Source organism: Thrips palmi, unplaced genomic scaffold (assembly GCF_012932325.1).
Source record: "Thrips palmi isolate BJ-2018 unplaced genomic scaffold, TpBJ-2018v1 HiC_scaffold_16, whole genome shotgun sequence".
NCBI classification, from domain to species: Eukaryota; Metazoa; Arthropoda; class Insecta; order Thysanoptera; family Thripidae; genus Thrips; species Thrips palmi.
In genome coordinates this window covers 3,816,253-3,886,078 of record NW_023144625.1, presented here as the reverse complement: position 1 = coordinate 3,886,078, position 69,826 = coordinate 3,816,253, and the positions used below count along the sequence as shown (strand labels likewise).

At 45.7% G+C, this 69,826-nt stretch overlaps 2 protein-coding genes across 17 annotated transcripts; one reads left to right on the top strand and one right to left on the bottom strand.

The window, feature by feature from the left end:
* Positions 1–9,484: 9,484 nt before the first annotated feature.
* LOC117642619 lies at positions 9,485–21,131 on the bottom strand. Of its 13 annotated transcripts, none has more exons than XM_034380958.1 (9): positions 21,087–21,131; positions 19,229–19,340; positions 17,869–18,205; positions 14,965–15,391; positions 13,901–14,023; positions 12,965–13,156; positions 12,054–12,302; positions 10,764–10,975; positions 9,485–10,147 (listed from the first exon to the last, which is right to left on the bottom strand). In XM_034380958.1, exons 2-9 carry the CDS (start codon positions 19,248–19,250, stop codon positions 9,865–9,867), a joined length of 1,845 nt encoding a protein of 614 aa, XP_034236849.1. In that variant the 5' UTR covers positions 19,251–19,340; positions 21,087–21,131; the 3' UTR covers positions 9,485–9,864. The 13 variants fall into 13 exon arrangements, with proteins under 13 accessions (XP_034236849.1, XP_034236854.1, XP_034236851.1 ...); XM_034380963.1 differs by lacking the exon at positions 21,087–21,131 and adding an exon at positions 20,916–20,932; XM_034380960.1 differs by lacking the exon at positions 21,087–21,131 and adding an exon at positions 20,734–20,809.
* LOC117642620 (cytochrome P450 CYP12A2-like) lies at positions 20,507–39,047 on the top strand. Of its 4 annotated transcripts, none has more exons than XM_034380965.1 (12): positions 20,518–20,655; positions 22,126–22,282; positions 22,537–22,670; positions 23,527–23,630; positions 24,451–24,567; positions 25,275–25,351; positions 26,544–26,736; positions 27,637–27,799; positions 28,906–29,042; positions 31,061–31,172; positions 32,056–32,262; positions 38,600–39,047. In XM_034380965.1, the coding sequence occupies exons 1-12, from the start codon at positions 20,608–20,610 to the stop codon at positions 38,708–38,710; spliced, it is 1,560 nt and encodes a 519-aa protein (XP_034236856.1). In that variant the 5' UTR covers positions 20,518–20,607; the 3' UTR covers positions 38,711–39,047. The 4 variants fall into 4 exon arrangements, with proteins under 4 accessions (XP_034236858.1, XP_034236856.1, XP_034236859.1 ...); XM_034380966.1 differs by lacking the exon at positions 20,518–20,655 and adding an exon at positions 20,704–20,830; XM_034380967.1 differs by lacking the exon at positions 22,537–22,670 and having other exon boundaries at positions 20,507–20,655.
* The last annotated feature ends 30,779 nt before the right edge of the window (positions 39,048–69,826 follow it).

Sequence of the window (69,826 nt, the reverse complement as noted above, 5' to 3'; positions counted from 1 at the left end):
TGCTATTCGGTGTAAGTCTCAACCTGTCGCCCTCGACAAGCTTCGGATTCTGTTGGCTGCCCCTTCCTTCTCTCTCTTTCCCACATGGTCCAAAGCCGTTGCCCCGACCCCTCAACCTGCCCCCAATACCGGATATATTTTGTGTTGTTTCAGATGAATTTCAAGCTTTTTGTCGGAAGCTGTCGCCCTTTGGTAAGCTTAGGAAGTTCTTCGGAATCTGTCAGCGTTTCCCCGGCGGTTTTCTCGCTTTCCCAACCCTGAGGGGTCAGGGGCGAGCTTACCAAAGGGCGACAGCTTCCGACAAAAAGCTTGAAATTCATCTGAAACAACACAAAATATATCCGGTATTGGGGGCAGGTTGAGGGGTCGGGGCAACGGCTTTGGACCATGTGGGAAAGAGAGAGAAGGAAGGGGCAGCCAACAGAATCCGAAGCTTGTCGAGGGCGACAGGTTGAGACTTACACCGAATAGCATTGTTCGTGGCCTTGAGCGAGCCCACGGTGCAGCAAGTGCTTTCCAAGCGCCGTTTGGTGAGCTTACCAACCCTCGGCTGTTCAGGCGCTCTAAAGAGGACCCTGTTCAGAAACGCTGTGCCGCTTCACCCTCTTCTTGACTCCCATTGCGCACGCAGACCTCACCTCGAAAGCAAGGATCATGGCTGGTACGGCTCGGGTGCCGGACATTGAGCGCAGAGTAGGGTGGGTCGAAAATCCCAGAATTAAACGGCGTATGGGCTTCTTTGCAGGTGACCATATTAGAAAAGAGATCCCACAATGCTGGGGTCTGGTGACGTCACCTTCCATCTCTTTGGAGGCTCCAAACTTGGGTCTAATAGTGAAAAATGGCACTTTTGGCCCTACAGGGACCAAACCATGAATCGCCCAGGATGCGGCTATCTCGCGATGGGTGCGGAATAGATTCCTTTATATTCCTGCAAAGTCTGGGCGATGTGGCTCAACATCTTAGTTAAGCCCGGGCACTTGTTTTAACGCTAAAACAAAGTTGCAAAACACTAAAAATTGGACTTACGGGCCTATTGTTTGCTCAAAGGTCCCATATACTTATATGCATGGAAAGGGCGCAAAAAATGCATTTTTTTGGTATATATAACTTTGTGATCGGACGAAAATTGTTGCCAGGGTGAAACTTTACACATTTCAGCGAAAGCTCAAAAACACTAAAAAGTGATCTTTAGGAGAATATGTATTGCCTGTGGATCCAATATGATTATACTGTTCAAAAGATCTAAAAAAATGTAAAATTTTGGTATATAAAGTTTTGTGATTGGACAAAAACTCCAATAGTCGCAAAATAATTAACAAGCAAAGCGAAGCAAAGCCCTTGTTAGGCAAGAGATGGCCCGACGAACGTTTACACTTTCTTCTATAATTAACAACAAATCGAGTTTTTGTCCAATCACGAAACTTTATATACCAAAATTTTGCATTTTTTTAGATCTTTCGAACAGTATGATCATATTGGATTCACAGGCAATACATATTCTCCTGAAGATCACTTTTTAGTGTTTTTGAGCTTTTGCTGAAATGTGCAAAGTTTCGCCCTGGCAACAATTTTCGTCCGATCACAAAGTTATATATACCAAAAAATTGCATTTTTTGAGCTCTCCCCATTCATATAAGTATATGGGACCTCTAAGAAAACAAAAGACCCTTAAATCCAATTTTTAGTGTTTTCCAACTTTGTTTTGGCGTTAAAACAAGTGCCCGGGCTTAACCAAGATGTTGAGCCACATCGCCCAGACTTTGCAGGAAAATAAAGGAACCTATTCCGCACCCATCGCGAGATAGCCGCATCCTGGGCGATCCATGGTTTGGTCCCTGTAGGGCCAAAAGTGCCATTTTTCACCCAAGTTTGGAGCCTCCAAAGAGATGGAAGGTGACAACACCAGACCCCAGCATTGTGGGATCTCTTTTCTAATATGGTCAATTGCAAACAAAACCATACGCCGCTTAATTCTGAGATTTTCGATCCACCCTAGCGCAGAGGTCAAAAGTGCCGGTTTTCAGGCCCCCTCAAAAAACCTCCAACTTTGACGCCTTACAGCTTCTAAACGGTTTGAGCTACGAACCTGGGCGTGTGCTCATTAGCTTCATTAGCTCTTTTTCTACAACATGGCGTCAACGGATCGTGGATAAAAAATATTTTTGACCGTTTCCCCAAAATTTGGGTATTTTCAGTAAAATTTGGTCGTTTTGGGCAAGTATTTCTGAAGATATCGGTCGTAGATCAAATCTGTGACCATAATCTTGTTCCTTGGGCAATTTTACCTAAAAATACTGATTTTCAGCCACTTAGCACCAAAAACCTCAAAGTAAGAAAGAAACTCCCAAATTAGGTAAAAAAAGTGGCAAATTTAGAAAACATTGGTTTTCTCGGCCAATAAATTTTTTAGCGACCTAATATTTTAGGATGTTTTTTCTTACCATAAGGGCATCTCAGAAAAAATTTTTGGTCAAAATCGGAGGGGGTCATGGGAAGGCGTTGCACGTATTAAATAAATTAGCTCATAGCGGAGCTTCTTTTTGGGTCTGTACAGCTTACTCCAAAAGCTGAAAAAGCAACGTTCGAAATGAAAAATTTCTTTGACTGCAGGTAGACAAGATGCAACAATAGAATTGGTGCCGGTTCGAACGCAGTTTTTCGGGTAGAACTATCCAATAATACTTCTTGATTGGAGTGTTTTTGGACATGCGCAGTGTTGTTGTTGTGATTCAGTTAGCACTAGGACCACTTCGCTCCACCTCGCGACTTGCAGTGCTCATGTTCCTCGAACAAGACTCACCCGCGTTTCGAAACCATCCCTCCCGAGTTTATGAAGTTTGTCAAACCAACCGTCGTGGTGTTGATACGTTGTAAGGGAGAACTATTACACAGAATTGAAGAAAACATGACTAGAGAACCATAGCCTTTTGAAACAAGCCAAACAATTCAACGTCCACAACAATGGAGGGGCAGTTTTAATGCGCGACTGCTGGCGCTTTCAGCTTCGCGATTTTCGCAAGGGCGCAGACGCCGAGAAAATAGTTGCCAACCCGAGAAAATTAATTTACTGACTTCTTTCTGCTAAGAACATTTTAATCATGATGGACTTCAAAGATGTTCCATTGTCAGAACACTGCGGAATACATTAGCATTGGAATTTTTTGAATTTACCAGCATTTTGATTTCTATTTATTGTCAAGTTTAAATTTCGACGGATGGCACATCGACCACATTGGTACCACTGCCATTGGTAGTCCCCTGAGCCACAACTTCACAACACCACTTCTTTTCTTTCTCCACACTCTTACACAATAATCAAATTGACTTCGTGACTCCTAGGATTTCTTGAAATCGTATTTTTTCTTTTCTCGAATAACATTTATCTATCAGGCTCAATAAAAAGGCTAGGCTCAATCGCGGTTGTATTTAGCAAGTAAAAAATCTTTCATGAGTCTTTGATGTACAGACACAAAAGTTCTAACAAGTTAAGGAAAGGCACCAACAGTTTGACACGCAATACTTAACCAAACATGCAAAAAAACACAGAGCCCATCACCAGGTAACACAGTTAAATAAGCGGGTTGGGTGTGCAAGATCTATCGGGCAGGTCACAGCTCAGGTGGCAAATCACAGGTGAACACAAGATGGGCAGGGCGACGCAGCCACCTGAAAACAGTAGAGCGGGCAACCGGCCCTCCTGGTGTGGGCCGAGAACGCAGGGCAAGGGATCCTTTGAAGCTCCGAGTGGCAGCCCCAGTCGCACCACGGACATTTGCAGCCCTCATCAATGTTGCTTTCTTCCAGGAGAATGATGTGAAGTTGAGGGTTCCTCACCAAAACGTCCTGCAGGGCCGGGCGGTGCAGGAAGGCGTGGTGGCATGTATCTGAGGGTGGCTGCATTTCCAGAGTAGTGAGACTCGGTGCGGACGACGGGCTGACAGCGCGTAGGAAGGTCCGCGGCAGTTCCATGCCTATGGAGAGGGTCTGGAGGGAGGGAAAATGGGGCAGGGGCAAAACCGCCTCCAGCTCCAAGAAGATCGGATTACGAAGAAATCGCACAGAAAGGGTTTCGAGGAAAGGGGCTGAAGCTGAACTGCTCAATGCTAACAGGCAAGGAGAACGGCAGTCCTTCTCGTACGATTCGAGCTTGACATGCTGAAGATGCGGTGCCTGCTGCAGAGATGCCAACATCTCAGGTGAGACGCAGCCCCACTCTGTAAGTTCAATCGAGTTTAGCGAGGGGAACGCTTGCAACGACAGAGCTTTGCTCCACTCGCATTTGAGCCTGGCTAAAGAGCGCAGGTTCGGAATCTTTTGTAGCAGCGACACGGGAAGGTCCTCCACGATGAGCTTCACGTTTTCAAGAGTCGACGCATGTGTCTTCAAAAGCATTCTCAGAATGGGCTCGTCCGGCTCATACGAACGGTAGCGTAGCGTGGTCAAAGAGGGGCTGCCTTCTTCGTCGCCCCAAGTTGGCTGGGGCTCACCATAGAGGTCCTTCTTGAGATCTAGACTACGAAGACCGTTTAAACTGCACACCATTCGTAACAGTGGCGGCAGAGCTTCACCAGGAATATCATAGATCCTCAAACAGAGCTCTCTGAGGCCCCCAAGGTCAGACAGCCTCTGCGGCGTGTTCGTGGCCCTGATCACGTCGAGCGGGTGCTGCACTTCCATTCCGAGCTCCTCGATGACGCAGTCGGTGCTGGACACCAGGGAGGCCACGGTCTCCAGGTCCGCAATGTCCGGACCGACCTGGCGGAGGCGAGGCGGAGGGCGGCGCGCAGCAGGCCCTCGCCTTCGACCAGTCGCACGCAGCGCCACAGGGACGGATGCAGGCAGAGCTCCCGCAGGCGGCGGCACAGCACGCGGCACTGGAAGAGGTCTCGAGGCGATAGGTAGGCCAGCACGGCCAGCAGTGCGTCCTCCGGCAGGGAGAGGAGCTGCAGGCAAAAGCGGAAGCCATCAGAAACGCTGCACGAGAGTCGACTTGAGTGCACTGCAAATATAACTGTCTACTGAGTATACACTTAGAAATGCATGCTTGCAAGTATACTTGCATATATATATATACGCCGTATAACTCCATGCGTCAAGCATGCGTTTGTAAGTATGCACTCGCAAAGCATGCATTTGTAAGTGTGAACTTGGCCAAGCATGCATTTGTAAGTGTGTACTTAGTAGACAGTTAGGTTTGTAGTGTGCTGACGCTCAACGCAGGTTGTAGTGCTCCAGGATGGCTCAGACGGAGACACGGTGCACTGGTAAAACTAAGGCGACGCCCTTCTTCAAGCGTACAAGAGTTCATGCGCTCCTTTCTTCCTATGCATGGGGGAATCGCCTTGAAGCGTAATTGTACGCTTCAAGAAGGGCGTACCGTCTTGAAGCGTAGTAGTTTTACCAGTGATTCATACTTCATATAAAGTTTATATCTTCATATTAACGTCTGAACAGGAGGTTCGAAAATCGTCAAAATACGTGCAAATGACGCTACTGCCCCCTTAAGTTACCCCGGTTTACGGTATGTAAAAAGTATAATTCCGTGGAGGATAACGGAATTTGCAGCTTACTCGTTCCACAGGACAGAGATTCCTCAAATTAGTCCTCAAAATGTGTTTTTATATTATTCCCGCCCTTTTCGACGTACTCTGCAAACTCAAGTGTGTGCCAGGCATGCACTTCTTGGTGCATGCCTGCAGGCACACACTTCCTGGTGCATGCCTGGCAGGCACACACTTCCTGGTGCATGCCTGGCAGGCACACACTTCTTTTCTGCATGCCTGGCCGGCACACACTTTCTGGTGCATGCCTCAGGCACACACTTGCCGTCGCTTGTGCATACAAGCAAGTGTGTGCTTGCAGGCATGCACAAAGAAGTGTGTGCCTGCCAGGCATGCACCAGGAAGTGTGTGCTTGCAGGCATGCACCAAGAAGTGCATGCCTGGCACACACTTGAGTTGGCAGAGTAGAGCCACAGTCTGTTGTACGTCGATGCCTCTTTTTTGTAAGGGAGGGTGGGGCAGTTTGAAACAGGGGCAGTTTGAAACAAACACCAATATTAAAGCAATGAGGGCTGCCGAAGGAAATGTGAGTGTGCACAATCTTCTATTTTCATGATCTTACTGATTTGCGATCGACACGGTCGTCAACGGTGCACTTTGGTGGCCTTGAAAACAAGGTGAAACTTCGGTAACATTGAAATTGGCCTAAACTTAAATTTCTAAGTCACGGGAGTTTCCGTCTGGGTTTCGCTAGTAAGCAATCATCTCCCGCGCACTTACTTCATCTTTTAGTACCATATTAGACAAACGTAACGCACCCTCGGACACTGACGTAGCCCTCACCAAGTCCGGCGGGGAGCAGCACAACTGGAATGGTGCCCTCTGGGGCAGTTTGAAACAGATGTGGATGGGGCAGTTTGAAACACAGCAATATCACTAGAAAAAACGTTTTATATTATGGAAAGCGAGCATGACGATGGAAGTTCATAATTCCAGATGGCATCAATGGAGACGTTCTATGTTTGACCCGTGACTTGCATCAAAATGCAACATTTATGGACTGTTGCGTGTTGTAAACTTTGCGGGCAGGAAAAGGCCTTCATTTCAACTCAAAAACAGTAATGTGTGTTAACAACTTTTGTTCGTCTCTCTAAGACGAATCCATTGCCATACAAATTTTCAAAAAATTCGCATTTTGAAAAATATGCTTTTTTGGCTTTTAAATTATTAGCAAAAATGTTGAAAAAGTTCGTCAAAATGTCAGCACTTGCATGGGAACGTCTATTTGAGTCTATTTGAATCTATTTGAGTTGTGTACGCGGCTCTTCTTGGCCCGTGTTGACTTCCATACAGCTGTTTCAAACTGCCCCATCGCTGTTTCAAACTGCCCCGGCCTGGGGCATTTTGAAACAGATGCAAGGGTTGGAGTTTTACCTTATTATTAACTTTGAACGAAGTTGTAAGCGTCTGCGGGCATTTTCTAGTCTAGATAATGAGTCATTCTATCAATCTAGTGCAAACACACAGCATATAGACCAACAGTGCGATTATAATAACGAAATTCCAAATTCTGTTTCAAACTGCCCCACCCTCCCTTACCTTCCTTGAGTCTTCGTACCGCTGATGGATAGCAAGCCGTTAGGGGGAAAATCCAATGTCACATGGTAGCCTTGTCACATGGTGTCCCACCTTCGCTTTCCCTATTCACAGCAAAAACTCTAGGAAGAATCGCTTTGTTACGCGAAGAAAATGAATGCATTGTAAAATCTGCGATGAAATGCTTCGTATCATAAAGCAAAGTACTTCGCAATGCGAAGCATTTCTTCACAGTACGAGGCAATTCTGCAATGCCTTCGTTTTCTACTTAAAAACTTCTAAATAAAGGCTATCAAACAGGATGAATTCCTTTTCAGTGACGGTTCAGAAAACTCTTATACACTTCTGGATTTTTTGTCCATATTTGTCATATTTGAGCATACGAAAGTTATGTACAAAGTTGTACATTGAAAATACTAGAGCAAAATATGGAAATGTTGCCCCTTATTTACGTATAAAATTGTACATAGCTTTAGTACCTACATCGCCACACGCTTATCATCTTACGTTGGTTTTCATGCGTAATACGATGATTTTCCATCGTAAGGTACGACCAATTTCCAACCTGCATAATACGCACGAATGTGAACGTAAGGTACGCAGGATTTTCAACGTAATACGCATGTTTTCAACGTATTACGCACGTTGTCAACGTAAGGTACGTTGGTTGCGATTGTATTACGATGACATTTCAGCGTAATACGCATGTTTTGATTTCAGCGTATGTTACGTTCGTGTTACCATCGTAAGATGATAAGTGTGCATAGTTAGAAACAATAAAAGTACTTTAACATTTTAGTGTGTACTAATGCACTTGAACAGGTGTACGCGATTGAGTTGCCCCCGAAATTTCTAGCTTTGTGATTTAGCTTGTTCTTCACTCGCCCATGACTAGGATGCTATGCTTTATTGAACAACGTTTTCCTGAGAAGAGACTCACCGATGTGTCCATTGTGTTGGCAGTGCTGGCGCGGTGAGTCTTCGGGTCGTTATGTACACCAGTGTAGACGGCACGAAACGAAGGCTTAACGACTTCATGCACTGATCGAAGAGGGGTAAGAAGCCCGCGCGCAGTGGATATAATTTAGCGTAACACTGGTACAAGCCTGCGAAGCACTTGCCTCTTAACTACAAAAAAAACTGAAGGCATTGAATTGCTTCGTTACGAAGAAATGCTTCGTTAGGAAGGATTCTGCTTCATCATACGAATTATTTCTTCGTAGATTTTACAGTGCATTCATTTTCTTCGTATTATGAAACGATTTTCGAGGAGTTTAAACTTTGTAAAGCAAGGGCGTAACAATGACCTTTCGCGAAGCGTACAGCCTGTGCGGCTGCCCTAGCGCACATCAAGGGCGGATCCAGGGACGGGTTCAGGGGGGGGGGCGACGTCGCAAAAGTTGCCTACCTACAGGGGTAATGCACGACTTTTTGCCTACCTTTCAGGCGGCTTCGCCGCCTTCAGGGGGGGGCGACGCCCCCATCGCCCCCCCCTTGGATCCGCGCCTGGCGCACATGCGCTCCGTTTGTGCTAGCACTTGAGAAACTTCAGGCAAACGAATAAAAACACTTCGCTTAGTACCTGTTGAGAATGGACCTATTTTGGTTTGTGGGTTCTTTCCCTGCTGGAAAACTTCGGAAGCGAGATCTGACGAGAACCCTAGGTTTGGCAGAGGCTCCAAACCCCCCTAAACGGCTCTTTTTGGTGTGTGTGTGTGTGTGGGGGGGGGGGGGGGGGTCGTAGACCTAGTGGCCAAAGAAACTCTCAAATGGTGCGTTCCCAATTTCCTACTGAGAAATGCTCCACTGTGGCATAAAGGTACGGAAAATTCTGTATTTTTTTTTTTGCCAGGACTATCCGCATTGCTAATTTAAGTGTGGGACAGGCATGCACTAGATAACGTGGGACATGGTTTGCCCCAAGCTACGCTTGCAAGTGTGGGACACGGATTTGTCCTACACTTACAAGCGTGGGACACCGTTTGTCCCACTTTATCTTGTGCATGCCTGTCCTAGGGCTGGCCGTACACCTTATTTCGGATCAGTAGAGAGGAGAGTAGCATCAAAATTTAAAGTGAGGGGCGACCCACTGTAAAAGAAATTGCGTACACTGATTGTGTGAATGTGCAAGATATCTGGCGTACTTGCCATTCATGTTGCCTACTTACAGGCGATTTTGCCACCTGAATGTGGAATGTGGTTAAATTTTGTACAATAAATGTGAGCTGTTCCCCCCTTGATAAACACCCACAAACTTCATCTTATCTCCCAGTGCGAAGAAGTCTCGTATGCCTTTTAGATGAAAAATTAACCTAAATAATAAGGCACTAGATTGCATTTAATAGGGGTGAGGGAGACGCCATCTGGAGGAACGAAATTACTCATTTACCGGACTTAGTAGTCGTCGTCTTTTATTTAAAAACATAAAACTAAACGGTCACAAATTTCTGCACCTTACGACGACTCAAAGAGTTCAGAAGTGTACTAATTTACCAGACTGGGTTCACATTTTATTTGAAACAAAAAAATAGTACTGTTTTCAATTTCCTTGCACCTTGCGAAGACTTCTAGGAATGAACCAAAGTAAATTCAACAGTAAAAACACAGGTAAGTACAAAAGTAGATACAAAGGTAAGAACTAAATTAAGTACAGAAGTTCATACAAGAAATACGAAAGTTAAAACAAAAAATACGATAATACAAAACTAATACAGAGGTAAACGCAAACACAAAATCGTTGACTGCGGCGGCCGATCGCTGCCTGTCAGCCTTCGGTCTCTTCCCCAGAGTCGTCGTCGTCGTCCTCATGGTCCCCCGTCGCCGAGCGGCAGGTGACACACTGGCAGTGGCCCGACAGCCGAAACACGTTGGCCCTGACGTCCAACTCCGCGTCGTCCTGGTCCTCCGGCGCCACCCTGTTCGCGCACACGGGTCGCTGCTGGGCGCACACGCCGTCGCAGCAGCAACACAGCACGGCCCCGGTGCCGACCCGGTCGCCGAGGGAGGCGCGCAGTGCTTCGCAGGGCGCTTGAGCGTGGCCGCGGGTGCTGCGGACAGAAATGCACCCCGTAACTACACTGGAAGAAAAATGAACGGTTTTCGCCGCTGATTTATTAACAGGATTTTCCATGCTTGAAAGTACGGTGTTTACCGTACCTAGAAGTACAGCGTTTACCGTATGTATCAACAAGTACGGCGATCACCTTGCTTTGTAAAATGCACTTGTCAAGAGGCACTCTTTTCTTGACATCAAAGTCAATTTTTAGACGATTTTGAAAATTTTCTCCAACTCTTTGGGATTTAATTTAAGGCAAGATATTTTCAACACTGAACAAACTACGGAAATCGCTGTACTTCCAGGTAAGGTAAACACCGTACTCCTATAGACAGCTAAACAAATAAAAATGTGCACAAACTTCAATACGCAATTAAACAAAAGATAAGTACGAGTCTCAGAGTGTAGACGCGTTGTAAGCTCTAATCGCTAAATGGGACTAAAATCGAACGAGATTTCTTCCCGAACGAGGTAGCCACTGGTGGGGTCACACGTTTGATTCGAGACCTGTGAGGCGACTCCGGAGCTCAAAACGCGGCTAGAGTTTTGACAGCCTCCACCGGTCTTCAGGGCCACTGTGTGACTGTGACGGCCTGGGCAATACTCACCCTATGAAGGCGAGGAAGTCGAGAGGCTGCCTCTCCTGCAGCAGCCGGCGCAGCTTGGCCTCGTCCGCCGCGTGGCCGGGCCTCACGCGCACCAGCAGGTGCCGGAGACGCTCGCAGCGCAGGAGCGCGTCCGCCGGGAGGCAGTGCACCCCGACCTCCTCCAGGGTGGCCGCGTTGGCCAGCACTAGCGCCTCCACGGCGGGGAGGCCGACCTGCACCGGAATTCGATAGACTTAGACAATGCTGACTGCACTGCAAATCCAAGTGTAGGACAGGTCGACACTTTAAAGCGTAGACCAGTTTGTCCTACGCTTGCAAGTGTCGACCAGTTGTGTCCGACGCTTCAAAGTGTCGACCACACTGCGAGGGGGAAATCACTCGCGTAATAGTCGGGTCACCGATTCCTAGTATTACGCGTAATAGTAATAGCGTAATAGCCAAATTTTTAAAGATTTTCCCTATTTAGGGTCCGATTTTAGACTAGATCTGGATATTTTCGAGCGTAATAAGCCTTCTGTAATAGCGTAATAGAACGTAATAGGGAAGAGTCGGGTCACAGTTTTTAAGAGTGATTTCCCCCTCGCCACACTGTGTCCGACGCCTGCATGTGTAGGACACTGTTTGTCCTACGGCAAATTGCACTGAGTTTCCTATTGTGGCCCCACACTTCAGCCGTCGGACATTCTGTGGTCGACACTTGCAGGTGTCGGACAGTGTGTGGTCGACACTTCAAAGCGTCGGACACAACTGGTCGACACTTGCAAGCGTAGACAACTACCTACTCTACGCTCTAAAGTGTCGACCTGTCCGACACTTGGATTTGCAGTGTGCATGCTGTCATTGCAGGTTACTTAGAGGGGTGAATCACTGGTGTACTCATGTGAGCAGGCACGCATTCGGCCCTGAAGGCTGCAAGGTAGGCTTAAAGTCACACATTGCTCCCGTAGGTAGGCAACTTTTGCGACATCGCCTCGAGCCGTTTCTGAATCCCCGCGCCTGCCCGCGAGTACACGCTGAGGAGAGTGTACTGAGTACACTGTTGAGTTTGCAGAGAACACTGTAAATGTCTTACGGTGAAAGGCTGTACCAACATATTACGGTGGACATTTTCTCCATAATACCAACGAACTTCGTCAAAATATTTATAAGGTACAGTGAATTCTCAGAGGTATGTTATGAAGTAAGCTGCACCACCACAATATGGAACATTTTCACCATAATATGGAGAACCTTCACTGTACAACATTTTAGAGTCTAGTTTCCCAACACCTAGAACTGCGGTGTACTCACCCCGGGGTGGCAGGTCAGTTTGCGCAGATTGCCTGTGGTGCCGCTGGGCACGGTGCCGATGCCCTGGGACTTGCACTCCGAGGTCGCACGGTCGTACGCCACGGCCAGGCTGGCCAGGCGTGGCGCCTTCAGAGCCGCCTTCAGGCACTCGGCGTTCGGGTTGACCAGCGCCAGGTCCACCAGATTCTTCTGGCACGATATGAAGGTCTGCGTCCCCTTGCGCTGCCCGTTCAACTCGGCCGAGGTCACCTGTGCATGGGAAATAGTTCAGCGACGCGTTTGTGGATGCTCTGCAAACTGAAGTGTGTACATAGTGCACTCTTATTAGAGCATGCTTCCAAGCACACTCTCCACGCTCATTTACAGCACACTTGCTAGGCACACGCTAAAATAGTGTGTGCATTGCATGTACACACTGAATAAGAATGTACGGCAAGTGCCATTAAACTGGCCCATGCTTTCAGATAGGACTGATCTAGAGTATTTTAGCGTGTACATGCCAGGCACACTCTACTTAAGCGTGTACCTGTGGTTGCGAAGGGGTGGTATGTGGACTCGACAGTGAAAGCTAGTTGACATCTATGAGTCTTACATGGGTCGGCTTGAGTCCCAGATGTGGCAGAGAAACGTAAGGGTGCGTCCCTCCATTTTCAAACGATGCAGTGGATTGATTTCCTCCATACACACTAAATGTCATGGGACTTTTCTCATTCCACGAGCTATGCAATTTAAAGAGTTCGTTGAAATAAGCCCAATGGTATTTTCTCTCGACGATATGTACCGCCTAGCTGACCCAAAATTGTACCATCATCAGAAGTGCTCAAAATTGCATCATCGATGGGACAAAAATTTCTATTTTCTCTTGGAATAAATGCACCATCTGTTAAACAGCCCCCTTGACGTGTACGCACCTCACAGGCAGACTGCCTGATGGCCCTCCTGGCGGCGAGAGGCAGCGTCTTCGGGTAGTAGACCCGCTGCAGGCAGGGCGCGAAGCGGACCGTCCGAGTGAACTGCCTGGCGTCCGCCAGCCAGTGCTTCAAGTGGCCGCTCGCCGAGGGGGCCACGTCGTACGCCAGCCGCCGCCGGCGCCACACGGAGGGCTGCCACCCAGAACACACTCCACGGTTAGCGCTTGGCAGGGAGAGGGGAGAGGGAGGGAGAGGGAGGGAGAGAGGGAGGGGGAGAGAGAGAGAGGAGGAAGAGACAGAGAGAGAGAGAGAAGGGAGAAGGAAGAGGAGGGAGGGAGGGAGGGAGGAGAGGGAGGGAGAGAGGAGAGGGAGGGGGAGAGGAGAGAGAGAGAGAGAAAGAAGGGAGAATGGAGAGAGAGAGAAAGAAGGGATAAAGGAGAGAGAGAAAGAGAGAAGGGATAAAGGAGAGAGAAAAGAAGGGATAAAGGAGAGAGACAGAGAGGGAGGGAGGGAGGAGAGGGAGAGGGGAGGAGAGGGAGAGAGAGAGAGAGAGAGAGAGAGAGAGAGAGAGAGAGAGAGAGAGAGAGAGAGAGATGAAGCCTCATTCAGGGTCATGCTGCAATGGAGCCCTAAGTAGGAGAACTGGAATGAAAGTTAAGAAGACATCAAGATAAACAAAAGCCGCGCATGTGCGGCAGAACGGCGACGCAAACGCTTCTCCTGACGAATTTCGCATACTTTGATACTCCTGATTACCTCTCAACTTTCGTTCCAGCTCTTCTCCGAAGTAGAACCCGCGTACTCTTATTTTTCGAGCTCGGTAAAAACGGTTCCTGGTTTTCCCAGGAACTCCCTGGAAATCTTCTATGTCTCTACTAAAGGCTTCCTGGGAAAACGGAGGAACCGTGTTCGGCGTGCGGCGAGACTCAGACTTACCAGCTTGGCTGCAGTCCGCCAGCTCCGGCAAGTCTGCCCTGCAGAAATGACGTCCGCATTTCCCAGCAGGCAGAATGTCCTGGAGAGGACTGCTGGTGGCAGCGCACTCCAAAAAGACTGCGGCTGAGAGAGAAGCAGCTCATTTAGAAGGGGAAGGGGGCGGAACGTGCGTAACTACGTATGAAAAAAAAAGCGTAATTACACTCTAAATATGGAGTGCCCAGAAACTGGGCGCCTTTATGTCGCCCGCCCCACTTTTTAGGGTGCCAAACGTCGCCCAGTTTCTGGGCACCTTTGTCGCCCAGTCTCGGGGTGGACAAATCACACAGTAATCGGCCCTCTCCCCTCTCCCATGGTAGAGCATGCACAGGTGTCTGTCTGGTTCCTGGGCGACTAGGTGCTGCTGAGCCATGGGCGAAGGCAGGATCCGGTTTGTGCACCCCGAGACTAGGCGACAAAGGTGCCCAGAAACTGGGCGACATTTGGCACCCTAAAAAGTGGGGCGGGCGACAAAGGCACCCCGTTTCTGGGCACTCCATGTTTAGAGCGTAGGCAATTAAAGGTCCACAAGAGACTTTAGTGTGTAACCATAAACGTTTGGGTGCATTGAAAGGATTACAAGAGAGGTCAGTAAGTTATTGATTTATTAAAAAGTAAGTGATAAGTTGGTTGAACGCACCCAAACCTCAACTAGTAATGTAATGATCCGCACGAGTCTGAGTGAGACATTATTTTTCTTGAAAACTATTGTAAGTAAAAAGCCTATTCTAGTCATTTCTATGACACTACTGGGGATGAGTCTCCCTGATTTTTCCCCCACAGATCTGAACAAGTATTCGAACAAAATCTTACGAGAACCAAAATTTTAAATGTTTCGACTAAATTTCCAAAAAAATGACCAAAATTACTTTACTTTAGGCCAAAATGAAGCTTACTCAATTATCTAAAAGGGTTTTAACGCAGAAATTGTAAAATCTTGATCCGTCTACATCAAAATTTCTTTATTTACAAAGTGTTATTAACATGCATCAGCCCCCTTAATACATGCGACGATCCGTTCTCACCTCAGGTGTCTCCTCCTCAGCTGGGCGGCTCGCAGAGGCCACGGGTTCGTCGGCCTTGGCGGTCTGGTGCCGGCCGGGTTGCAGGGCCGGAGATCGTAGAGCCTCCGCCTCCGCATCCAAGTCGCCCACCCTCTCCTCCTCTGGCGACAAGATGGCATCCACTGCCGCCTCCTCTGGAAAAGGACCTGTCTCCTTCTCCGGCGACCGGTTTGCAGGCGCCACGGCTTCGTCGGTCTTGACGGACCGCGGTCGGCCGCGTTTCGGGGCCGGAGCTTCCGGTGCCTCCGGATCGACGTCGCCCACTCCCCTCTCCTCCGGCGGACCGCTCATCTCCGACTCGACGACGGCATCCACTGCCTTCCCCTCCGGAGAGCTGTTCGTCGAGGACACGCGTCCGTCGGGCTTGACAGAGCGGGGTCGGCCGGGGCTGCACAAAAAATAATAATTAAAATAACATCCCGCTGACATCACGTTGAAACAGGGGGTGGCAACGGCCTAGGGAGAGCGTGAAGCGAGGCTCGCGCCGTCAGTGCAGAGGTTGCGCACTTGTTCGAGATTATGAAAACTAGACTGTGTTTTTCAAAACGCTTTGCACCGATGGAAAGGGCTTGAAATTTAGGGTGCATTAGGCTAATTGCTCTTCTCGAAACTCCCCCCTTACCTAATTTAAAGGTGCAGTGAAAACACCGAAAAACGCGAGAAATCATAAAATTTAGAAAAAAAACTCGAATGCTCCATGTCGATGTAAATGATTCCGCCCTTGTGTTCGGTTGAATTGGAAGTATCGGGCAGTCTACTAGGCCTAATGCACCCCAAATTTTGTGCTCTTTTGATCTGTGCAAAGCGTTTTGCAATCAACGGCCTAGATCTTACAATCGAAGCAAAATAAGTAACCCCTGCACCTTACTCGCGCATGGCTTCACGCGCTTCCTAGGCCGTTGCCGCCCCCCTGGTTTCACAAGTGATGTCACGTTCCTTTGAGTATAGCATTGTGATACACATTCATTTGGACGTGAATCGGCCATAAATTGGCTTATTCATATTCAAACAAAATGAGACCATGTGACACAATACTAAAACGAACGTGAAATTTTCTCAGGACCGTTTCAACGATGTGAGGTTTGAATGAGAGTAGGGTAGGGTCAGTGCGGGAGAAACTCACTCTCAGACCTATATGGATTTTTTTCTATCTTGCTTACAACGTTTCTTGAGCTAACGAAAAATGCACTATTTTCTCTTTGGCTATGCACAATTTTGTACGTTTCATAGATAAAATTGCCCATAGACCATGTAGAAATTGAAAAGTGCACTGCAAATGACAAAAATACGATTTCAAGAAATCCTAGGAGTCACGAAGTCAATTTGGGTAGGAGAGTGGGGAAAGCAAAAAAGTTATGTAAAAGGTAGGGGGTGGCTCAAGGGTGGCTACGAACGGCGGCAGTGGTACCAATGTGGTCGATGTGCCACCCGTCAAAATTTAACCTTGGCAATAAAGAGAAATCAAAATGCCGGGAAATTCGAAAAAATTCCAATGCTAATGTATTCCACAGTGATCTGACAGAGGAACATCTTTGAATTCCATCATTATGAAAATTTTGGTAGCAGAAAGAAGGCAGTAAGTTAATTTTCGCGGGTTGGCAACAATTTTGCCGGCGTCTGCGCCCTTGCGAAAATCGCGAAGCTGAAAACACGAGTATAGTCGCGCATTAAAACCGCCCCTCCATTGTTGCTGACGTTGAATTGTTTGGCTTGTTTCAAAAGGCTACGGTCCTCTAGTCATGTTTTCTTCAATTCTGTGTAATAGTTCTCTCTCACAACGTAGCAACACCACGACGGTTGGCTTGACAAACTTTATAAACTCGAGAGGGATGGTCTCGAAACGCGGGTGAGTCTTGTTCGAGGAACATGAGCACTGAAAGTCGCGAGGTGGAGCGAAGTGATCATGGTGCTAACTGAATCAGAAGTACCATCAAACCTGGCTAAAAGGAGCAGCTACATGACCAGCTTATTCAAAAAGAGACTAAAAGTCTTAAAGCGACTCTTAAACTACATTAAGGAAAGATAATTCACAGATGCATGTGCACAGGTACGCAGTTAAATGGCTCAATTCACTCCGATTTGAAGAGTAACAAAAATTTTCAACAAAACAACAACAAAAACAACAACGCAGCGGTGCGGGATTGGTGCGGGACACTCTCATAAAAAGTCACTGGCCGGCCGGCCGATCCAAATGGCCACGTTCGAAACGACACCAATTCTATTGTTGCATCTTGTCTACCTGCAGTCAAAGAAATTTTTCATTTCGAACGTGCTATTTCAGCTTTTGGAGTAAGCTGTACAGACCCAAAAAGAAGCTCCGCTATTGGTCCGGCTCGGCTCGGCTCCCCCCACTCCCTTTTTTTTCCTTTGACGAGTCGAGTTTTGCCATGGAAACGGCGATTTTGACAGCAAATTTCTCAAAATTGGCCACCAAATTTTTAACCAGATTTCAGCATCAGAATCAGCGTTCAAAGTTCTACAAGTCTGCAAAATCTCATTAAAATCGTATAGAAAATATCCGAAATGCATAAAGGGCCACACAAATCGAATCTCGGGCCGGCTGAATCCTGGGTATACTATAAGGCTACTTCGTGCCTAAAAAGTCAGGTTTAATAGACTAAATACATTATAGAATGAACAAAAAAGTGCATAGCTAAAGAGAAAATATTACGTTTGCACAATAAATCTTATGGCAAGAGATAAAAAGTCATACGAGACTGAGAGCGGGACAGGAGATCAAATGAACAACCCATATTTTACTTCAAATGCGATATGCACAGGCTTAACACATAACGCATTGATTTCCTTTCCATAACAAAGCGATGGTTCGTTGACTTTCAGTGAGAGGGCACGCCTCAGACTTACCCGCGCCGTTCCGCAGGTTTGGGTGCTTCTCGCGCCGAGTCGTCCACCGTCGCCTCCTCCGGCGAGCGGTCGGCAGGGGCCGCGGCCTCGTCGAGCCTGACCGATGGCTGTCGGCCGCGCTTTCGGGCCGGAGGCTTGGGAGGTTCAGGAGGTGCGGGAGTCCCCGAGTCCACGTCATCCACCTCGGTGGCCTTGGTCGAGACGCGGCGAGGCGGTTTGAAGTCGGGGTCGGCACCGCGGCGGCGCCGCTTCGACCGCAGCGCCGTCTCGCACTCCGAGTCGGACTCGCACACCACCAGGACCACGTCCTGGGACAAGCGCGGCCGGCGAGTGGATCCTGCGGCACCAAACCGAACACTGTTGAATGCACTCTCAGACTCGCATTGGCTTCTTTCTCTCCATTATTGACTTTTTGTCCTATGCCAACGAAGTTTTTTAAGCATAGCAATAATGCGTAGAATTTCCTTTGTAACCATGCACAATATTGATCACTATAAACACTCTCATTCCAGGAACGTGACATCACGTTGAAACGAACGCGGCAAAATGTCACGTTCGTTTGAGCATTGTATCACATTCGTTTCAATGTGAACAAGCTAATTTTTGGCCGATTCACAACTTGACATCACGATAGTTGAGATATCGTCTCAGTGGCGGATCCAGAGTCGGCCCAAGGGGGGGGGGGTCAAAGTAGCACTTTCTGCCTACTTACAGGGGCAAAGTGGTCCTTTTTGCCTACCTTTCGGGCGGCTATCTAGGGGTGGGGTGGGGGTGGGGGCAATTGTCCATTTGGTGCTGTGTAAATGTATTGGAATAAGGCAGCAGATGATTCGAGAAATAATTCAAGCATTTAATTGCATAAACTACTTAAATTCCTTTTTTCAAACGGGTGTTAAGAATCATCCCAAACGCCTGTTACGCAAGAAGTTCGTCCCTAAACATCACTGGACAAAGTTGACATGTGGTTACAATGTAAAGGCGTCACGCTTCAAGGCCCCAACGGTACTCCGATGGTGATTCATACCTGGGGAGCCTCAAACAGAAACTTCCCAGAACTCAAAATCTAAGATTTGCCTGTTTTCGGTGTACCCTATATTTCAGACGCCTTCCAAAACTGTACCTGAGCACCGACCACATCCGCTTCGATTATTCAAGAACCTTCTACTTGAAGCGAAAGAGGGGCCATACTTAGATTTTCCTCTGCTCCCTCCACTTAAATTAATAAACGCATTTGTTACGAATCGCCCCTGTTAGGAACCGCCCCACTCTTCCTCAGGCTCTAGCCATTACATAGCGATATGCTTTTACGGAGACTATTTTAATCCACGATTAAGAATCAAAGAGGAAAGGTCTGACTCACCGATGCTAGATGCAACTTCCATAGCGCCGAGGATCCCAGCTCGCAAGGAAAAGAGGTTTCAGGTCAGCGAGAAGAGGAGCTCAAATGATGAAGCAACCAATAGATGGCGAACCTGTAACAAATGATCAAAACAATGTTGTGACTGAAATGGGACTGCACACCAAGTGTCATGGGACTTCTGTTGTCCCATGAATAATGCCATTATCAGCGAATCCAGTGGTGATACGATTTTGTGTCCGCCAGGCAGAACCAACTTGGGGGGATCCTACTGAAAAGACCTTCTCTTGGCAGCCCATGCAAATGACCACACCAAACGCACCTAACGTGGTCTAGACTGCACCAACTGATGCGGTCAAAATGGCACCCATTTGGCCGCATCAGTCGGTGCGGTCCACACCAAGTGTGGTTTTACAGTGAGGGCGGTGGAAGGGCGAATCAGTGCAATTTATGGCACCTGTCTTTCTACTTGTTTCCGCAGTTTGAGTTTTGAATGGGCAGATACGTTGCCGCTATCCAGTTGAAGAACTTGAGTGGTCACCCCTGTCTACTTAGGTGTGCCGGGGCGCTACCGGCCGGGCATTAACCGTATAGCCGTATCGACCAATTATAGTTTTGCTGCCATGAAGCAGTTTCATTTCCTTTCTCACCAACGCTCCAAAATGAACCGCATTTGTAACACTTGACTTCATTCACTAGCGAAAGGGGTCCTATTCAAAACATCTTATCTGGACGTTCCCCTCAAAGAATTTTAACTGAAACGAAAGTGAATTTCGCCAAGTTTGATCATTTGGAACGGTACGAGAATAAGCGGAACATTTTTCTACATGCACTATAGGTTTCTTTGCTCTTTCATCTTCAAGTTTAAGTGAATTAAATCACAAATTATATTGATTTGGAGCTTCATGAGTAAAATTCGCCTGCGTTTTGGGTACGATTCTTGTTTTAGAGTACGGCCTGACGAGATCTTTTCGATAGGACATGCACGGAACTTCCGTGGTTGGTAAGGTACGGACGGCTCAGGTGAAAAATTGACCAGACACGTTCCGTACTTTTCCCGTACTTTTTTTCTACCAGTGGACGCCCTGGGTTGCCGGCGTAGAGAGTCAAAGGTTACTGACCGCGACTTGTCCGCTATCACGCCGCTCCCGCCTCGTCCCCGTGCTTTGCAAAGTCACCAAAGGATCTCTGCAAAGGGCAAGACCGGGGCTGTTGCCCCCAGGAAAGTCGGTGTTATCTCCTCGTCCGTTTCGGGATCCTTGATGTCAACATTGAGTCAGTTCACGCTCCACCTTCAACAGGCACCCACGACTTCGACTTCCAAACACGACAGTGGAACGGCAATTCTGTCTCTGTGTGTGTGTTAGTGTGAACTACAAATTATGTTTCGGTTGACGCAGACAGTTTATCCGGTTATTAAGACATTGAAGGTGAGACACTCTAGTGGCGGTTACAAGACAGCTCTGTAGTGTGCACATATGACCCCACTGCAAACTCAAAGGCGATACTTTTTGGCGAGTCAATTGTAACTGACTCCGTTTCTTTGATACTCCTGACGAAGTCTTAATGTAGACACCAACAATTCAGTCCCAGAAGAGCTACAGGGTACGCCAGACCGTGTCCTGTCGTAACAGCTCTGTGAAAATTTGAGACGTCACTTGATAACAATTTCAAGGCTAATTTTCCTTACAACAATGTCATCAAAACGACCCATGCAATAAGTATAGAAACTTTGATGAAAATGTCATCAATTTGTGATGAGATTGTCATCATTTGAAAGTGATGAAAATGTCATCCACGTTTTTGTCATAAAGTGACAACAAATTTTGACAGTGAGGCTTCGCGATGCTGCGTCAGTTACAATCCACGCCTGGCGTTTGTGAGTATTTCCAGGTCACAGCAACGGCCTCGGGAGCTCGTGACGCCATGCTCCCCGCATCTATACAGTGGTTACGGACTTCTTCGGGATCACTAGACCGCAGTCGGTTGCACCATCTATTTGAAAACATTTCCTCACTCGTTTAAAGGGATGTTCTGGTGAAAATGCTATTTTCTCCTAAATAGGTCCCACTGTGAATATTTGTTAAAAATTTGATGTCTTACCAAGTAATTATTAAAATTTTTCTATGGGGAGGCACATTCTGTGCGCTGAGCCCAGTCGCAGAGCCTTTTTCTCCTATTTAGGTTAAAACTTATAAAATCTTCTTGCGCATACTATTTTGTCGTGAAAGGTTGGCCTTGACATTTTTCACTTCTTCGATATATTTTTGAAAGATGCCGGCATGCAGAACTCAAAACGTAAATTACATTTTTATTCGCAAGCTTTCTAACCAAGCATTTCACTGTAATTGACCAAAATTGTATAAAATAGACAAATTTTAGGGACTTTTCAGCTTAAAAAGCTTACAAATAATGATGTAATGGAAATTTTGAGCTATGCATGCCAGCATCTTTTCAAAATGAATCGAAGAAGTGAAAAATGTCAAGGTCAACCTTTTACGACAAAATAGTATGCGCAAGAAGATTTTTTAAGATACAGCCAAAATAGGCTCAAAAAGACTCTTCGACTGGGTTCAGAGCCTGGCATGTGCCTTCAAAAGTCAAATTTTAGTCTCCTCAAAGAAAGATTTTATATTCCGAACAAATTGTGACAGTGGAATCCATTTGGAAAATAGCAAGATTTTCACCAGAACCTCCCTTTAAGGTTAAATTAGAAGATCCGGGAAGGCTAATGAGTAAAAGGGAGGTGAAATTTCATGCTCTTCGATCCGTGCCCAACAACGGCCTAGCTTGCACAATCTCTAATCTCGACTAAGTCCGAAACGTCTTCAGTTGAGGCGAGCATGGTTTCACGCGTTCCCTCAGCCGTTTGCCAACCCCTGGTATGTCGGTCACGACAGGCCCCCGTTCGGTTGCTGTCGACCGGACAGGATGCGGCCCTGTGCCAAGACGCCCCCCCAGCCGGCCTGGAGTGGGACAGTGCACTTCCGTACAGTGAGATGCCCGGACCCAGACCTCGACCTGTCATCGGGAACATCATGCGTTTCCTGCCGGGTGGTAAGTTTTTGGCACACTTATTGACTACGTTGTTGTTTATTTTTTGCACACCTTTCGCACGGAATTGAGCATGCGCTTGATATGCACGAATTCGTGTGCAACAACGCTTCCTGCGGTTTAAAACGCATGCACAATTTTATGCAAATCTTATGCACTCAAAACTACATAGTAATGTGGTGTGCAAGCTTCGACTGCTTTGAATCTGTAAGAATTTTCACGAGCGGCAGAGTAATGCTGCTTTTCGCCACTTTCAGGCGAGTTTTATAAGCAAGAAACGTCACGCATTTTCGACATTTTGCGTGAGACCTACGGACCTGTGTCGAAACTGAGTGGGATTTTAGGAAAACCCGACTTTGTTTGCGTTTTCGACGCTGTTGAGGTGGCAAGGGTGAGTAATTGCTGTCTGCCGTCACGCGAAACTTAAGTGTTGACGTATGAGTTAACTCGCTTAAGTGGAGTGAAAATCTGGGTTCAAAAAAGTGAAACCTAACCTAAGAAGACTAGCCGCAATGCCGAACTTGAACCACCGGGCCTACTTCCTGCCAGGGAAGGGTATGGTTGCACTGACGACTGATCCAGGAAGCAGAAGAAGGGGACAATTCCATTTTGACCATTTTTGAGGAGCAAAAATTTGTTAGCAGGGAAATCTAAAATTGAACAATAATCAATGCAATGTTATAGATGTTAAAGATTTTCTCCATAGGTGCTAGGAATTGAGTCAAGTAATTTGGTGCAACGATGAAAATCATTTTCAGGCACAACAAAAGAATAAAACCTTAATTTGGAGATAAGTGGAATTATTCCCTTCTTACGCTTCCTGGATCAACTGAAGAGCGCACTTAGTACACACACGCAGCATACACGCACACTCATTCCAGGAACGTGACATCACGTTAAAACGAATGTGACAAAGTGTCACGTTCCTTTGAGTGTTATGTCACATTCGTTTGGATGTGAAAAAGCTAATGTATGGCCGATTCGCATCCAAATGAATGTGACATAATAAGCAAAGGGACGTGACATTTCGTCGCATTCGTTCCAACGTGATCACGTTCCTGGAATGGGAGTGCAGGGCACGAAATTGTGTCTTGAGAGCACACTAGAGTTTTCCAGTGTCGGTCATTGAGGGCGAGACACAGATTGGCGCTTTATCGAGCCCTGTCTTGAGAACGGGAAAATCGAGAAGTATTTGACCGTAGGTACACTGTCTTGAACCCCAATTTTCACTCCACCCTTCTGTCAAGGTTTTCCGCAGCGAGGGACCGTTGCCGATTCGAGGAGGAGCGGACTCCCTTGACTACTACTTCCGCAACATGAGGAAACATTGTCCCCCCAGCCTCATTATCTCGTGAGTCGGAAGAACAAGTGCTCATTTTTTCTCATGCCTTTAAGGATTCATTTGTCAAAGTAAATCGATGGCATTAAAAAAGTTATGTGTGAAGTGGCAATCTTGTATTCTTTATTATCCGTGCCAACTGTTCCATTCATCACTTAGAATGAATTGGTCACCACCATCACCCTTTGAATGGGTGATACAGCTCCGTTGCCCCATTTGGGGTGACGAAATATTCATCACCCGAAATTTGGTAACCGGCGTTAGATCGCCCAAATTTGGGTAATGTCGACGGTGCCGTGAGGTCCCCGATGGCGTCCTTCCGGGGCCACCACGATGACCGCCATGTGGCGTTGAGGCCGCCGTGAGACCCGGAGGCCTCAACGCCACACAGCCGTCATCGGGGACTTCGACCTCACGTCGTCACCGACGACGTTACCCAAATTTGTGCGACCTAACGCCGGTTACCAAATTTTGGGTGATGAATATTTGGTCACCCAAAATTGGGCAACGAAGTTGCATCACCCATTTAAAGGGTGATGGTGGTGACCCATTCATTTTGAGTGCAAAAGTGGTAGGAGACACCACGAGTCCGACAGTTTACGGTTCCTGTTTCAAAAGTATATAGGGTTAAGAAAGATTACAGTCAGTCACCTTAAATTCTTCAGGCGATGAGTTTAAAAATTCACCAAATCTGGCAAGCATCAAGCATCAATGTTAAGCATCAATGTTATACCTTGTTACAAATGGACAATAAATATGTTTAAAAAATAACTAGGTTGCGTTGCATTCGCGTGACAGTCGGAGGCGACTAAACTCGTTACCCTCTTTTCAGACAGGGCCCTGAATGGCAAACCTTCCGATCGGCTGTCAATCAGGTGATGATGCAGCCAAGAAACACCCTGCAGTACGTGCGTCCCATCGACCGAGTCAGTCAGGAGTTCGTGGACAGGTAAGATTGCTGTGTCCTTGACCCTGAGCCGGCTGACTCGACCCACCCCGACTCGGTCCAGCTTCACAATTAGTATAGTATATTTTGTTCATAGCTTTGCATGAAATCGCGAGCATGGGTTTCGAAATGCACGAGTTTGTGAGTGCTAAGTATGAAAATGTGCTCAGATAGCCTATGAAATACCTTGTGACACCGCGGAACTTTTATACTTTCTTCCGTCCCCGACCTTATGTCATGCTTAATGTAAAACATGAGTTCATACGCAAACAGTAACGCCCCGTGACGCTTTGGGGGGCCGAGCAACTCCGGGCTAGAGCATGTCAATTGCCGGTACAACTTTGTATACGCCAGGCGGGACAAATCGTCCAATGAAAGTACAATTTGCAGCAGTCGTCGGACATAATGTGTCCCCAGGCGAGAACAAAATTGTACCACGGTCGGATGTGCTTAAAACTGCATCATTCATGGGACAAATAAAGTCCTATGACGTATAGTCCTGTATGGCCAGAAAATATTCTCACCCGTGAGGGTCAAAATAATTCTCACCCAAATTCTGGCGATAAACAATACCTCGCCCATAACTTTCGTCATTATGATTCTATCTTTTTCTCACAGTGCAGTGCACAGTGCAGTAAACATGTCCACCTCGTCTTGCCCCCAATCTTCCAGGGTGGACTGGTCTGACCCTAGCCTTTCTCTGTTGACAGAATGAGGGTCATACGAAACGACAAGCTGGAAATGCCTCCTGACTTTTCCCATGAGATATCCAAATGGGCTCTTGAGTGTGAGTTCTTGCAAAGGTGGTTGCAGCCGCGTAGTGCAACGAATGCATCTAAATTAATAGCATGAATATAAAGTGCTTTAAAGGCACTGAAGAGTGCACTGCACACTCACATTTCATTGCGGAAGTATTCACTATAAACCTGACTGCCTTAGAAGTACCCACCGACAATACATGCAGGTACACGAGAATCGCATGTGCGTAGCAACGAGCTTGGCACAAGCGTTCAGTTGTGTGAACTTGACCACACTCATTAAATGTCTTAGAAGCATTTAGATTATAAACAACGAAGAAGATGACGGCATTGTCTAATTGCCTCTTCTAAGAAATGCTTCTTATTACGAAGGATTTTCCTTCATTATATGGGACATTGCCCTTCAGATTTTACAATGCCTTTCGTTTTCTTTGACTTGTAAAGCGATTGCCTTGTAGCAAGACCACGCAAGTATGCACTCTCAGACTTGTGCTTGAGTTTTTGATTTAAATAAAGCATATTTACATTTTTATTTGTTTTAAACACATGATTATCATTTTCGTCGTGACAAATCTGTTAAACTTCTTAACGAAATCCTATTGATGCGCACAAACGTCAATCACTATTGATAATATATCGATTAAAGGACGAGAGTGCATTTGTAAACGCGTACCATTTTCTACCAAGCTTGTTTAACTTATAATAAACTCCCTAGCACCATCAAATTGTTAAGTAGTAACCTTGCTATCAAGAATGCATTAAAAAATCACTTTTACTGTACCTATCTGAGTGGAACACTTTGTATCTATGAGGGTTTTCTAACATAACTATATTGTATAGCATTGTATAGCATCCTGGCCAAACATCGCTTGTAACATTTTGTACAGTCCACAACAGGGTCCGCCCTCTGGACATAAATTGACTTGAAATAAAAAAAAATAAGTAGACGGAGGAAGGTTTGTGGTGTGAATCGACCTTTCCAGGCAAAGCTTCTCGTGCGACAACCTAAACTTTGCGCCGCCACACTTCAAGAAGCAACTTACATGCAGCAAAATGGGACTGAACTCAGTGTTATTGATACTCCAGTTAACACAGAGTTCAACTCCGTTTCGCCGCAAATAAGGTGGATCTTTAAGTGTGGCGGCGCAAATATTCGGGTCATTGCCCTAAGAGCTTATCCTGGAAAGGTCTATACAAGCTGAAAGTGTTGATGCCTCGCAGCCATCACGCTGGTCGCCCTGGACGCCCGGCTGGGCCTGTTGAAGCAGCCCGACCCGGAGGCCAGCCAGATGATCAAGGCGGTGCGCTGCATGTTCGACAGCATGTACGAGCTGGACGTGCTGCCGTCGCCGTGGAAACTCATCTCGACCCCAGCGTACCGGCGATTTGTGTCATCCATCGACTTCGTTACCCAGTGAGGACACTGCTAGAATGAAAGAACACCACAAACCTACTAGAATTCTTGGCAAATTCTGTTATCCGGAACAGGAATGAATTGTTTTGTCAAAGTGCCGGCATGATGAGTGCAGTCCAACAATCCGCGTTGTGGTTTCTTTAGCAGATGATTGTTAAATCAGCTAGCTTTCACTCTCGATCGCAGCCAACAGTTTAGCAATTAGACGTAAAGCAAGTGCAAATGCAGCAATAGCACATAGCAGTTTAACAGTTGTAGCGAGAAGTACGTAGCAGTTGTCAATTTTACACATACACAACCCTTATATTGTTTTAATCGTATCCTCCCGTTCTTTGCAATGCACCATTCCAATTTTCTTAATTCAAAATATTAAAATTGGTTGTCGTATGAGCATAGCTTCTGGTGCTGCGTTTCCGCCTTCAAGCACAATGCGGGATTAAACTTGATAGGGCGGCTGGTCGAGCGTTGCATATGATAAACTTGTTCGCACAGAACCTTCAATAGTTAAATCAAAATTAACATTTTCGTCCATTAAACCATGCACGTGTTAATCATGAATTGTGATACACTAAAATTAACATTCTCGTCAGTATCATCTGCTTTCACGTTAGCGTTAACGTTTTTTTTTTTTACAGTTTGAGTTGTACTTTTGTTGTACTATTTTATTTGCCATTGTATTTACACTCCTACGTGACGTCAGAATCAATAGAATCATTCAAATTTTGTCACGTTCGTTTGGATGTACAATGAAACAGGTGTAATGAGTGTAGTACATGCCATATACACTTCATGTTACATACGCCAACCTTCATGTTGGCTGTTTTAAAGAGTTAGCCACGTACACTGCAGCAGTTTTAAGAGTATGTGTTGTTTCTGACCGTAGCACGTAACTTGATCCAGGCTGTCAACGAAGCACGTCAACAAGGCCATGGAGCGACTGTCAAGGCTCCCGGCGGACGAGGAACGCGACTTCAGTGTCCTTGAAAATCTGCTTATCCGCACCCGAGATCCACAACGAGCCGTCACCATGGCTCTCGACATGCTCCTGGCTGGCATCGACACGGTGAACTGCTCTCCAACCTTAAATGCACACACTTTAAAATGTGTGCCTACGGGCACTGTTCTAAAGTGTGAGCCTGGAGGCACACGCTATAAAACAGTGTGCATGGAGGCATACATTTGAAGAGTGCGCTGCTCTACAAAATCCACTGTTCTTAGTATACATCGATTTGCGTGAGCCTACCAACCCCACATCTATTGGAGTGAACACTGAAAAGTTGTACTTAATGTATGATAAACTCGAGGATGATGTTTTCATCACTCGAAAATGATGACAGGCGCGTTGATGACATTTTCCTATTAAATCCCATACTTATTGCATGAGCTTCAGAACTTCATCATTTGACGTAATACTTGCTAACACTTGTAAGTAACACTTGCTATCGGATCAATTCTTGTAGCGTGCTTGTCTTGCAGATTGCGTATAGAAAAGGTTCAGTGCCAATGTTTTCTTTTCCTCCGTATGCCTGCGGCCACTGACTGAGGCTTTTGACCGTCGACTTGTTTTCGTTCGAATGTGACACGGCTGCGTCATCTTCGTTTGAACCTAGATCCACAATCCAAATTCGTTGGATAAGAAAGAATTACTCTGGACACTCTGCAAACTCAGAGTGTGTATGGCTCACACTTTAAAGTGCACACTGTTAAAAATAGTGTAAAAGGAGGAACACAATTTCCAACTGAGTGCCTAGGTCTGACATGCTGTTCTAAACACGGTAAAACGGTACCTGGTTTTCCCAGGAAGCCTATGGTAGAGACAGGCGATTTCCAGGGAGTTCCTGGGAAAACCAGGAACCGTTTTTACCGTGTAAGTGTGTGTGCCTGGCAAGCACACTCTTTGAAAGGGTGTGCCTGTGGACACTTCAGAATAGTGTGCATGCAGGCACACATTTTAATCAACACGGTGAAAACGGAACCTGGTTTTCCCAGGAACTCCCTGGAAATCGCCTATGTCTCTACCATAGGCTTCCTGGGAAAACCAGGTACCGTTTTTACCGTGAATGTGCCATGCACACACTTGCGTTTGCAGAGCTTTGAATCTCCAAAAGACATGTTGCGCTCCTCAAATCATGCCCAATTGGGGGCCTCTCTTGCTTCATTGTCCCGCAGACAGCGACAGTCGTGTCGATGGTGGCGTACCAACTGGCCAACAACCCGGAGAAGCAGCTCAGGCTGCATGAAGAAGTGGACCGTCTGTTACCGAATCCGACCGCCACGCTGGAGAAGCATCAACTCAAGGACATGAGGCAATGACGACCAACAAAAGAAATAACAGGAAAAGTAGCGATATACATCGGCAACTTTGGCCCGTCCCGTACATTAACAACACTGTAAAAAATAGCTTTAAATTTATGTAGCCAATGGCTTTTTGAATTTTCTTAGCCAGACACGAAAGTGTGTTTAAAGCGCCACTGGCTATGGAAAGGCCACTTTCCAAACCACGAGATCGAATATATAGAGCCATTGGCTTATAAAATTCCAAGTCGAAATGTGAAATTTACCACTTGGCTAACAAAACGATGCTTCCCTCCGCCACGACTTTAAATTTGACAGCCCCTTGGCGGAGAAAAATCATAGGTGTGGCACTGAAAAGGCATCCTACCCAGGTCAGTTAAGAAATTTCAGGTCGTGGCTAAGGGAAGAATGCTTTGCTTCGCCACACCTGGTGGTGTGGCACCAGGCTAATCCTCGCGAGTCCATGATGAAGCGCTGTTGAGTGCTCCACCCAGCAGTGGTGCGGTGGCCGAGAGGTCAAGGCACAAGACATCCAAGTTGAAGTTTCGGGTTCTATGCCGACCGCTTGTGCCGCTTTTTTCATCGGCCCGAGACGAATTCTCCTCGCCAAACTTGAAAGTTCACAATATTGGTTCCGAGCATACTTTTCAGCGCCACGACTCAAAAATTGCCATTTGGCGTAGGAAAGAAGCCTTCTGATCGCCAGTGGCCAGCAAAATTTTGTGTGCCATGGCGAATGAAGTTTCATTGCCACTGACACACAAAATTCATTAAGAGTATAACTAAGAAGGGGCGTTTCACTAGCCACAACACGAAAATTCGTGTCAAAATTTTTTACAGTGAAATGTGTGAATTTCGCCTTTGTTTAACCCTGACGGGTTTGAACCTGAGTCTGGGATCAAAAGAGATGTTATTTTCGTCATCAGCGCCCTCAAAAACCTAAGAAACAATGCAAAAACTCGAATAAAAAGAATGTTCAAAATATACCCCACTGGGATTTGAACCCGGGTCCAAACTTCTCCGATTCGCTTGAAACTGGCACCGTTGGTTTTGTCTCGTCGCCCCGATTCCAAAAATACCCCTACATGCCCTGCTAGCTGTATCCGTTGCCGAAATCCTCCTCGACCCCATGTAGACCATGATGCACCTGCAGCAGCGCCCCCGGGGCTCGGATCGGATTTGCTGCCACCGGGCGGTTCTTAGGGTCACCCAAGGAGGCTGCATACCAAATTTGGTCAAGATCGGACCACGGGAAGTCCTCGGACGAACGGACGAACGGACGCACAGCAGGGATCATACTATATGCCCGTCCCTCCGTCATTTTTTTACAAAAAAATAAACGGGACGGGCCAAAAAGCAAGGGGGAAAAAGTGAAAAATTCGATTTGACAATTTCCTGGAAACATGGCGAACAACGGGGCCCGTTTATGTTGTGTTTGTTTAATCTGAATTTTCTGAACTGGGAAACTGGAACGTATTTTTATGATGTATTCAAGTATACAATTACGATTGAAGACATTACGGCACGCCCCCACTGAAAAACCAAATGTGGTCCAGACCGCACCGCTAGTGTGATCAGATGGGTGCCATTTTGACCACATCAGTTGGTGTGGTCTAGACCACGTTTGGCCACGTTTGGTGCGGTCTAGACTACGTTCGGCCACGTTTGGTGCGGTCTAGACCACAGCAACTGGCATGGTCAAAATGGCATCCATTTGACCACACCAGTTGGTGCGGTCTAGACCACGTTTGGTTTTTCAGTGCTTCTTGAAGCGTACAATTACGCTAAAAATCATTTCCTGTTTGCAGAGAAAATTCATAGTCTGAGTCGTTACAATTACATTTGATTACACATTTGATGCCTTATAATGTACAAGAAAAAAGTCACATGACATTAAGTGTGTAAAAGCGTTTTAATGCTTACATCCTCAAATCAACAAAAGCATATCTCCGTGTTGAGTAATTTACTCTGGCATAGAACAACAAATTTGCCCATATTCGTTTTTGTGGTTCTCATTGTCTTGAATTAGGTACCTACGGGCGTGCATCAAGGAAACCATGCGACTGATGCCGATCGCCTTAGGCCTTGTCCGCACCACTGTCAAAGATATGGTTATCGGCGGATACCAGGTTCCCAAGGGGGTAAGTTACTCAATTTAGAATATCGCAAATAGTGGTTGGGCGATTCCGTGCCAAACCAACGAAATCTTGGAAATTCATCTCTTCGATTTGGATGAAACTTTTTGTAGGGGTACGGGTCATTATGAAAAGACCCCATGTCGAAGGGTTTTGCGATATCTCGCCCCGTTCGGCTGTGATAACATAGTGAAGTTTTCACCAAAGTTGGTCACAATCATGTCATTTTCTTTATTTTTCTCCGTACTTTTCAGATTTTAGATTTTGCCGACAATGCGTCCTGACGTAAAAGGAGCTGGGGAACACGATGGAATAGCTTTGAGACGATTGGATGAAGTTTTGATGTCGCTTTCTCCATTTAAGTTAATATTTTTATCGAAAATCTGCTGTTTTTAAAATATCTCATCTTCGATTTCCATGTGACTTACCTCACATGATCCTCTCACGCATAGGAAGAAAGTCCTTAAAGGGTTTGGTCGCCCTGCCGAAAGCTTTGTTTCTGGATAAGACAAGACGTATCATTTGGTCGTTTTCCGTGAATTTCCGAACCAACTTTCTGAGTTTGCGTCCAAGCTGATGACACGTGAGCACACAAATTTTTTTTCTTGTCGAGACCAAACCGTTGATATGTAAAAAAAGGCCATTTTGGACAATTTTGAAAATTTACTCTAGCTTCTCTTAAATAGGGTATTAATTTCCAAAATTTTCCATGAACGTCCCTTGAATGGAGAAGTTTTTGTTCACAAGCTAAGCACGAAACAACGCACATTTTCGTGCGCATTTGCGCACAAACTCGAGCATTTTTAAACACATGCACAGTTTCTCGTATAGCTTATGCACAATAAACTGCATTGTATTTAAGTCTGTCTTTCGTAACATTTCCGGACAGACCTTGACCTGCATGGTCACGCACCAGCTGTCAGTGAGCGAGGCCTACTTTCCGCGGGCGGACGAGTTCCTTCCAGAGCGCTGGCTGCCCGGCGGCGACCACATCAAATGCAGACACCCCTACGCGTTCTTGCCGTTCGGCTTCGGACCGCGGTCCTGTGTCGGGCAGAGGCTGGCGGACCTGGAGATCGAGATTCTCCTGGCCAAGGTGCGTGGCATTACTCTGAAGATGGAATGTGTAGATTCCGAGGGGTGAATTACTCGGCTAGTGTACATGAGTACACTGTGGAAAACTCATAAATTTCACATTTTTTTACATTTAAAGCTTTTATTTAGTGTTTCAGACAGTTCGTAACACCAAATCTTCAAACTAGCAAAACTAGCAAATCAAATTTAACTTGTGAGTACAGTGAGTACACAAGTGATTACACCAGGGGGTGGCAACGGCCTAGGAAGAGCGTGAAGCGATGCTCGCGCCGTCAGTGTAGAGGTTGCGCACTTGTTCGAGATTATGAAAACTAGACTGTGTTCTTCAAAACGCTTAGCACCGATGGAAAGGGCTTGAAATTTAGGGTGCATTAGGCTAATTGCTCTTCTCCAAACTCTCACCTTACCTGATATTAAGGTGCAGTGAAAACACCAAAAAACACGAGAAATCATAAAATTTAGGAAAAACTCGAATGCGCCATGTTGATGTAAATGGTTCCACCCTTGTGTTCGGTTGAATTGGAAGTATCGGGCAGTCTACTAGGCCTAATGCACCCCAAATTTTGTGCTCTTTTGATCTGTGCAAAGCGTTTGGCAATCAACGGGCTAGATCATACAATCGAAGCAAAATAAGTGACCTATGCACCTTACTCGCGCATGGCTTCACGCGCTTCCTAGGCCGTTGCCGCCCCCTGGATTCCCCCCTCGGTAGATTTTAGGAACGCCCGGACCGCAATACAAACGTTTCTTTAAACACGCGTCCGAGCTCAGTTCCCTGGTTAAACAAGGTAGGTGTACGCCAGACCGTGTCTTGACGTAACAGGCGTCGCGATGCTGCGCCAGTTTCAACAATCCACGCCCACGCCTGGCGTACACACCTACCTTGGCCTGCGGCGCTAGCCTGCCTTCGGCAGGCTGCTGCTTTTCTAGACAAACCGTAGAAATGGGCGTGATCCCCACGAATAATAGCATTTGGTCATCAAAATCTACACTAATGGGACTTAACTTTGGGTCGGGGGTCCGAATGGGTTCTACTTTCGTCATCAGCAGCCTCAAAAACATAGGAAACGTCATGAAACTTAACAAAAAGTTGAAAGTTCTTTAAAAGTTATCTTTTTCCTGCTGTTTTTAAGTGTTTTTTTTGGCCAATATGACCGAATGGATTGAGATAGAAAGCTGAATTTTGGTTTGTGGCGAGCCAAGAACATACCTCATGACCCTGCAAAACCTCAGGCAGATCGGCCGAGCCGTTCAGGAGGAGTAGTGCGCACAGACGCGCACAGACACACACACACAGACACACACGAAGACAGAAAAAGTTTTTAAAGGGGAGGTTCTGGTGAAAATCTTGCTATTTTCCAAATGGATCCCACTGTCACAATATGTTTGGAATATACTAGGGGTACGCGCCGTTTAGTCTGGGCGCGTAGTGTGGCTGAGCGATGCGAATTGACATAGTTTGTGCACTTTGGACTTTGCTTGAGTAGACAAAATGTCCATCTTATGGGCTCATATTCAGTGAACTTTAGACCAGGGGTTCAAATGGAAGTGATTTTCGTTATCAGAACACCAAAAACTGCTGGGATCAGTGTCAAACTCCATTTAAAAATTTTGGTCCAAAATTGGTCAAAATTCGGTTAAATGTCAGTCTGGGAAAAGTTTGAAGGTCATTTTTGAGTTCAGCACACCAAAAACTGCAGAAAACAATATAAAACTCGACATGAAAATTTTGGTCCAAAATGACCTAATTTAGGATGAAAATATAAGTCTGGAGTGGAAATGAAAGTGATTTTCGTTATCAGCACACAAAAAACTGCTGGGATCAATGTCAAACTCGATTTAAAAATTTTGGTCCAAGATTGGTCAAAATTCGGTTCAATGTGAGTCTGGGAAAATTTTGGAAGTCATTTTTGAGTTCAGCACACCAAAAACTGCAGGAAACAATATAAAACTTGACTTAAAATTTTTTGGTCCAAAATGACCTAATACGGGATGGAAATATAGGTCTGGTGTTAAAATGGGAGTGATTTTCGTTATCAGCACTCAAAAAACTGCAAGAATCACTGTACAATTAATTTTAAAAAATTTAACCAAGAATTGGTTAAATTTTGGGTTAGGGGACAATTTAAAGGTCAATTTTGAGGTCAGCGCACTGAAAAATACAGGGAAACACATAAATTTAATCTTGGAAAGTTTGGCCCCAAATTGCGTAGCTCTAGATGAAAATGTAGGATTGGCGTTGAAATAAATGAAGTTTTTGAGACCGGTACACTGAAAACTACACACAATACTTTAGACTCAATTTCTGTATGTTGTTTCTATTTGTCTTCATGAAGCACCCTCTGTCGTCACCAATTCCCTGATGGCACACCAAAGCGAATCCCTCAGTCGAGTAAAATTCAATTGCCAGCATTCAATCGCTTTATTGGCTACTCGTATGCTTGGGTCACTATTCGATAACTATTTTTTCTTAACTTATGAACTCACAATTTTATAAGTAATATTTATGAAACATTTTGTCATTCTTTCATTGTGAACCAGTGAATAAAACAATATTGACTGGAATATGTTATCACAGTTAATATTGAGAGAGTCAGTTTGGGGTAGGCTGATCTGAACCAGTTAGCGGGGACCAATTATTGTCAAATCCAGTGTTTCGTCACATAGAGACCAAAGCTAAGGCTACCTAAGGCTTCATGAACCGACATAATTTATCTTACTCATGTGATCAATACTAAGTAGTATCAGTTATATTAACTTTGGTGAAGTTAAAGGAATCGTCTCATTAAATCCCATCACTAATCATATATATAGTTGGTTGTCTATGCACTAATTGACTCACCGCTCAAAACCTGAGTCGTCTCTTTGAACCCAATATCAATTCAAACTCTATTAGGATTATATATACACAACCATACATTGATTCTATTAATAAACACATGCTAGTGCTTTTGCACTCTTGTCAGCTTGGAGCATTGCAAAAGAATGCATTTCTTGAGTCCAAACTAAGTATGCCTGCCAATGTCAACACAAGTTATTTATGCATTTCCCTGATTTCCTCTAGTTTGAACATTTTAAAAAGAGGATGACACTAAAATGGAATAAGAAGATGCACACAATACAAAAGGTCAAAATAAAAACATTCGTTTTACAATGCTTTGTCAAAGTGCACTGACCTGAAGATGATTCCCCTCTGACAGTGGAGGGGGCAGAGGGGAACGAAACACGTAAATCATTCTCAAATCCATTCTCCATATTTCGCTGTGTTGGTGTTCCAAAAGGGTTTTAAACATTCTAGAATGTTGAAAAACTAAGGCCGATCTCATTTCCAAACCCTTCTGCTCTTTAATTCGTTTTATTTGCTTATTTGCTTATGTACCGTATTTGAGAGCCGCGGACACGCAGGTATGAGAAATTGGTAAGCGGTGCCGCGCTGCCAACCTAACCACATGACCTGATTCAAAAATATGTTTTGAATATTTCAAACGATACTAAACAACGATTTGAAACAAACTCGTGTTGGGGGGTGCTAAGGCGACTTTAAATACGAAATCTTGAAACTATAGCCACTGTAGTTGCTGAGAATCGTTGGTGAGTACAAACAGAGTCACAGACAGACGCACGACCAGTCACTTTTCGGCGCGCCCAAACACGGCAAGGGCTTCGCTATCGCTCAGCCAAAAATCTTTCTTCGAGGAGACTAAAATTTGACTTTTGAAGGCACATGCCAGGCTCTGAACCCAGTCGAAGAGTCTTTTTGAGCCTATTTTGGCTGTATCTTAAAAAATCTTCTTGCGCATACTATTTTGTCGTAAAAGGTTGACCTTGACATTATTGGCTGAGCGATAGCGAAGCCCGTTACTCCAGTGGGGTTCAAAAGTTTTGTCTGTCTGTCTGTCTGCGCGCGCGTGTGTGTGTGTGTGTGTGTGTGCACTACTCCTCCTAAACGGCTCAGCCGATCCAGCTGAGATTTTGCAGGGTTATTAGGTATGTCCTTGGCTCGCCACACACCAAAATTCAGCTTTCTATCTCAATCCATTCGGTCACATTAGTCAAAAAACACTTAAAAAACGGCAGAAAAAAAGATAACTTTTTAGGTACTTTCAACTTTTTGTCAAGTTTCATATCGTTTCTTATGTTTTGGAGGCTGCTGATGACGAAAATAGAACCCGTTCGGACCCCAACCGAAAGTTGAATCCCATTGGTGGTGTAGATTTTGATGACCAAATGCTATTTATTGAGGGGATCACGCCCATTTCTACGGTCTACCCCACTCTACCCCACTGGAGTAACGGGCTTCGCTATCGCTCAGCCAATCATACTGTAAGTTGGACAGTGGCGCGCGTAGGTCGTGGGAGTCTTGTTAGATCTGTTGCGAGCCCGTTAGGTTTGGTTGGGATAGGTCGGACCATAAGTTTCAGAATAAGATCTGCCGCGAGTAGCGTAAGATGCGTAAAGATCTGTCACGAGCCCTTAAGGTTTGGTTAGACTGTAAAAAAATCTGTAAATTCAGACAACTTTTTTCAGACTTGACGTTACGAAACACCAATCCAGACCTTTTCATGAAATTCCATAACGCTTGTCTTATGTCAGACAGTGCAGTCTGAAACCATGCTCGGTCTGCCCTTATAAAACGGGGAAGGCTCCGAAATGAGTCCGATCGGACGGTCCGAAATTTTCCGGAGGACAGTCCGTCAGTCCCCGCCGGACAGTTCCGCAATCTTTCCCGGACTTGCCGGGAATCGGTCGAAAAGTACCACAATCAGAAGGATTTCGGGGAGTCCGACAGGGCTGGTCGGGCTCGTTCCGGGCCGTCCGAGACGAGTCCGAAAAAAAAAATGAAACTGGCGTTGGCCGAGGTGGGGCTACTGTGGCTGGATTCGTTCCCGGGCCCCTCTCCTTTGGACTTTCCTCGCTGCTTGTTGTCGACGTCGCTGACCACTGCGCTAACCTGAAACATGAGGGCCGGGCCCGCAGGCGAGCCTCTTCACCGGCGCAGCGCTCCGTCCTCCTCTCTGTGGCGAGCGCACCGCGCGCTATGCAAGCTAGAAGGGTGCGGTTTTCGACGCGTCTCTTGTCTGAATCACCTGTATGGCGGGATTCGACATAGTGGCTCACATATTTTAAATTAGATCTGGTAAAATTTGAGCAGCTTTAGTCGTACTCACTATGTGAAAAAAAAATATATTCATGGGAAACTTCTTTGCTGTCAAGCATTAACAGATTTAGGTCATTGCCGTATTGAACGAGTAATATTTTAACACGCCGCCCTGCATGTTACAGTTTGACGCTGCTTTTTTTTTGCAAAATAAATGTGTGTTCTAATACAGCGTGCTTTCTGATGACACTGTGTTTGTACCACGTTACCTGTGCATCTGCGCAGGTATGGGCGGGTTAGAGGCGTCCCGCCGGGGCAACCCGAGGTAACCCGTCCCCCGCGCGACCCGCGTGCGGCGGGGGCTTTCCCGCGAGGCAAACAATCCCTTCGGAATTATTCGCTCGAAATTCTAGGAGTCTGAGGCAAACAAGAGAAGGCCCACCCAGGATAGAGAATACCGCTCGACTCGCCGCTATCAGGCACTGCAACATGTTCAAAAGTTCGAACTTGCCCTAACAAGATTGACTGTATCCCGGCCGGTCCTAACCCAAGGCTTTCCGGCGGTCACCCCTGCATCCGGACTGTATCGGACAGACCGTCGGACAGATTCGGACGCTCCGACAGACTTCGGCAAATAATCGGGCAGTCCGCTTCGCCAGTCCCCGGATTCGGACTTGAAAAGTCGAGTCCCGGACAGAAAACGGGCTGTCCTGGGCCAGTTGGACAGCTTTGGATGTATCCTCGGCCAGTTTCGGATGATTTCGGTTTGGTAAGGGTGAATATTTGTACCCAGTCTAAAAATTAAGATTAGGCTGACTTATACAAAACCAGATATACAAAATCAAACGTCGTGCATTAAAACATGATTAGTTGGGCAATTTAATTTAAAAAAATTAGAAAGCCTTCCGTCGGTTCAAATTGAAACTGACACGAAGCTTTGCTACAGCTTAGAAATAGCTAAACGCTGCAGATAGCAAACGAGCGATGCAAACAGAAAGTTTTAATCCCTCAACTAAAAACAAATATACCTTTGAACTTAAATACCTTACGAACTATTTTAGGACTTACGGAGAAAAGCAGTTTGTTATAACGAAGTATTTTGAGCATACATAAGCTTAGAAAATAGGACTTAGTAGAGTAATTTAGTTTGTATTGTATAATGTATGCTCAAAACACTTTGTAAGGTTTTAAGCGTGTGCAAGTTGGACCAAGACTGACAAAAATATTCTGTTGGTTGCAGGTGTTCCGGAATTTTTCAATGGAGTGGAACCGTCCCCCTGCCAAGACCAAGTTCCGCATGCTGTTCAGCTTCGATGATCCATTAACTTTTACAGTCAAGGATAGGATTTAAAGCACGGGCCAAGTCACGACGACGACGAACAATAAATCCGTCTCTTTCGGTTTAGTTAGTTGTTTGTAAGCTGTATTCGTAGTAATATCTGAAAATCCGAATACAAATTCTGCTCTGAGTGAACACTTGCTTAAGGATCCCTGTTTTGGGGTAAAGAAAAAAGGAAGGGGCGGGGGATGTGTTGTTATTGAAATTGTTTCATCTTAACAGTTGGCAGCAGTGCCTTCCCTTGTCGTGTAAATAAATAACTTTGTACTGCAAATACGTTGTCTTGTCAACCTGTAAGCATGTGTAACCGTCAGTCGTCAGTCTTCGGAATTAAAGAGTCGAGAGCACACATCCGCCTTTGATTAATTCGATCCTAACCAACTACAGGTTATGGGCCCAGTCGAACCACGAGCGGAAAGTCGTATCAAGTTTCATCCGCGTGTGTGCTCTGTTTTGTGCGTCGTTCTTCAGTAAATCAAGATGTCTTCTTCGTCGTCTATGCCCGATGTCATCAACGCTGTCATTCAGGACAGAAACATCCTGACCCATGACAACTATGAAATTTGGGCGCTGAAGGCCGAAGCAGAATTGACTGAAGACGATCTCTGGGAAGCCATCCAACCCGGATACCCGGCTCAACGTGCGCAAGTAGAGGGCCAGCCACCTCCGCCGCCGGCGATGACCCCGCTGCAGGTGAAGCGAAACCAACGTGCCCGAGCTTATCTGATTCGCCATGTGTCTGACGATATTCTCAACGACAAGTCCAAAAAGAAATTGATAGACCACGTGTCTCATCAAAGACACCATTATCCATCTCGACCTATCCTAGGTTGCTGTCATGGCGACTAGATCAAAGATTAACGCTCAAAGGGTTGGTGTTCTAGGGGGTCCCTTAAATGATATCCTCACAAGCTCAGGAGACTTTATAAATGAAGTAGAAGAATGTAGGAGTGATGTGATCAAGATTGTAAACATCCAACCTGAGAAACTTACTAGGAAAGCTGTATATCCTTACTATGTTTGTAGGACCAGTCCTAAAGGGAAGGCTACTGATATCCTTACAATCCTCGCTAAGGGACAAGGATGTCATTGAGGACATGGACATGGTATGCGATCTTATCTTTTCTTATTTCGTATAGAGGCTATAGCCTCTGATGCTGGACTACTAGGACCTTTGAAGGCAGCATTTGCCAGCCACAATATCGAATTTATTGCCAGGGATCTAGCAACATGCCGCAAGAAATATGCAGATCAGGTGAAGGCGATGGAGGAAGGAATAGTCCGAATCGACCATCGACACTTTCTGGCCATTTTCTGTGTCATGGTGCTCTGGTGCGCAAAAAATCTCTCGTCAGATAACTATGAAAGATGGTCAGGCTCCCGCTCTCGTGGGGCCTGTGCAAAGGCAGGAGTCCCTGAAGACCGAGAGAAATTCAACATCATGACGCCCGGGGTTATCCCTGTAGCAAAATTCTATGAAAGAGTAACTTCCTATTGGAAGGCTCGCAAAGTAATGGTGGATTACATGGTCGCCGCTAAAGCTCTTGACGTTATCCAAGGTACCATGGCGGTGTGGACACTAAATCCTCTCGAGTAGGCCGAGTGCACCCACATTCGGACAATCCTAACAGAGCTCGTGATAAGGCGTCCGGACATGCTAGCTATAGCTGAGTTTAGGGGTGAGCTCCCTTATTTGAAGGGAAGCCTCAGATACTTCAAATCAGTGAGTGATCGTCGAGGGGTCGGCAACTTCCCTTGGCCGTGTACGAGGGAGTATACGTATATTACCAGTAATATAGGTAATATATGTGGAATATAAAGTAATACAAAGTAATATATAGTAATATAGGGGTATTATAGAGGCGAAATTGTGGTAATATGCAAGTAATATATGGTAATATACAGGTAATATAGCCACCGCGTACGAAGTAATATATGAGTTGCCGACCCCTCGGTGATCGTTATCCGCATTGGAAGTTGATAACGGATCCATCGTCCAAGAACCCATTAAACTCAGCCAATTTTAAGTTGATGTCAGCTGTGGCTTGGCATCTACAAGAGAAAGCACAATTAGCCAGAAGGAAAACATAAGCAGATCTTGACCTACTATCAGTACAATCACCAGCATAATCAGAATCACAGAATACTACAATTGGTTTAGATGACCTCTTAAAACACAACTTAAAATCCTTTAATCAAATACTTAATGCAATGGACAACATCATCCCAATCTCTAACAGTTGGGTTACTGGATGACTGAGAGAGTTTACTAATGTTATAACACAAATCCTCAGACAGTCCATACTTAGAAACAAGGTAGATTTACGCCAGACCGCGTCTTGTCGTAACAGGCTTCGCGATGTCTCGCGGCCTGTTCCTCCAATCCGCGCCTGGCATACCTACCTTGGCCTGCGGCGCTAGCCTGCCTTCGGCAGGCATTGGCTTGTCTTGCATACTGGGGGGCTGCCCCCCTTTATTCTAGATAGAGTTGTTTCATCAACAGATATCACAATCTTGATCCTTGTAACTTTTTAACTTGTCCTGGCTGGGGGCCCCGCCCCCCAGACCCCCCTTCCTTCAACACAGAAGTGATCTGCCTGCAGAAGACTCGATTTTTCGCCGTTTTTTAAGCGTTTTTCGGCTATAAAAACTGAACCACGTGAGCTAGGATAGTGAAATTTCGCGTGTGCCGAGCCATGAATATACCAAATAAGCCTGCAAAATCTCACCGAGATCGGCCGAGCCGTTCAGGAGGAGTAGTGTACACACACAGACACACAGACAGACAGACAGACAGACAGAAAAAACTTTTCAACCCCACTGGAGTAACAGGCTTCGCTATCGCTCAGCCAATTAACTCTAATATATAATGTTGTTGAGAAAGTGTAATACAATCTATTTCCCTTCTAATATTTATTGGCTGAGCGATAGCGAAGCCCGTTACTCAGGTGGGGTTGAAAAGTTTTGTCTGTCTGTCTGTCTGTGTGTTTGTCTGTCTGTCAGCACTACTCCTCCTGAACGGCTCGGCCGATCTGGCTGAGATTTTGCACACTTTTTTGGTATGTCCTTGGCTCGGCACACGCGAGATTTCACTATCCTAGCTCAATTAGTTCAGTTTTTATAGCCGAAAAACACCTAAAAAACGGCGAAAAATAGTGTTTTCTGCAGGCAAATGCCTTCCGCCTTGAAGAAAGGGGGGTCTGGGGGGAGCCCCCCAGCCCCGTCAAGTTGAAAAGTAACGGCGGTCAAGATCGTGTTATCTGTAGATGAAGCAACTCTATCTGGAATGAAAGGGGGTCTGGGGGGCGGAGCCCCCCAGCATGCAACAATTTAGAAGTTACCGACGCTGGGCAAGCCCAATCCATGGCCTGCCGAAGGCAGGCTGGCGCCGCAGGCCAAGGTATCACTGTTAAAAAAATTTACTGAAAATTCATTATTTTTTGTAAGAAGTCGATTTACTTACATTCAGTCTGAATTTTCATACCAAAACTTTCATACTTCGCGGTCTGAAAGTTTCAGACGACGTTAGTCTGAATTTTCAGATCAACATGTTGTATGAAAAATGATACCAGTCGGTCTATTTTATCAGACTAAGTTGTACGAAGACATTGAACAGTCGCACTAAAAAATGCCACTCTGTAGAGTAGAACACAAATCGGCGAACTTTTGCCATCGGTTTATCGTAGACGCTCAGCGGATCGTCTTGACTCAAAAATTAGGTACACGGCAGTAGACTTCTACTTGCAAAGGAAGTGAAGAGGCTAGAGGTGACTGCTGAAATGCGAGGGAGAGCGGCCTTAGCCCAACCACGCGCCGACCCGTGGCCATGCGCGAGAGTGAAATTGTATTCTTTGTTATTTAGCTTATACTGCACTTATTAACCTGAATCTTGCTTTGGTGCGCTCATGCCCTTTCAGACAATCACTTGGAATAAGTTTGTAACAAAATATTCGCAATTTCGCCTTCAAGTGGCAATTTTAGCTCCAAGAGATCATCCATGCGACACTAGCGCCACCTAGCGGATAGAGGAATAAGTGTCCATTTCGGAGCTCTGAAACATTCTCTATGCTTTTACGACACTAAACGTAAATATTATTTGAAATACAACAGTAGTATTGATAAAAGTTCTGAGAAAATCGAAAAATGTACAAAGGGGACGGGTTTTTTTCACTCGTTTTTCGATTTCACAAGTATGAATTTAGTTTTCGGACGACAATGTACAAAACTTGATAGCCATCGCTCTAAATATTCAGACTTGCTAGTCTAAATTCAAATTTCAGACAACAGGTCAAACTTTTCAGACAGTTGGTCTTAATATTCGTACCATTTTATGAATTTACGATTCAGACCACCAAGTAAGACGAAATCAGTCTGAATTTTCATATTTTTTTTAACAGTGAGGTGCAAACGCCAGGCGTGGATAGTCGAAACTGGCGCAGCATCGCGAAGCCTGTTACGACAAGACACGGTCTGGCGTACACCTACCTTGTGGATAGATACTGACTATTTGGACCAAGAACTCTGACTTTAAGCAACTTTGACAATTCATCAACAAACCAATTTACGTGTTTAAGTGAACCGACAACGCAGGCGTCGTCGACGTACCACAACACAATCACATTTCCATCATTAGCGACATAGGCACAGGTATCACTTGTTAAATGTTGAGTTAAGTTAAGGATAAGGATCCCTGGGTACGGCTCCAGCCCTCCTCCTGTTGTTCCGCGCTCGCGGCCCCCTCAGGTAGGTGTCATCGAAGTACTGCAGCACCGGGGCTATAGCACTCTGAGGGCATCTCTTTGAAGCTCTAAGAACGTTGGAAGGACGTCATGCATGAGGGGGGAACAAATGCTAGGGCGAGCATCATGTGAACATTGTCCTTCACTGAACGATCATTAACGTCGTTGTACGCCTCTTGTAAACCCACTTGCTGGACTTTGCGATAGCCCGATTGGCCAAGATGAAAAAAACTGCATTGCTGGTCGGCGTCCGGGAAGACACGTGCGGCTGCGTTCATAATGCCCACCTCGAAGTCGGACATGATCTTCTCAGGGCCACCTTCGATCCTCCATCTATTTGCAGCGTTGAGCACTTCCTGGAGGACCAGTTGGTAGTGGTCCTTAGTTTGGGACGGCATCAGGGACCAAATAGAGACCAAATAGAACAATTGGCGTTAAGTCCAAACCTATACATCGATCTAAATGTCTTTCCAAGATGCCACTTAAACACTCCCTTTCATTTTCATCCTTCACAAATGTCTTTTGAATGGCTTGGTTGTTTTTCCTCATGTTATAGAAAATAAGCTCTTGATAATTTTAACATCAAATTGAAAGTGACCCTCCACATTAATCTCCTTACAACTGGAGGTGAAAATTTATTAAGGTGTTAGGTGTTCTACAGCAAGTGCCAGATGACTTTGTAAAGATTAATATGTTTCTTCTTGGGCCTGTAAAGTATTTAGTTGCTTTAAACATTCCTCACGCTGTGCAGACGGCATGGCCTTTTTTCTAACAATAAGAATTTTGATTAACGGTTTCGCAAAGGTCTCAGATAGTTGGCCAATACTTGGGCTACAGTTCATAGCTTGAACCAGTCTCCTTTTCTCAGCGCCCATTTCTCCAACAGCTGGGTCTTCAAGAATTTAACGCAGCGCACCTTGAAATAAATCTGGGAGTTTCGCTCTCAGACTATGTTCATTGAGTTTTCTTGAATTGTAGTCTGAAAGGAGACAAACAAAAATTAAGTAGAAATCAAAACAAAGACAAACTAAAACATTTCTGTTTGCTGTAATTTTAAAATAAAGTCACCAAAAACAAATTTATTTTGATAGGAGATAAATACATACCATCCAAACCGGAATTAGGGGACAGAACACTGCCACACTCCACACATAAAAATCCAGCAGCACTACGTTGTCCTGTGCTGGTGCTGGTCTTGGCTGCTTCTCCAACTACACCAGGGTGTACTACCCAAAGAAGATGGAGAAAGCTGGGATCTTAAAGTCTGAGGTAATACAGCATCAAACTCGTCAGAACTCATCGTGGAATACCTGCAACACAGACACACTGTAAATCCGAAGGCGATACTTTTGGTACATTTTTTGGTGATACAGTTGAGTATCGCCAATAAACGACCTTACGGAAAAGTATTGCCTTCAAAACGGCGATACACAAAATTATCACCAAAATTTGGCGATACTTTGGCAATAAACGTTGAGCAAATCAATGGGACAAGTTCTTAGTTTAATGCCGTGGTTTTGGCAGTACTCCAAAGGATCGCCAAATTTTGACGATACTTCCGTGTTTCGCCGTTCTGAAGGCAATACTTTTCCGTAAGGTCGTTTATTGGCGATACTCAATTGTATCACCAAAAAATGTACTTACGTATTGCCTTTGCATTTGCAGTGCAGTCGCTTATTACAATGTTGCAAACAAAGGGGCTTTACACTTTGCAGCATGGAAAGGAACATGCGTGCGTACACGAGTGATATTCACAGTGCTTCTGGACAAGCCCCGGTGTAAAGCGCCAATCTGGCGCATCGAGTGCGTTGGCCACATAAATACACTTACATGTGGGCTATAGTCCTTTCCATAGAGGCTCTCACACATCCTTTCAACACCAAAAGAGTGGGATCGAAACCAAAATTCACCACATGTCCAGCGTCATACGACTTTTCGTCTCTCCTACACTGCTTGTGAATGTCACTTTTTCGCCTCTTCGCATTTGGAACATTCACTTCTACTGATCTCAAAGCACGGCAGTCGTGGTCAAATTTCATAAAAAAAAATTCGTAGATTTTGTAAAATTGCAATTTTGCCCCGGCTTTGCCTCTGCACGAAGGTAAAAAAACTTCTTGAATCTCGGTAAGTGCTAAATACCTGTCTTAAAGTGTATTCTACAGTTACTGTCCTTCGCTATGACTGTCGTTGCTATCTAAGCATAGTTCTGAATTCATGAATTACACTTTTCCGAGCCATAACCTGCAACACAGGGGTCCGATCAGAGTCCAAGAACTATGCTTAGAAAGCAACGACAGACATAGCGAAGGACAGTAACTGTAGATAAGACTTTAAGGAAGGTATTTAGCATTTCCTGAGATTCAAGGAGTTCTTTATCTTCGTGCTGAGGCAAAGCCGGGGCGAGAATACGCCCTTTCTCGCCCCGGCCATGCTTCGGCCTTGCTTCGCCCATCCTGCCGCAGAGCGCGCGCGTCGTCCAGTGTGGCCAGATGCCGAGCGCTCCGAATCACCACCAGGCGGCGCTCGAATCGCCAAAAGTCGCATCGGGCCCGAATCGCCAAAAATCGCCACCGGAGCGCTCGAATCGCCAAGAAAATCGCCATTTTTTTGGCGGCAGAGTTAAAATTGCCACAGAAATCGCCACGTCTTTTTCCAATTTCAGTTCCCGGCAAAAATCGCCATGTGGCTCAAAAATTTGGCTGCAGAGAATAAATCGCCACAAAAATCGCCAAATAGGCTGAATTCTTTAAAGTCAAAGCACAAATCGCCACAACGCCACAAATCGCCAAGTGATCTGAAATCTTTGACGCCAAAGTACAACTTGCCACGAAAAGAGCCTTGTTGGCTCGTAGGTCATAACCTTAAATAAAACTTGTAAATAATACTCAAGGGAATTTATTCAATTTCACCAAAGGCCAAAATTATTTCATCGAAAACTTCTTTGACCTCGTCGTCGCCACCCGGCTCTTCACCCTGCTCATACATGTCCTTTGTAAATAGTTCGTACATCTTAGGACTCAAGCATTTTCGTATGCATTCGGTTCCTCAGCTTCGTCTTGGTGATGTTCATTATACTGAATGCCCGTTCTACGGTGGCGTTACTCAGGGGGCAGGTCAGCATTTTGAGGACGAAGGAGGCAATGTTCTGGAACTTCCTCACACCCCCAACTTCGTACTTCCAGACTGCCGTCCAGAGTGTCAAGCTGGATCTTGGAATGTGCCCCTGGAAATACTTTTTCCAGTCCACATTTCCCATCCTATTCCATTCAGATCTTAGAATGTCCAGGTCAGCATCGCCTGAAACACGTAAGTGTATTGCAAAGTGCTGGTACTCGATGCGATACCCCGCGCGAATGAGACTCTTTGGCCATGCCACCGGAGTATTGACGCCAGTGTTGCCGTACCAGCTAGGGTCAGTGGGAGACTCCTGAAGTCCGGCCGCCCCTGTCCCTTCAGGCACTCCTCTGGCATTGTGTTTCGGAGTGCGGCATATCTCTCTGACTGCTCTGGGAGAAACTTTAGGACCGCTTTCAGAAGAGTTGCATAGTAGGCTTGGCACCTATCCAGAAACGAAGTAAATTAAGTGAAGCAAGGTTACACATGTGCTACAGTAAGGCGTTCCTGGTTCACCTCTTCTTTTTTACCATGGTGAGGTCATCCGAGTTGATGTGAATTTTGCCAAGGTGAGTCAGGAAGTACCCGCCAAAATCGACGCTTTCGATTGGCTTCCACATCGCCCGGTTACCGACGGCCTCCTCTAGCTTGGCGATGGCAGCTTCGCTCATTACCCCGCACACCCCCGTGTCGACTCTGGGTACGAACTGTTCCTGTATGAAGCTCTTTGCCAACTCGGCGCAGAGCTCATGCAACTCACTAATTAGCGTGGGAACCTGCAAGGCAGACAATAATGATAAAAATACGTGCATTTTCGGACGTTGCAAAGAGTGTCTTTTCTTCACAGTACGTACCTCAGCATCGTTGGCTTGGAACTTGAGATTTAATGCGTTTAGTTCCTTGGTTATAGGTCTCAGAAAGCAGAGGTACAGATAATTTTCCTCTGACCTGAATAGTTCGTGCAACTTCCTGCCAATCGTGCACTTGTCGGTTGGCTTCAAGGAGGCTGTGTGGATACCAAAGTGGGTTTTCAGCTCCAGCCATTGCTCGACGACTACCTCAATGGCACGCCCCCAAGCTAGCCACCTAGTGGTGGATAACTGCACTAAATTGGCCGGCATGTCCCCATTGTTAATTGCTGCAAACGAGTCCTTGTACTGAAGGCGCTTCAAGGGGCTCCGTGCAAACCAATTTCGCGACTCTCGCACCAGAAATTCCAAATCAGCGGGCATTTCACTTGCAGCCTCCGATGCGGCATTATGCAGGGAGTGACACACGCATCTGATCAGTTGTATGTCGGGGACCTGAACAAGTGTGCCATGAACGTGAACAACGAACCAGGCTCGTCGATACCCCGCGCGTGAGAGCCTCACACACACGGGGTATCGTTGTGTTAAGACATGAACAGCAAGACCATTATACCTCGGCTTTTAGACGGGAGAACACGGAGTTGTGCTCTCCGATAAAGCTGGAAGCTCCGTCGGAACCAACGCCGTCGTCTGGTATCCAACATGGCGGCGGTTTGTTTGGCTCGCGTTGCTAGGCAACGGCGGTCCAGGGAGGGGGGAGCGTGGGAACGGCAAAGAGGTCTATCCCAACACGAAGGAGGCTGGAGTTTCCGTCTCTTAAATTCCTCTATCATTCTGTGGCGACGAAGTTTATCTACAAACAACAAAAAGAGCAAATTACTAACTACAGAAAACTGTAAAGACGATAAAAAAACCTATGGGACATTGTGGATGTACAGGTTAAAAGATCATTTACCTAAATCTAGCAGCGCCACATCAGCCTTAGGAACACGGGTACCAAACACATTGCCCCAAACAACGCCAAATAGCTCATTATCAACATAATCCATTGTATTTCACATTAAATTAGAACTCTTGACGAACACAGCCTAAGCAAGTGGTGACAGGTGAGAAAGGATGTTGCCTGTTGCCGCTGCTTTTCCCGCGCTTGCTCACGAACTCACGACGCGACACACGAACCGAATCCGAACGGCCAAAGGCTTCGGCTGCACTCGAAGGGGGACTCTTCCCCCACTCCGATTCCTCGCTCGGGCGTACGCTCTCGCGCTCACGCTCAGCAAAATTTGCAGACATTTTCTGCTCATTGGATGACGTTTGCCGCCATCTTGGACAGACGGCTGGCCGGAACTTGACCAAACTTAGTTTCAAAGCTTTCCGAGACTCCCCCAACTTAATCCCGAAGTCAAAAGTTCCGGACACCTGCAAGTTGGGGAAGAAACGCACACCGCACTTTCGCCACAAATTTGCCTGATTTGGGACGAGCAAAGTATTCAGTATTGCTTATTGATGATCTGCTAGATTGCGTTTAAGAGGAATTTAGCCTACTTGAACCGGAAAGTATTCAAAGTCACCTTTAAACGAGGTCTCGTTTAAAACACCTTAAAAACTTCCAAAGTTGGTGCCCGCAATATGTCTTTTTAACGACTCTCCGAGCCTACTGTGACGAATATTCTTATTGTAAAGAGCAAAATCAACTAAGACGGACCACTTCTTCCGGTGACCCTCTCCGATTTGCCTGATTTTTTGTAGACTTTATAACTAACTAAAGGAGAGTCTAAAGCCAAAATATTAGGTCCGGCAAAAATTTATTGCCCGAGATATGGCCAACTTTAGTTAAACTTTTGGAGAAAAAACACGAATTTGGGTATTTTGGACTAATTTTACACTTTTCATAGTAGAGGTCTAAAATTTGGTCACTTTATGTAAAATTGGCCAAGGAACAAGAATATGACCTCAGATTTGACCTCCGACGAATACCTGAATAGTAAACCCCCCAAAACACCCTAAAAACACGTAAAAAATCAGTTTTTTCTTGGGGTTTCTAGGAAAAATATGTGGACAAAAATTTCTGATGATCTTATCTTGTAGCAAATGACGCGATGAATCGAATGAGAACACGCGCAGATTTTTATGTCAAACCGTTTAGGAGATATAACGGTTCAAAGTACGAAAATTTTGCCATTTATTTTTTTAAAAAAATGCAGGTTTTGAATATTGTTTGACGTCTTTTGCCTCCTTGGTGCGTGTGGGTGTTCTTATCTTGTGGAAAAAGACGCGCTGAATCGAATGAAACCACGCACAGACCTGTATCTCAAACCGTTTAGGAGATATAGCGGTTCAAAGTATGGGCACGGGAGAGCTCCTGCAAACACCCGACAAGGCGGAGCCGCCAATCACGCCTGTTGGGCGGGCGGACTACAGTGCCCATACTTTGAACCGCTATATCTCCTAAACGGTTTGAGATACAGGTCTGTGCGTGGTTTCATTCGATTCAGCGCGTCTTTTTCCACAAGATAAGAACACCCACACGCACCAAGGAGGCAAAAAGCGTCAAACAATGCTCAACACCTGCATTTTTTAAAAAATAAATGGCAAAATTTTCATACTTTGAACCGTTATATCTCCTAAACGGTTTGACATAAAAATCTGCGCGTGGTCTCATTCGATTCGTCGCGTCATTTTCTGCAAGATAAGACCATCAGAAATTTTTGTCCACATACTTTTCCCAAAAACCCCAAGAAAAAACTGTTTTTTTACGTGTTTTTAGGGTTTTTTGGGGGGTTTTCTATTCAGGTATTCGTCGGAGGTCAAATCTGAGGCCTTATTCTTGTTCCTTGGCCAATTTTACATAAAGTGACCAAATTTTAGACCTCTACTATGAAAAGTGTAAAATTAGTCCAAAATACCCAAATTCGTGTTTTTTCTCCAAAAGTTTAACTAAAGTTGGCCATATCTCGGGCAATAAATTTTTGCCGGACCTAATATTTTGGCTTTAGACTCTCCTTTAGTAAGTTAATAAGCCTACAAAAAATCAGGCAAATCGGAGAGGGTCACCAGAAGAAGTGGTCCGTCTTAGTTGATTTTGCTCAAACGAAACACTGAGAATGAATTGGTCGAACGACGGGGAAGAATCGCACACTGTTTTTTCTCATTTATTACTGAATGAAGCCGCAAACGCACTCGCTGAGGGTTGAAATGTCTTTCTTTGAGGCTCGATCAACAGACCCAACGGATACATTGGCTAAAGATAGTCAATTAGAGTCAAAGTCGAGAAAGATTGCAAACCGTCCAGTTCTTCAACGCCCTGACCCTAGTAATCCATAGGACCGTTTCTGTTCCTCTTCTCGAGTAGGCTGCCTGGCCCTCTAGTGTGGCTGTCGCCTATAACACTGACCTTGGGCTTCATCTCTTCTCTTCTCACTCTTTTTTTGGGTCCCCCATTGGTTCTCTTGTAGGTATGTTCTTCGCTGTTAGTATAGCAGCAGACAACAATTTCTACTGGGCTGTTTTGGAATGCCTTTTCTGTGGCACGAATCGCGTCACTCCACTCAAAGGCATCTAAATCACATCCAATTTTCGGGATAGAGAGTTTTTCAACCTTACGCAGTGTGCAATGGATACACCCACCTTGTCTTTTTCTTTGAGGAGATCTGCTGTTCTTATCCTGATTGCTTTCTTCTCTATATTAACCACCTGCTTACTCCTCTTCTTTTCTTGGTGACTGCTGGTAAATCTTATCACCTTTCTTTTCTGGAGCACTCTTTTTGTTGGGTTGCTTTCTTCGTTGATCACTACTTCATCTGGTGATGTTGGTGTTGGCTTCGCACCCTTGCTTTCTTCATTGATCACTACTACCTCAACTTTCGTGTCATCCTCTGGTGCAACTGATGCTGGTTTCTTGCCCTTGGTTACGGCATTATTCCATTCCACTTTACCTTCCAGTTCCCTCACCCGTTCACTCAGTGATGTAACTAGTGCTTCCAGTCTTGTCATCCTTTCTGAGGTATACTCTGCTGAGCTAAGGGAACCGAAGGTGTCATTGAATGAGTCTTCTACTGTGTTATCACCTTCCCCTTCTGCATCGGTTTCTTGAATGACTGTTGAGTTGTGTCTTCCTTTCTCCACGAGTTTGCTTAGGTTAAGGCTGATGGAGGTGTTGATTAGGTCCTCCCTAACCTCTCTTTTGGCACACCTGACGCATCTATAGTTGCCACTCTCTTCGCCGCTGAAGATGTCCCAATCTTCCTTTGACAAACACTTTTTATGCGTCCATTTACCACATCCCCCACAAGACATTGAAGCTTGGAGGTGGTCTATAATTCTTCCTTTACAACTTTGACAATTTTCAACACCCATTGTCACCGCCCTCTATCCTTAACCTCCTTCAGATTGTTATTATTCAGTTATTAGCTTTTAAAGCTGAAAAGTCCCTAAAATTTGTCTATTTTGTACATTTTTGATCAATTATAGTGAAATGCTTGGTTAGAAAGCTTGCGATTAAAAATGCAATTGACATTTTGAAATGTGCATGCCGGCATTTTTAAAAAATGAATCGAAGAAGTGAAAAATGTCTAAGCCAACCTTTTACGACAAAATAGTATGCGCAAAAAGTTTTTTAAATTTAAAGCCTAAATGGGAGAAAAAGGCTCTGCGACTGGGTTCAGGGCATAGAATGTGCCTCCCCAGTGAAAATTCACAGCGGGACCTATTTAGGAGAAAATAGCATTTTCACCAGAACCTCCCCTTAAGATCGTATATTGATTGGAAGTGTCCTTCAGAACGCGTACAAAATATCCACCGTACTCCGACTTTCAAAGTAACCATCATAAAAACTACTGGGAGTGCTCCCTGCTGAAAACCACCGCCGTATTTAGAATCGGCACGGTCTGTTTACCCTATGAACGAATACCGGTGGCGAAAAAGTAAGGGGGCTGAGTGTGCGAGTGGAAGTTGTGTGTGAAAACGGTGGGTTGTAACAATTGATGTAATTTCCGTATGCCCCTCTCGCCTTTCTCCTATTGGGTTTAGAAAGTCATCCTACTCGTGAAAAGGCGTGTCTTGACGTCGGACTAGTGTGCCAAACTTGTAGCATATTTCTGAGGCGATGGGCATTTGCAGTGAGCTAGAAACATCTGTTTGTAATTTCCGTCAAGCGTAATTTTCATCATATTTTCAGTAAATTTCGTCATATTTTATTGGGGGAGAAAGCGAAAGTCAACTTGTAGCTCGCCCACGCTCAGAGAGTCGTCCTGGTGCCCTATTGACGCCATCTAGGCAAAATTCAGGCCCAACAAGCAAGATTGATTATGTGACTTTCTAAGGTGGCTAAAACGGCCCCTACGTACGATTCCACCCCCCCCCTTTCGATTTGTGAAAATTTCAGCGTCCATCTCAGCCAACCCGCCACCAATTGTTCTGCCCCGCCACTAACAATCGAAAGTACTCTGCGAAGACAGAGGTACCAACCACGCAACAATTCCACCGCCCTTTGGAAATCAGTTGATTCAGAGGGAAAATAAAAATTTGGAAATAGATCTTTTGGAACAAATAATACTTCGGCAAAACACAAATTGGAAATGTCCACTTTGGAACTTTTAAATTTTGGGACTTTATTTTTTTGGAATCTGGTTTTCGGAAAAATGGGCGGAAAGTTGAAGCTGTATGCTTACTTGTTGGACATGAAACAGCGAACCATGTTGTTTACAGGGTCCCTCAAATTATTTGCTAAGCAGCGGTCTGACAAAAGGCGGATCTGGAAGAAAAAGAACAGGAACACAGATTAAAACGAACTATCAAAACGAGCAAGCAATTTAGTGGGTGGAAACCACTAACCATATGTAACGTATTGTCGTGATCTCTAAGAAATTCTTCCCATGTAGCTAATTCCTCAAATAAGGAGTTGAGGAGTTTAGGCACACCTCACCCATCATTCTCCTGAGAAGTCTCCAGTATTGGGCATACACAGTTATATATCTTGTTGATAATAATTGGAAGCTTGCACGGAAAAAAATAATTCCGCTGATCCAGCGAAATTTTCGTTGCGAACTTTTGTTCATTTGGGAACCTGGTAATATTTTCACTGACCGGGCCGGCAAACTTTCTCTCTTAACTATTTTTTGATAGTATCAACAGATCACGTTTTCGGTTGTTGCAAATTTATGTTTTTGTAGTTTATGGACAATTTCCACGACGAATTTTCCCAAAACATGGAATGGAATTTTCTTTTTTTTAATAGTGGAAATAGTTTGCCGCTTTTTATTGAGGCACGAAGTGGTTCTAGGGAACCCCTGAAAATTCTCTTTAGTTTAGTCTACAGTCCTCCATGTAGCCCAAGGTTTGTACGTATGTTTGATTACGTTTTATAAAAATGTTTTCCGGCAAGTTAGACCCAGCATCCTCTTCGTGCCGGCAGAAGACGGGTGCCAGCAGATTTTGGTACTGCTGGTACTAATGCGGTGCTCTTTCTGGACGATCCATGCTTCCGGACTCATCGTCGAACCAACTGTGTATCTTTCTCACTCGCACTCAAGGGGTATCAGGCCCTCCCCTTCTTTCCAACCTTTTTCTCCCCTTGATTCCACTATACCTCAGCTGAGCAAGCAAGGCAGCAAGGCTCATGGCACTGTAAAATATTTCACATCCTGCGTTTCCCACATGATTTTGTGTTCGTCTGTTACAGAGGCAGACTGCAGAGATGAGGCAACTGCAAAGGACCATGGGCGAACTGTTCTGTTGCAAAGGCAACAGGTCATAGTCCAGGCGATGGAAAGCTCACCCAATTTGGTAAGTATCTGTCAGAGAAGAAGCTGAATTCTGACTTTGATTGTTATAACCAGCGGGTTACAGGGGTCTTGTTTGATTTCAGGTATCAGCTGAAAATTCGTCGGTGGAAAACAGAGTTATTTTTAATTGTCCTAAATTTTTTTTTAAAATATATACAAAACTGCTTTCCAAACATTCAAACCTCTAGAAATATGACACAAAAATAAGCAAAGCTGCTTGAATTGTACTATATAAATTCATTATACAGGGCAAGCATTGCAGTATTATCGGCCAAAGAGATGGGCAAATGCTACTGTTGTGGCACCGCTGGCACGTTCAATGTTTGCCGTTGCCACAGAAATTTCAAAGTGTATCTGTTGACCAGTGTGTCCCTTTCGGCATTTTGTTTCAAAATTGCAATGACGTCGCCGACTCTGAAAATTTTCGATGGTCAAGACCCTAAATTTCTAATTGTGAACAACGGAATGAAGGATTCCTTCCTGAATGTGGCCGTTGTCCCACATGTCCCGAGCGGAGGCTTGGGGCCAACAACATGTACGAAGGTGGCTACGGAGCATGATGCCCCTCTTGCAGGAAATTTTCATGCTTGACAGAAGGCACCTTCTTTGAAGTTGAAGGTACTGTGCTTTGCTGGACAGCTCGGCAAGTTCGCAGTACTATGGATTTCCACAGGGCTATGTTTTGTTGACTGGAATGTGTATTCTGCAACAAAAATCTGGCGTGAGTTATCATATCTGAAGCAACTCTACGACATGCGATTTCATGTTTTACTCTGACCCACTTTCACCCCGCGACCCCAGGCACCATGCGTTGCAACCCGAAATGGGGTCGCGACCCCAAGGTGGGGAGCCTCTATTCTAAGTCAAATCAAAATGTAAGTACGCTTATGAATGTGCGTCAAAAAGTTAAAAACTAGAAACTCAGCACGAGTCAGAGTGTGACTGAGCAGCCACGACGGCGAATGTGGGCGACACCACGTTGGCAGAAAAATATGCCCAGAACGTCATGTCCTTTTTGGCCCGTCCCGTTCATTTTTTGTAAAAAAATGACGGAGGGACGGGCATATAGTATGATCCCTGCTGTGCGTCCGTTCGTCCGTTCGTCCGTTCGTCCGAGGACTTCCCGTGGTCCGATCTTGACCAAATTTGGTATGCAGCCTCCTTGGGTGACCCTAAGAACCGCCCGGTGGCAGCAAAGCCGATCCGAGCCCCGGGGGGGCTGCTGCAGGTGCATCATGGTCTACATGGGGTCGAGGAGGATCTCGGCAACGAATGCAGCTAGAAGGGCATGTAGGGGTATTTTTGGAATCGGGGCGACGAGAAAAAACCAATGGTGTCAGTTTCGAGCGAATCGGAGAAGTTCGGACCCGGGTTCAAATCCCAGCGGGGTATTTTTTGAACATTCTTTTTATTTGAGTTTTTGCATTGTTTCTGATGTTTTTGTGGGTGCTGATGACGAAAACGACATTTATTTTAACCCCAGACTCAGGTTTACTTCCCGTCAGGGTCAAAAATAGGCGAAATTTGTACGTTTCTTAATGTACGGGACGGGCCAAAGTTGCCGATGAATATCGCTACTTTTCCTGTTATTATTTTCCGTGCCCGCTCACAAGAGTTCACATGGAACAAGCACGGACATGTAATGAAGTGGGCAAGGAAACGCAGCTGAGAGGAATTGAGCAGGGCAGCGGTGCTAGTCAGGACAGTGAGTTGGCCTACATTGTTGTAACTGTCGTAGCTAGGCAACGGGCTCACAAGGTGTTCGCGCGCGGGGTAGTCCGCGACGACGCGAGTGCCGTCCGGCGGCGAGCGGTTCCCCCCCCCCCCCACACACACACACACAAACACACACATCTCCAAAAGAGGAAGAGTCTGTCAACATTACTAGAATTTTGAACATATGAACATAAAAAACGTCTATCAGTGTGCATGATCCGCGGGCGTCTTCCGGAGCCAGGCAGCCGGACATTGGCCACGACGTCGTTCAGCATGGCCCGACGACGAATCGGCCCACCAGCTCTCCAGTTTCGGCGGCTTGCCGACTCTGCGGTGGGGTTCGAACAGCCAAACGCTCTACATTTTCCGTACAAAAGAACGAAATTTTCTCGAGTACGTGATGGTAGTCCGAAAATACAAGTCCAATACACTGTTATTCAAACTGCGACAACCACTGTCTAAATTTTGCAATAAAAAAATCTTATCACAGTTTTTTTTGCTGTGATGACTACTAAAAATCTGCAATAACAAATTTAAAGCTAAATTTTGCAATAAACTATCACGTTTTGTGATAATGACTACAAAGAAAATGCAACTAAAAAGTTATCGGAACCAAAAAAGTTACAACAAAACGCGTTTTAATCGCTAAAAAAAAAAATGGGGTGGTTATTGCATAAAAATTGCAAAAACTAAATTATCGCACTCCAGGGTGCGATAAATTGTGGGACTCGCAAGCGCGGTTTTATCGCAAAAATTTGTAGTAAAAGTATTGCAAAATGAATGACAGTCTACCAACAAGATGTACTATATATCCCACGCAACAAAAACAGACCTCATAGTGAGTAGCCGCCTTGTGCTGGACTGAAGATGACACCTCAGCGTGCATTCTTACTTGTTCCCTGCGTTCTCGGCGACTGGCTCGCCAAGCCAGCAGCGCCACGGGGAGCGTCGCGCACGCAACGATGTAAAAATTAATGCCCTCGCGGCACGCAAGCCCTCGCTCGCCGCCCTCACACGGTGGGCGCAGGGCCGCAGTGCAGTGCATCGCCCCGGGCTGGGCTGCCCTGCCCGTCCCCAGGGCCGCCTCGAGCCGGCAGTCCAGCCAACACAGCACTCTTGGATGCCGGGACTCGCAGGTGTCTCGGTTCAAACTTCAGGATCCTAATGGCGGGTGTGTTCCAACAACAATAGAGTTCCCTGAGCAGAAAAAAAAGGATGGAACAGATGAATGGTGAATAGTTCAGTTCATCCTACTGGATCGTCGTCCATACTTGTTTTCCGTACCTACAACGAGTCGAAGGGTCCAATTCGCTGTTCAGAAATTTCCGAGAAAAAATGGAACGTGAGCATTACAAGTATGTAGGCACTACACAGCAAGAAAACGTGGGCCTCAACTCTAATTCTGATCTTCACCTCGAAACGGTTCCAGAGTGTCAAGACAGACACAAGGGAAACATTTTAATGCGCGGGAGCAATATAAGTGTCATTAAGAGGATGCTTTACCCGCGGCCGGGAGAGGGGATTCGGGCCCCCGGCGGGCGGCAAGGCGCGCGTTGCACCGATGCAAATGTAACGTCGCCGTGGCTTCACTTTTGATCCGATTGTCACGAAACTTGGCAGACGCGTTCGTGATGCCCGGAGGCAGCCCTCGCTCGTTTTTGCCGCGTTCGAAACCGTTCATTTGAACATTTTTTGAACATTTCCGTTCAACAGGTTTCGGCCACAGCAGCTCAGTTTGCGGGACAGTATTCCAAAATCGGAGATCAAGGTGAGATGCGCGCTGAAGTTTTAAGTAGCTTCCCGCAAAGGGATCGGCAAAATGTTGAACGACTTCGCTTAAATCTTTAAAATACAAACGCCCTGCAGCGGCGTGGACGGCGTGGATCAGCCCGGCCCGGCTGGAGCGGCTCGCCACGGCCTGGTGCAGAGCCCCCTTGCACCCGAACCCCGCAGCGCAAGCCCACCCCCACTCCTCCGCCGCCTAGGCCAGCCGAGGAAGCGGGGGCAGGGGGGAGGTGACAATAGGTGCATCCGCACGTGCAGTTTTGTTTCACTCGCACCCGCAGGAGAATAGACAGAGACGTGAGCGACAAGAACGCGACCCTCCGAGCCGGGCGAGGAGGCCCCGAAACCGTCCGCCGGATCGCCGGCCGCCGGACCGCAGAGATTTCAAGAAATTATGAGGACAGGGCCAAAATCAACCTTTTCACGAAAAATCGTAGTTACGCGTTTCGAGTCACGCTGATTATTTCTATACCTATCTCTAAAAACCCAGTTCGGGACCTAATCGCCGCTTCCTTCTTTCACCAGAGCCACTAGAGGGCACTAGAGGCTAAATTAGAATGGTCCAGAACTTATGAGATCAAGTATTCTTTTATTTTCTGCCCTGCCGACCACTAGTTGATCAATGGTTGCTCAAAGTTGAAATCACTGCTCCTAATACCACTAGAATGCTCTATCTATTTGGCCTAGAGGCAAGCAAATATCACGAGACGATGCAGAAAACTATGTTTAACAACTTTTTTTTAACATCCAATTCGATAAACCGCCTGTCAGATTGGTCAAACGGTAAAATATGTATGTATGAAAATCACGATTTGGGCCGACTTTGGGCGGTCACTGCCTCAAACCTAGGCCCTCTAGTCACACTCTCTCTACAGGGCAGTGGTCTTTAGAGGCCTTGTTTGTATGTCCTAGCTCGGGAGAGCGATTTTCTTGCGTAGTTTGGACGCTGTGTGGTCGCAAAGTTGGGCGAAACGGCGACAAATGAATAGAAATTGTGACATGGGCCGACTTTGGGCGGCCACTGCCTCAAATCTAGGCCGCCTAATCACACTCTTTTTACAGGGTGGTGGTCTTTGGAGGCCTTGTTTGTAAATCCTAGCTCGGGAGAGCGATTTTCTTGCGTAGTTTGGACGCTGTGTTGTCGCAAAGTTGGGCGAAACGACGACAAATGAATAGAAATTGCGATATGAGGTGACTTTAAGCAGCCACTGCGTCTGATCCGAGGCGGTATTTCGTACCCCCTCAGTGGGCAATCGATCTTTGGACCTTCCTTTAGCACGCTTTTGTTACGGAGTGCGATTATCCGCCTTAGTTTGGAAGAAGTATTGTCTCAAAGTTGATCAAAACGGTCACAAATACCTTTGAAAAATCGTGTTTTGGGCCGACTTTAAGCAGCCACTGCGTTTGATCCGAGGCGGTATTTCGTACTCCCTCAACGGGCATTTGGTCTTTGGACCTTCCTTTGGCATGCCTTTGTTACGGAATGCGATTGTGTGCTTTAGTTTGGGAGCAGTATTGTCTCAAAGTTGATCAAAACCGACTTTAAAGGCATTTTTGACTGTTTTGACTCATTTTGATCCAACACTGCTCCCAAACTAAGGCACACAATCGCATTCCGTAACAAAGGCATGCCAAAGGAAGGTCCAAAGACCAAATGCCCGTTGAGGGAGTACGCAATACCGCCTCGGATCAAACGCAGTGGCTGCTTAAAGTCGGCCCAAAACACGATTTTTCAAAGGTATTTGTGACCGTTTTGATCAACTTTGAGACAATACTTCTTCCAAACTAAGGCGGATAATCGCACTCCGTAACAAAAGCGAGCTAAAGAAAGGTCCAAAGATCGATTGCCCACTGAGGGGGTACGAAATACCGCCTCGGATCAGACGCAGTGGCTGCTTAAAGTCACCCCATATCGCAATTTCTATTCATTTGTCGTCGTTTCGCCCAACTTTGCGACAACACAGCGTCCAAACTACGCAAGAAAATCGCTCTCCCGAGCTAGGTTTTACAAACAAGGCCTCTAAAGACCACTGCCCTGTAGAGAGAGTGTGACTAGAGGGCCTAGATTTGAGGCAGTGGCCGCCAAAAGTCAGCCCAAATCGTGATTTTCATACATACATATTTTACCGTTTGACCAATCTGACAGGCGGTTTATCGAATTGGATGCTAAATAAAAGTTGTTAAACATAGTTTTCTGCATCGTCTCGTGATACTTGCTTGCCTCTAGGTCAAATAGATAAAGCATTCTAGTGGTATTAGGAGCAGTGATTTCAACTTAAAGCAACCATTGTTCAAATAGTGGTCGGCAGGGCAGAAAATAAAAGAATACTTAATTTCATAAGTTCTGGACCATTCTAATTTAGCCTCTAGTGCCCTCTAGTGACTCTAGTGAAAGAAGGAAGCGGCGATTAGGTCCCGAACTGGGTTTTTAGAGATAGGTATAGAAATAATAAGCGAGACTCGAAACGCGCAACTACGATTTTTCGTGAAAAGGTTGATTTTGGCCCTGTTCTCATAATTTCTTGAAATCTCTGCGGTCCGGCGGCCGGCGATCCGGCGGACGGTTTCGGGGCCTCCTCGCCCGGCTCGGAGGGTCGCGTTCTTGTCGCTTACGTCTCTGTCTATTCTCCTGCGGGTGCGAGTGAAACAAAACTGCACGTGCGGATGCACCTATTGTCACCTCCCCCCTGCCCCCGCTTCCTCGGCTGGGCTAGGCGGCGGAGGAGTGGGGGCGGGCTTGCGCTGCGGGGTTCGGGTGCAAGGGGGCTCTGCACCAGGCCGTGGCGAGCCGCTCCAGCCGGGCCGGGCTGATCCACGCCGTCCACGCCGCTGCAGGGCGTTTGTATTTTAAAGATTCAAGCGAGGTCGTTCAACATTTTGCCGATCCGTTTGCGGGAAGCTACTTAAAACTTCAGCGCGCATCTCACCTTGATCTCCGATTTTGGGATACTGTCCCGCAAACTGAGCTGCTGTGGCCGAAACCTGTTGAACGGAAATGTTCAAAAAATGTTCAAATGAACGGTTTCGAACGCGGCAAAAACGAGCGAGGGCTGCCTCAGGGCATCACGAACGCGTCTGCCAAGTTTCGTGACAATCGGATCAAAAGTGAAGCCACGGCGACGTTACATTTGCATCGGTGCAACGCGCGCCTTGCCGCCCGCCGGGGGCCCGAATCCCCACTCCCGGCCGCGGGTAAAGCATCCTCTTAAGTCAACTTTTGGTGCAACACTAAGATAATTTTTAGATTTTTTTGACAATATCTCTGGTGTTTATGGATTGCCATCCCCAATATTTTGCAGGCAGTTAGTGTTCCCCCTAGAGCCCTTTGATAACAACATGGTAGAAAAGTAAGATGGTGTATTTTGGGAATTCAAAAACGGTGTATTTTTAGTCAAAAACGTTCTTTTTGGCAAAGGCTGAGGGTCCCAAACTTGTTTCTCACTATACTGTATTATGTTGCCAATTACTGTTTTCAACCCATTTGAGCGCCTAAAGAATAGTTTTGAAATTTTATTTGAAATTTCAAAGCATCACCAAAGCCAAGGTTCTGATTTTTAAAAAAAGGAAAATTATTAGGAGTGGCCCTTGGGTGGTAGGCTATGGTTGGGAGCCGGATCTGAGCAAGTGCGTTTTGGACCGTCATGGTTTGACGTGGAATGCCTCTTTTCCTTCTTTTTGCAAGAACTGCCCGTTGTGCTGCATGAGTCATCGACGCCCCAGTCGGCCGCCGCGGCGCCGCGCGACCCGCCCTGCAGCGAAGGGCCCGGTCCGCTCAACCAGCACTTGCGGTGGTGGTTGCGGTTCTTGACGGGCAGCTCGAGCCGTGCGCACGCGTTGTTCGAGCAGATCCGAGGAAGCAAGGCCAGTGTCGGCAAGGCTTAGTGGGCCAGAAGACCGGTGGAGGCAGTCAAAATCTCAGGCGCGTTTTGAGCTCCAGGGTCTCTAAATGCAGGGGGTGGCAACGGCCTAGGAAGGGCGTGAAGCGATGCTCGCGCCGTCAGTGCAGAGGTTGCGCACTTGTTCGAGATTATGAAAACTAGACTGTGTTCTTCAAAACGCTTTGCACCGATGGAAAGGGCTTGAAATTTAGGGTGCATTAGGCTAATTGCTCTTCTCCAAACTCTCACCTTACCTGATATTAAGGTGCAGTGAAAACACCTAAAAACACGAGAAATCATAAAATCTAGGAAAAACTCGAATGCGCCATGTTGATGTAAATGGTTCCACCCTTGTGTTCGGTTGAATTGGAAGTATCGGGCAGTCTACTAGGCCTAATGCACCCCAAATTTTGTGCTCTTTTGATCTGTGCAAAGCGTTTTGCAATCAACGGGCTAGATCTTACAATCGAAGCAAAATAAGTAACCAATGCACCTTACTCGCGCATGGCTTCACGCGCTTCCTAGGCCGTTGCCGCCCTTTGCTAAATGGGACTCAAACTCGGCATGTGACCCCACCCATGAATTGCTCTCCGAACGAGGAATCCATACGCACTAAATTCTTGTGGACTTTTAAATACAAGGGTATGCATGCACAGAGGAATGTACAATATTATGCATCACTGCGTTCATTTTATGCAGGAAGATGCATAAAATGTACACAGTGATGCTTAATATTATACATAACTTATGGAGGTATCTGCGCATGCATAGCTATGCATAAAAGATGCATTATTATGCATTTTTTAAAAGTCCGTAAGAATTTAGTGTGTACGTGAGGTCACACGCTTGGGTTGTCTCCTGTTTAGCGACTCTAGAGCTCACAACGCGTCTCGAGAATTGGCCGCCGAAGCCGGTCTTCTGGCCCTTTGTGCCATGGTGGGTCCAGACACGGGTTGAGGGGGGGGGGGCAACTTTTTAGCAGGGATCCTTAACTTAACTTAATATTTAACTAACACTGCTTTCATAACGTAACATAAGACAATGTTCGCTAAAGGTTAGGGGTACGGACTTATGAAAGTACTTGCAAAAGTATATCCACACAAATTCGAGACATAAAAAAATAACCTACCCTTTTGAAAAGATGTTACAAGTTAAGGGCAATAACTGTAACTCTTATCATAACGTTATGATGCCCTTATGAGGTAAGTTAAGGATCCCTGCTTCTTAGGACGGGACGCCTTCTGGTTTTGGGAGTTGGCCATAACCTTTAACTTAGTTGACATACTTAGCTCGAAAAAATTGTCTTGAAGTTGATCTTACCAAAGACCTTCGACCACCAAAATTTGAGCGGTAACAAAAAAGAAGAAGGCCATTTTGCAGCTGATTATGTAAACATTCACATGCAATCAGCCCTCACCTTAAAATCGAGGGGTCCACCACTCTGGCTATCGTGTGTACCAGTAATCATTGGTGAACACACGCGCAAACTGGCTTTCGCTGGTTTTATCGGATTTTGGGGGTATTTCTTGGGAAAATAGGCCAAAAATGCTCTTAGCTGGAAGAAATTGTGGAGTTTTTAGAGTATTTTTTTACTTACTGGTGATTATTATTTCTGTGAACACTCCTGAGCTGAGTGGTGGACCCCTCGCTTAAAATTGCGTCTTTGAAAGAAACTGACGCTCGTCGTCGGTGTGCCGCACAGATGGGGCTGTCGTTCAACCTGCTGGCCATGCTGCTGTCCGTGCTGGACGCCCTGCTGGTGGGCTCCACATTCAGCGGACAGATCCTGGCCCGCTTCGCCCTCGGCGTCTTCTCCTGCCTGTGGTCGCAGCTGATTTTTCTGCGCCGGTCAACCGTCTTGCTGAGCTGCCTCAAGAGTCTCATCGCGTTGACGTCACAGCTGGAACGCTCAGCCATGCATCACGAGTCACTAGTGCGTCACTTTACTTGGTGTGCATAACTTTGAAGTGGAGATGGACGTCAGTGAGGGAGCGTGGGGCAGTTGGTAACAAACACCAATAGCAGGCTTCCGAAGGAAATGTGATTGTGCTCAATCTTCTCTTATTTCCACGATACTTTGTGTCTGAAGCAATTTACTTTGTAATTTTTCTTTTGTTTTTATAACCAGGAACGCATGCGCAGGACTGCACGAAGTAACTCCTGGCTCGTCCGATTCTACGTGTTCTACACTCTGGCCACTCAATTCGTCCTGATGGCAACCTTCATGGCCGTGGAGCCGAAATGGCACAAGGCTATCGCTAGTGTTCTGGCGAACCTGGCGCCTGCCAACATCGATGTGGTGAGGCTCCAGCCACAGACCTGCAGTACTTTTCGAAATTCTGTGTTTGGATCGTTGTATTCACTGCAAGTTCAAGTGTGAAACTGCCTCACACTATTTCGCGTGGACCAAAGTGTCGCATGCTTATAAGTGTGAACCACGTTTGTCCCTCACTTGCTGCCTATCGTTCCCTGCGGTTCAATGCAACGGGCTCTGCAAAGTGCATGTGGAAAGCAAACCATGTCCGACACACGTGCTTAATAGAGTGTGACTGTCCCTTTAATTTGCAGTGTAGTTATTCGATTTTCACCGTTTATCCAAAGGTGATACTTGAAGTATGTTCCTAATTTGGCGATACAATTGAGTATCGCGGCCTTACGGAAAAGTTTTGCCTTCAAAATGGCGATACACAAAATTATCGCCTAAATTTGGCGATACTCTGGAGTATTGCCGCGATTTCGCAATAAACTTTGAACAAATCAAGGGGTCAAGTTCTAAGTTTAATGTCAGATTTTGGCGATACTTCTGTGTATCGCAGTTTTAAAGGTAAGGCCGCTTGTTGCCGATACTAAATGGTATCGCCAAAACAGATAATGAAGTATCGCCTTTACATTTGCCGTGATTAGAGATATCCCCGCACTTCAAATTGAAAATGAATCCCACGTTGAATCTGCTCTGCAAACTTAAGTGTGTACATAGTACACGCTAAAATAGAGTGTGCATTGCATGTACACGCTAAATAAGAGTGTACATGGCATGTACACTTAAATTGGCCCATGCTTTTAGATAGGTCTAATCGAGCGTATTTTAGCGAGTACTTGCAAGGTACACACTTATTTAGCGTGTACTTGCCAGGCACACTCTATTTCAGCGTGTGCCTAGCAAGTATGCTGTAAATAAGAGTGTACTTGGAAGCATGCTCTTATAAGAGTGTACTAGGTACACACTTCAGATTGCAGAGTGATTGTAGGAATCGTTTTGAACGAGATGAACCGGGCTTCTATTTTACTAGTTTTGGTGCATCGTTCGAACTCGTGTTTCAACAACTTGCTTAGGGTCGGAGCTGCAACAGGTTCTCTGGACGGGACTTGGCGTCGTTTGTGCCAGCTTCAGCGTTCTGCAACTAACTGCGGCTACACTGTAAGCCAACCAAGTGAGGAGAAATCCGCTTTTAAAATGTGGATGTGTGGAATTCGCAGTCTCCACACTTTACGTGACACACAGCACTGCCAAGGGATAGGCGCTGTGTGAGGTGCTTAGCACTTGAAGAGTGAAGGCTTCAAGCTACACACATATAAATGTGGAGATTTACTTTATTTCCAGGAAGTAAGGTTTGACACAGTGCCGTTTCTGCGACATCCGAGCTCTGTTTCGAGGACTGCCTCTTCTTCGTTTGACCAGGGGGTGGCAACGGCCTAGGCGGCGCGTGAAACGATGCTCCCCGCTCGGGCCGGCGAGCGACGAGCGGCCGACCGCTGTGCACGGTGTCAATAAAATCAACATAACTTCATCAAAACTTCATCAAATTGAAAAACCCAGGTCATTTTCAGCATCTACACAAAATTTCCCATTTGTATGTAGTCATGGTTTACAGTTTTAGACCCGTTCAAAATGTTAAATCTCGATTTATAATCAAATTTACCGGCAATTTTAGCCAATTCAATATTTTGCAACGACGAAAAAAGTTATTTCCGTTCGTTTTAGGTCCATACATGCAGCGAGCCGATTGTTGGCCTCCACTTTCCCTATTGCGTAAGCATACTGGAATGCCGATACGACATCTGTGACGGTCACGGTGGCCCATAATGTAATTTGCAAAATTAGACCAAAAGCAGTTAGACTGACTTTGGGAATATTTTTCGTAGCTCTTTCGCACTTGTTTATCGTTCTGCAATAGCCTATACCACGCAGAATTTAATTCTCTATCGCCCTGTGGTAACGGTTTTTCAAACGGACGTTTCAGTTTTCACATTTCGAATTAGTTTTAAAACACTGCAAACTAACCCTAAAAGTACACGTATTTGGTAAAGCTTCACTTGAATAAACTAGGTGTCGTATCGCAAATCTGACTTCACCACGTTGTAGAGCGGACAATTCTACATGCCCCCGTCAAGTTTCATCACAATCGGTTGATTAGTTTGATGATAGCATTCAATTTTCGGCAACTATGACGACATAACCGCCGCAGCGATTTCTCATACTTCGGCTGCGTGACCCGACTCGTCGCCAAGCCCAAGCGTCGTCTGCCTTTTGAAATATCTTTGAAGCATTCAAACCAATCAACCGATTGTGATGAAACTTGACGGGGGCATGTAGAATTGTCCGCTCTACAACGTGGTGAAGTCAGATTTGCGATACGACACCTAGTTTATTCAAGTGAAGCTTTACCAAATACGTGTACTTTTAGGGTTAGTTTGCAGTGTTTTAAAACTAATTCGAAATGTGAAAACTGAAACGTCCGTTTGAAAAACCGTTACCACAGGGCGATAGAGAATTAAATTCTGCGTGGTATAGGCTATTGCAGAACGATAAACAAGTGCGAAAGAGCTACGAAAAATATTCCCAAAGTCAGTCTAACTGCTTTTGGTCTAATTTTGCAAATTACATTATGGGCCACCGTGACCGTCACAGATGTCGTATCGACATTCCAGTATGCTTACGCAATAGGGAAAGTGGAGGCCAACAATCGGCTCGCTGCATGTATGGACCTAAAACGAACGGAAATAACTTTTTTCGTCGTTGCAAAATATTGAATTGGCTAAAATTGCCGGTAAATTTGATTATAAATCGAGATTTAACATTTTGAACGGGTCTAAAACTGTAAACCATGACTACATACAAATAGGAAATTTTGTGTAGATGCTGAAAATGACCTGGGTTTTTCAATTTGATGAAGTTTTGATGTGGTTATGTTGATTTTAGTGACACCGTGCACAGTGGTCGGCCGCGCGTCGCTCGCCGGCCCGAGCGGGGAGCATCGTTTCACGCGCCGCCTAGGCCGTTGCCACCCCCTGGTTTGACGACGGCGCCTGTGGCGGAGCCGATGGTTGTAGGACAGGCAGAGTTTTGGCAGAGTGGCAATCCAGGTTCATGGCGGCGTGGTGCTTGCTAGAGACATAAGCGCCTAGCAAATTTGTAGTGAGATTCTCTTGGCAGCTTTGGGGGACGTGCTAGCACGTCTACAAACTACAAAATCTCCTGGCAATATTTTTTTGAGGGATGAATTGTACTTTTACTTTGAAAGGACAACAATAAATGCACCCGTACAAAAAAAAAGTGTCTCCAGGATGGCTCCAGGATGGCTCAGACGGAGCCACGGTGGATCCAAGCTCCAGCCAGTTTCGAGCCGTCTCAGATCTTATGACGATACACTCCGAATGGCTCTAGAATAGGAGACTCATGGTAAAAAAGAGACAGTCCGGAGCCATCCTGGAGCTACTCGAGAGACTCGGTGGAGCTTCGCGAGAGACAACGCGGAGCCATCCAGGAGACACCTCGAAGCCTTGTTGAAGACAACGCGGGGCCTCGCGAGACACCCCGCCGAGCCCAACCCGCGAAGCCCCGCGCCCCGCGGAAAATATATTTCTCCCAAGCGGAGTCGGGATTTGAACCCACGAACCTCAGCTTCGAACCGCCGTCTCCGACATCACAGACAAGCGTCGCTACTCGCTCGGCCACAGCGAGTTGTTGAGGGCGACGGGAGCCGAACCCAACATGTGCCACAGCAAGATGCGTGTCTGTCTCACTGTTCGGGATTATTTTGTGAAATTACGACTAGTTGTCTGTTAAATCTGTACCACGAACTGCTCGTAAATTTCAAAAACGATCTGATCATCCATCTTTTTTTCGTCAATTTACAAAAATATTCTTAAACTTACAAACTTAATGCTAAAATTTTGGTCGTTTCAGGCATTTTTTCTTCGTATATTAGTAAGGAAACAACGGACGAAAAAGCATTTTTCAGACTTGCTTTTACAATCATACTTGTAAATTTACAATTTCACCTGTAAAATTAAGAAGCAGTTTGTAAAATGATGAACAGTTTGTCAATTTAAAATTTACTTTGTGAAACAACAGTGCAGTTCGTGGTACAGATTTAAGGGGAGGTTCTGGTGAAAATCTTGCCATTTTCCAAATGGATCCTACAGTCATAATTTGTTCCGAATATAAAATTTTTCATTAAGGAGACTAAAATTTGACTTTTGAAGGCACATGCCAGGCTGTAAACCCAGTCAAAGAGTCTTTTTGAGCCTATTTTGGCTGTATCTTAAAAAATCTCCTTGCGCATACTATTTTGTCGTAAAAGGTTGACCTTAACATTTTTCACTTCTTCGATTCATTTTCAAAAGATTCCGGCATGCATAGCTCAAAACTTCCATTATACTTATAATTATTAGCTTTTTAAGCTGAAAAGTCCCTAAAATTTGTCTATTTTGTACATTTTTGATCAATTAAAGTGAAATGCTTGATCAGAAAGCTTGCAAATAAAAATGCAATTGACATTTTGAGATGTGCATGCCGGGATTTTTAAAAAATGAATCGAAGAAGTGAAAAATGTCTAAGCCAACCTTTTACGACAAAATAGTATGCGCAAGAAGATTTTTAAAGTTATAGCCTAAATGGGAGAAAAAAGCTCTGCGACTGGGTTCAGGGCATAGAATGTGCCTCCTCAATGAAAAATTTGAATAAATACTTGATGGGACATCAAATTTTTAACAAATTTTCACAGTGGGACCCATTTAGTAGAAAATAGCATTTTCACCAGAACCTCCCCTTAACAGGCAACTATTCATAAAAGTGAGCTTGATTTGTAAGAAAACAAGTGAGAAGCTCCAGACAAAAAAAACCACTTGGTCGGCGACATCCTAGGAGCGGGCGCTTGTGGTGTTTTATCGGTTCCTTCTATGTATACGAACTGCCGAAAAGACACTTGGACGAAATCCGACACCCCCTGTGGCTTTGGTACGGGTCTAAACACCCCAAAAACAGCTGTTGTCGAGGGTTTGGGACTAGATGGGTTCTCGCAAACCGAGATCCAAAAAAGTACCCAAATGGGTCTCAGATACTCAAAAAAATGCGCTCTTTCGAATGCCGTGTCGAACGAGGCTCTACGACGTCGGGTTTGGACGCTACGGGCTCTCAAAGTTGCTCAATTTCACTTTTTTTACTGAAGATTTGAGCATATCAGGGCCGTTTGAAGTAGACCATCGGCGATTTCGCTCCTCTTTGTCTTAAATGGTGCCTACCCATAGGTAAACACCCCCACAAAATTTCAGCCATGTCAGGCAATTATAAGAGGAACTGTGAACAATTTAAGTTTTGGGTCATTTTACCACTGGGCTTAGGTGTTTTTGGGTCCAGAAAAAATAATTTTTTTAGCTATCTACTTTTGATCAGCACCTCTTGAAACGCCTTTTTAACATGGTGCCTCAAAACTTTTTTTCGAGGACAAACTTGCCTTTTTCTCCAAGTTATGTTCTAATTACAGCTAGAAAAAGACAAGTTTGTCCTCGAAAAAAGTTTTGAGGCACCATGTTAAAAAGGCGTTTCAAGAGGTGCTGATCAAAAGTAGATAGCTAAAAAAATTATTTTTTCTGGACCCAAAAACACCTAAGCCCAGTGGTAAAATGACCCAAAACTTAAATTGTTCACAGTTCCTCTTATAATTGCCTGACATGGCTGAAATTTTGTGGGGGTGTTTACCTATGGGTAGGCACCATTTAAGACAAAGAGGAGCGAAATCGCCGATGGTTTACTTCAAACGGCCCTGATATGCTCAAATCTTCAGTAAAAATAGTGAAATTGAGCAACTTTGAGAGCCCGTAGCGTCCAAACCCGACGTCGTAGAGCCTCGTTCGACACGGCATTCGAAAGAGGGACATTCCACGTGAATCCAACGACGGTTTGGAATCGAGGTCCTCGGATTTCGACCTAAGTGGTATCAATCGATTCGGTATCGGCCCCTGACTCACCATGTAAACTTTTTTGAAAAACTTTTGAACGGTTTAGTTTTTGCACCAGTCTTAT

Bases quoted from the DNA above. Each gene is read 5' to 3' on its own strand.
- LOC117642619 (XM_034380958.1), bottom strand. From the start codon at position 19,250: ATGGAAGTTGCATCTAGCATCG. The intron at 13,157-13,900 runs GTAAGTCTGAGT...TCTGGGTGGCAG, and splicing joins GGCGGACTGCAGCCAAGCTG to CCCTCCGTGTGGCGCCGGCG. The intron at 10,976-12,053 runs GTGAGTACACCG...ATTCCGGTGCAG, and splicing joins AACTGACCTGCCACCCCGGG to GTCGGCCTCCCCGCCGTGGA.
- LOC117642620 (XM_034380965.1), top strand. From the start codon at position 20,608: ATGTTTCGGTTGACGCAGACAGTTTATCCGGTTATTAAGACATTGAAG. The intron at 24,568-25,274 runs GTAAGATTGCTG...CTCTGTTGACAG, and splicing joins AGTCAGGAGTTCGTGGACAG to AATGAGGGTCATACGAAACG. The intron at 29,043-31,060 runs GCAATGACGACC...GTCTTGAATTAG, and splicing joins CATCAACTCAAGGACATGAG to GTACCTACGGGCGTGCATCA.